This window comes from Grampus griseus (genome assembly GCF_964374135.1).
Source record: "Grampus griseus genome assembly, chromosome: 5".
Lineage (NCBI taxonomy): Eukaryota > Metazoa > Chordata > Mammalia > Artiodactyla > Delphinidae > Grampus > Grampus griseus.
Window position 1 is genome coordinate 62,189,686 of NC_138998.1, and position 72,089 is coordinate 62,261,774.

The 72,089-nt window shown below is 40.6% G+C and overlaps 2 protein-coding genes across 2 annotated transcripts in view; one reads left to right on the plus strand and one right to left on the minus strand.

The window, feature by feature from the left end:
• Positions 1–10,242: 10,242 nt before the first annotated feature.
• MAP3K13 (mitogen-activated protein kinase kinase kinase 13) lies at positions 10,243–56,821 on the plus strand. The gene is made up of 13 exons (XM_082654941.1): positions 10,243–10,726; positions 23,209–23,392; positions 27,632–27,823; positions 32,125–32,283; positions 34,140–34,298; positions 34,898–35,006; positions 43,453–43,562; positions 44,328–44,444; positions 45,131–45,268; positions 49,380–50,166; positions 52,605–52,675; positions 55,385–55,682; positions 56,530–56,821. The coding sequence occupies exons 1-13, from the start codon at positions 10,252–10,254 to the stop codon at positions 56,629–56,631; spliced, it is 2,901 nt and encodes a 966-aa protein (XP_082511067.1). The 5' UTR covers positions 10,243–10,251; the 3' UTR covers positions 56,632–56,821.
• Positions 56,822–63,290: 6,469 nt separating this feature from the next.
• The window catches only part of TMEM41A (transmembrane protein 41A), a 9,186-nt gene continuing 387 nt past the window's right edge, over positions 63,291–72,089 (minus strand). The window contains exons 2-5 of the mRNA XM_082654942.1: positions 70,336–70,489; positions 67,577–67,738; positions 67,025–67,163; positions 63,291–65,087 (exon numbers count right to left, since the gene is read on the minus strand). Of these exons, the coding sequence (XP_082511068.1) occupies positions 64,867–65,087; positions 67,025–67,163; positions 67,577–67,738; positions 70,336–70,489 (676 nt within the window). The 3' untranslated portion in view covers positions 63,291–64,866. The remainder of the gene's footprint in view (positions 65,088–67,024; positions 67,164–67,576; positions 67,739–70,335; positions 70,490–72,089) is intronic.

The window sequence follows — 72,089 nt, forward strand, 5'->3', positions numbered from 1 at the left end:
AAACTATGGGAATTACATACTTTTTTCTCCCAAATATTAGAACTACATAGTATTAATATTCTCCCAAATATTATAGTTACATAGAGCCTTCCTTTTTTCTTTCAATTTAATGGAAACCTGGAATGTAAAAATAACTGCTGTAATTAAATCAAAGACAAAGGAAATTAAATATGAAAAAGAAGTTGCATACGTTTGGGATTTTCCTCTCTTGTTTTCCATCTTCCGTTTGCCATTTTGACCCAGTATCTCTCTGTTTATTGATTCTTTGTGCTTTCATTTATAATTTCAAATGAACGTTACAAGCTAAATGTGCCTCAATTTCTATGTATATTGATCTATCTCTCTCTTATCCCACTTTTGTCATTTTTCCACTTTCTTTTTTTTTCCCCCACTTTCTTTAAGAAAGCTCACTTGTCTTCCTTTTGCCCTTCCTTTCATGCCCCTTGATCTCACATATATATTGAGCATATTGACATATATCTTTTCATTCTAGTTTTTCTAGTTAAAGCTTTGGATAGCTAACAAGTCTTGAGGATTTGCTGTGTGCTAGATAAGTGCATTATATATGCATTATCTCATATAATCATCTAATCTCTTCTATGAGTTGGATTCTGTTGTTATCACCACTTATAGATAACAAAATTGAGGCTTAGAGAGTAAGATCAAGTTAATGATTAGTATTTGAATCCAGGTCTATCTTCGTCCAGTGTCTCCCCTCTTAGCCCCTCACAGTGTTGCTCTCTATATGATGAAGTGCATAGAAGGTTCTGAATTGGTTGGGAAACAATATGAAAGTGTGCATTATAGCCCAAATTGTAAAACATAACTTAAGTTTTAAATAGTAATTTTAAAATAATTTCAATGGTCATTTCAACTGTTCTCCTGAACTATTTATCTTAAGGAGAGTCTTAGATTTCCCAACGAAAGAGGGGAAAGGCACAAAATAACAGGAAAGGAAAAAAAGAAAAGGGACTAGCTTTTATTGAATGCTTACTGTATACTTGGTGCTGTTATCAGGGACCAGCTCAAGTTCACAGTTCTATCTATGTATTCTATAATCCTCCTTTATTAAAAAAAATTAGGGTATTTCTCTATCTCCTACTTTTCCATGAATATCTTGCTCACAGTTCCTAAAGATAATTCTTTATGAAAGGTTGTTTTTGTGATCCTAAATGCAAGAGTTTCAGTGCATTAGTGTGTAATTCATCTGACCTTAGAACTTGGAAATAATCAAGATATAATTAGATATGCCTTTGTCTCTTCATCTGTCTTAAGTTTCAGTTCTCTTATCTAGATTATTCTGCCTTTTGAATATGATTCTTACTAGTAGAAAAGGTAAAAACAAAATAGGAGTCATCAGCTTTTGTTTCCTCATTTGTCATCTGTTTTTTATTCATTTTTCTTTTTGTTTTGAATTTATAAATGATTCTTATGCCTATTCGCAAGCCTCAGCACACACTGACGATTAGTTTTCCTGACCATGTCCTTAACATCACATATCATTTTTCAAATATGCAAATGTAGTAAAGATGGCTCGTTCATCTATGTGTTTAAAGCAACAAAGATTTGGATTGAAAACTTCTGATTAAACAAGTGATGGATGCTAAGACTAGAAATTTAGGAAAATATAGAAAATTTTAAAAAACAACAGTGATAACCACTGTTGACCTTTTAAACCTATTTTCCTGTTTTCTCGAAAGGCTTCTATAATTATTTTTATACTCATTCATATTAAATATTTAAGGGCATATATGTCTGTATCTCATTTTTTAAGACATTTTAAGTAGATTTATTTAGTTACTAATTTTCTTCCTCATATAGCAAGTCAGATTTAAGTCAGAAAATATTGATTCTATTCTGGAATATTAACACTTAGTATATATTATTTATCATAGATTTATGGAGGTTATAGAGAAACCATTCCTTTGGTCAAGAAATTTGTTTGGCCTTTGACTGAAGGTATATTTGAAGCCTCACAAGTTGCTATTTTTTGATAAGATTATAGTCTGTAACTCTGAAAATGAAACATCTTTATTCATTTTATTTTTTTTAATTTAATTTTTTAACATCTTTATTGGAGTATAATTGCTTTACAATGGTGTGTTAGTTTCTGCTTTATAACAAAGTGAATTAGTTATACACATACATATGTTCCTGTATCTCTTCCCTCTTGCATCTCCCTCCCTTCCACCCTCCCTATCCCACCCCTCTAGGTGGTCACAAACCACCTAGCTGATCTGCCTGTGCTATGTGGCTACTTCCCACTAGCTACCTATTTTGTGTTTGGTAGTGTATATATGTCCATGCCACTCTCTCACTTTGTCACAGCTTACCCTTCCCGCTCCCCATATCCTCAAGTCCATGCTCTAGTAGGTCTGTGTCTTTATTCCCGTCTTACCCCTAGGTTCTTCATGACCTTTTTTTTTTTTTCCTTAGATTCCATATATATGTGTTAGCATACAGTATTTGTTTTTCTCTTTCTGACTTCATTCTGTATGACAGACTCTAGGTCCATCCACCTCACTACAAATAACTCAATTTCGTTTCTTTTTATGGCTGAGTAATATTCCATTGTATATATGTGCCACATCTTCTTTATCCATTCATCTGTTGATGGACACTTAGGTTGCTTCCATGTCCTGGCTATTGTAAATAGAGCTGCAATGAACATTTTGGTACATGACTCTTTTTGAATTATGGTTTTCTCAGGGTATATGCCCAGTAGTGGGATTGCTGGGTCATACGGTAGTTCTATTTGTAGTTTTTTAAGGAAGCTCCATACTGTTCTCCATAGTGGCTGTATCAGTTTACATTCCCACCAACAGTGCAAGAGTGTTCCCTTTCCTCCACACCCTCTCCAGCATTTATTGTTTCTAGATTTTTTGATGATGGCCATTCTGACTGGTGTGAGGTGATACCTCGTTGTAGTTTTAATTTGCATTTCTCTAATGATTAGTGATGTTGAGCATTCTTTCATGTGTTTGTTGGCAATCTGTATATCTTCTTTGGAGGAATGTCTATTTAGGTCTTCTGCCCATTTTTGGATTGGGTTGTTTGTTCTTTTGTTATTGAGTTGCATGAGCTGCTTGTAAATTTTGGAGATTAATCCTTTGTCAGTTGCTTTAAAACCTACATTATAAAGTTATTTTAACTTTAGTCATAGTTGTATTTATAGGTAGTAATATTCATTAAGTAATCTGTCAACATGGAGGTTGCCTGTTCGTAATTTTTATTTTTTGCTGGCTCCAGCATACTTTAATATTATGAAACATTCATAATCTTAACCAAAAATATAGATATATGGTAGACACTGAATCAGTATTTCTGAATGCATGACTATTGGATGAAATGTTATAAAGAAGATGGGACAAGGTAGGTCGGTGGATTTGGTTGATGTGAGGTTATTATTGTCCTTTCAAATAGGGATTTCAGTAGAGGGTTCACAGTTAGGAGAGCAAGTTAGGGGTAAAGGCGCAATTGTAGGCCACTATTCTGATCTGATTAACTTTGCAATTCCATTAGAAAAAGCAATCTAATTTTTTTAAAGTTCAAATCAAGATCTCCGTGATAGACCTCTATCCTAGAAAGATCATTTTTTATGTGATTACTATGAACAAGTAACTTAATCCCAGTTTTAAAATGGGAATGATGCCCTAACAGCAGAAATCTCACTTGTGCTCTAAATACTGCTATGTGAATTTTAGAGAAATAACCAGAAAGTTAGGATAGCAGCATTGTGTTCATTTTAAGGCAAGAAAATGCCAAGTAATGATAAGACAGCTTGAGAGGAGGTGAGCATCAATCAAGAAATCTCAGCAATAAGGCTTACTTTCTAGTTTTATTCAATTTTAGTCCTACTGAAAACTTTGTGAGGCAAAATTTCCCAAAATCTTTGATTTATTCATATTTATGATGTAAAACTCAAAATCTGATCTATTATAAAATTATCCTCTATTAGCAACATGGGGAAATTGTATTATATAATAAAAACACAAGAACTCAAGGGCCATTTGGCCACATGACCGCTTCCACTCGTCTTTTTCTCTGTGCCGAACCCATCTTGGCATGAAGCCAAGGTAATTTCCAGAAATTGGCAGTGCGCTGCCAAATGCACATCTGCTGCTGTCTCCAACCCTTGCCTACTAATTTTGCACAAACCACTTCCTCCTTTTGAGGGCAAGGGAAGTGTGCCCAAAGGGCAGAGACGGAAGCACCACCTTGTGCTCCTGGCAGATTCAGGAGCCCTTGTAAGGGAAGCAGCAGCATCACCTCACCTGCAGCCTTGCCCATAGAGCTTCCTACTGATAAGGGTGACACGCCAACCTTGCCCCTTTGCCCCTCTGCTCTTCCTTCTCTTTTTCCATTTGACTCTCAGTGTTTAAAATTCTTGCCTCATTTCCTTTCTATCCCCTTCTAATGAATTCTAGCTTTGACTTCTCATGAATTAAAATATCCAAACAGTCAGTTCCCAAAAGGGTACCTGAGCCAAATCTGGACAGAGAGGGAGGAACTGAGAGGACAAAGACAGAGGCAGAGATGGTGGGGCTGCTTGTGTTCCCTTAGGTTCCACTTACCAGCTCCTTCACTGTGCAGTGTGGCAGTGTGTGGGTGTACGTACAAACACAGGTAAAATTTAGATATTTTTATCCTCCTACACTCTTACATGTAGAGTCAGCTCTGATCATATTTGAATATAGCCATGGTGATGATTTCTTTCCCTTTGTTCTTGTGCTTCTGTATTTCTCTGCATTTGTTGGTTGCAATTGGTCTTGATATTCTTGGTGAGCAGAGGGAAACCTCTCTGACTACATATCTTTATACACACCTTGAGGTTTCCATCACTTCTGCCCACTCTCAGAGCCACTGAATCACCAATAGCTGGGTGCCCTTCACTCCTCTGTTAACAGGTGCAGGGCCACCCCTCTAAATGGGTGCTTGTGCTTCTTTGGGTGTAGCTTTAGTGCACCTAGAATAACACAGTGAATTATTATCGTTTTTGTCATCAATGGCCATGCTATCATGGCTATTTGTTTCTGTTTGTTTGAATAAACAGCCAGACTAGGGGAAGATCATAGGTTGAAGATCATTCTATCTCTGACACTAATTAGTTGTATTGAGGGAGTCAGCAATCTCTCTGGGATTTGATTCTCATATGTAAAACAAGTGGGTTGGACTATATTCCTTGAAGGTCCTGTTATTCCTTGATGTCTTAAATATCAAACTGAATGTGATGACCATGCTGACGTTCTCTTCTTTAGACTCATTCCCAGTGCCTGTGTGAACAGGTCCACTTCATGTATACCATTAACCTCTTAGAAATGTGAAGAGATGGGAGTTCCCTGGTGGTCTAGTGGTTAGGATTCTGCGCGTTCACTTTCATGGCCCTGGTTCAACCCCTGGCTGGGGAAATGAGATTGGAGGCGTGGCCAAAAAAAAAAAAAAAAAAGAAATGGGAAGAGATTACAGAACAAACACATGTTTTTCTAACTTTTTGTATATGAGCTCATTTCAATATGAGGTCATCAGAGAGAAGAAACTCAGAATAAAAATGGACAAAATGCAAATTTACCAGGAATTAATATAAAATCCTGTAGTTGGGTTCAAAGAACAAATTGCACAAATAGGTGTTTGGCTGACATTCACATATACATTTGGGTATTTGCATTATCAAGTCTGATGTGAGCCAACAGCATAATATATGCCCTGTGCTGTAAAGGATCCCAACGGCAAAGACAGACTGGAAGCAACTTTACTAAGGCAGTGGCCAAGTCTGAAAATATGAAGTCAGCAGTCTTGAAAGAGATCAGGCAGAGCAAGGTCAGAGAGACCAAAGGCAAGAGACAGCTCAAGGTTGTGGCAGGAGGTCAGCAAGAAAGCAAAATGAGGGGATCAGTAATGTCAGAGCTTAGAGATGAGTAAAAAAGAAGGAAGTGGAGAGGATTGGGGTGGGGAATGGCAGTCAATTCAGCAAACAGCTGTTGCTGTAGCGAAGGGTTCCAGCTTTTCTTTTTCTTTCTTTCTTTCTTTTCCCCAACATTATAGTCCCAGGCAGCTTCCCAGCCCCTAAATTTCTCCATGCCCTAGAATTTGTCCCTCTTAACCTAACCTCAAACAGTTAAAGTTTTCTGATTTGTTTAAAGGGAAGAATTATCTGCATTATTTCATGAGCTTTCAGAGCCCGTATGTGAAGGAGCTACCTTTATTGCACACTACTCTCCAACCTTAGCTGGCTCTTTCCTTATTTCCGGGTGATCAGCCCTCCCACACATGCCCTGGTCGTTTTTTCCCTGCCTCTGCTAATGCTCTTGTTCTTTCCTGACTTCCTTTCCTCTGTCAGTTTCAAACACATCTTCCTTGCAAAGGTTCACCTCAAGTCCAGTCAGCCCAATCTACCTTCTCCTGCCCCATTCTTGTTCCCCTTCTCCCACAGCCTGTAGAACAGAATATGGCTAGTATGTCATGGGGGTGGGAGTGGGGAGGAGGTAATTCCCTCGGTGTAATTATTAACTCTTTAAGTAGTGTATAAGCTTTGAAAAGAAGAAACTATGTCTTACAGAGACCACATGGTATAGGAGAGAGTTTGGAATTAGGAAAAAAAAAAATGGTATTCAGTCCTGGCTCTGTGACCTTTGGCATATACCTCTCTCTAGGCCTCCGTGTCCTTCTGGGAAAAACAGGAATAACCATTCCATGCTCTGGCTTCCTTAAACAGGCAATCAGGTGTTTAGGTCAAGGTCACAGGAAAAGTACTCTAAGAAAGTGAAGGGTTATCATAAGAGGTGCCTTGTCGTAAAAAAAAGGCAAGGGAATTTGAGAATCTGAATTCTGAGTTAGATTTTAATTCCTGCTCTACCGCTTACTCAATATGTGGCCTTAGAAGTTTCTTGCTTCTCTCAAATGAAAATGACACTATCACAAAGATTATGGTGTTGATGCTGGTTTATATTGCCAATTTCTAAGAGCCAGCTGTCAAATATTTAGTAACTTTGCAAGCAGGTTGTTAAGCTGTTGTTATTAGCTTGAAATCTGCCTTGGTGGGAGTATTTACACCAGGGAAATGGACAAACACTACAAATCAGATTGTTGGGTTTTTTTATTCTGGAGAGTAAACACATCGGTGATTATGTAAACGGGGCTCTGTAAATTATAAAGCCCTTTGCCTTCCTTACCATTAAAAGTAGCAACGGTGGGCTTCCCTCGTGGCGCAGTGGTAGGGAGTCCGCCTGCCGATGCAGGGGACATGGGTTTGTGCCCCGGTCCCGGAAGATCCCACATGCTGCGGAGCGGCGGGGGCGGTGAGCCATGGCTGCTGAGCCTGCGCGTCCGGAGCCGGTGCCCTGCAACGGGAGAGGCCACGGCAGTGAGAGGCCCGCGTACCGTAAAAAAAAAAAAAAGAAAAAAAAAGTAGTAACGGTAATAGTAATGTCCTGTACCCATAGAACCTAGCCTAGTGCGTGGTTCTAGCATTTATTTAATAAAAACATTTTAATTTAACTTGGTACTGCTCCTAGCATGCATTTAATAAAAACGTTTTTAATTTAACTTGGGTTCACCTTTGTATTATTTTGATACTTCTGTCCCTGAGCTAAAGAAGCTCCCATGTTTACCTCTCTTTAAATTCCTCTCTATAAAGTGTCTTTTTATTTTTTTTGTTTTTCCTTTTTGGCCGCACCGCCCACGGCATATAGGATCTTAGTTCCCGGACTAGGGGTGGAACTCGTTCCCCCTGCAGTGGAAGTGCAGAGTCTTAACCACTGGACCGCCAGGGAAGTCCCTAAAGTGTCTTTTTAAAATCAGATAACATAAATAAAAATCTGGTTCAGTGCATGAAACACACAGTAGGCATTAAACCGTCTACATTTATGAGCTAATTATCTTCATTCTAAAACTTCATCTCTTCTGATATTTCATATCTCAGTTAATGACATTGTCCATCTATCCATTATCCCAAGTTAGTTATCTGAAAGTATTCCTCTCCTGTCCCTTTCCTCACCCACCCCCATGTTTTATCAATCACTAGATCTTACCAGTTTTACCTCTTAAAACCTGTCCCCTCCTCTTCATTCATTGCCATTGCTACTGCCTTGGTGTCCTCATCATTTCTTACTTGATCTCTTCCTCCTAACTGATATCTTGACCTTCAGTCATTCTCCTTCAATCCAACCTCTATTGCTATGGGTATGATTTTAAATTACAAATCTGACCAAATCACTCCATTGCTTAAAATTCCTTAATGACTCTCTGTTGTCTTGAGGATAAAATCTAAAAGCTTTAAGCTTACCATACAGGTCCACCATATTCTGACCTTGGCCCACCTTTTACAAGAGTTATCTCCTACTTCTCCCCATTACTACCTGGAACGCCTAGTCTCACTTCCCTAGCAATCCCTGGTCTCAGTAATGAAGATGAGAAATTAATAACATAAGAATTGTCTATTTTTATTTGTAACCCCCAATATAGGATACTGTGGCTCCCCATCACCTTCAGAATAAAATCCAAATCTCTTAGCCTAGCATACTTACAATCTAGCCCCTGACTCTCTCCAATTCATATCTTTCTCTGTATATATACATATAACCTACATTCCAGCCACTAAGATATCTCATCTGTTCCATATTTTCATCCCTCCATGCCCTCGTTCACACTTTCTCCAAACCTGTAGTATCCTCTTCCTCTTCTTTCACTCACTCCTTTCCTGCCTGCCCGATGAATTTCTACACTTCCTTCAAACAGATCAATAGTTACCACCTTTGGGCAGCTATCCCTGAAACTATCCCTCCCTCTTCTGTGCTCCCAGAGCACTTGGTTAAGCAGTGTACAGTCAATCTTTGTTGGTCTGTCTTTTGCCCCCTCTGCGAGATCATCTTTATCCCGTGGCCTCTAGCACATCCTTGATGCTTAATACAGAGTGAAAGAAGGAAGGGCTATTATATAGGGATTTGCAAAGAAAGTAAATTTCTGATAAGAGACATACATTGAATAAGTTTAAGATTGATTTTGCATGATCTGGTGAATCTAGAACAATTCTATGTCTTTATTTTCAGGGGGTAGGTGGCTCTGAGAAATTGGTGCTAATGGACAGATCAGAAGCAAAGAATAAGTTTAAAGAGCTGCGGCTTGGTCACATTGCTCCAGATTTGGTGCAGTACAGTAAAACAAAATTTACATCTTAGGAATTTATCTGTCACATACACAAGACATTTATCTACATGCCTTAATGAATGCCTTAGAAAGTAAAGCAAGGTGCCAGTGGACAAGACACTAAAGCAAACAGAAGATATCAGCAGTGACTTATAATAACTCAGAATGTAGTTTCTAACAAAAATATATTTATACCTTTGGGAAGGGAAACAATTTTTTTCTGATTATAAATATAATATATATTTCTTAGTCTGTTCAGGCTGCTATAACAAAAATACCACAGACTAGATGGCTCAGACAACAAACATTTTTACTTCTGACAGTTTTTTGGAGGCTGAGCTGAGATATCCAATATCAAAGCACTCACAGATTTGATAATCTGGTGAGGGCCTGCTTCCTGGTTCATAGACAGCCATCTTCTCACTGTGTCCTCACATGGAAGAAGAGGGAAGGGAGTAACCTGGGGTCTTTTTTATAAGGCACTAATCCCATTCATGAAGACTCCACCATCATGACCTAATCCCATCCCAAAGGCCCCCACCTCCAAACAGCATCACAAATGAGTTTCAACATGTAAATTTTGGGGGGACACAACCATTCAGTCTATAGAAACATATTAATGCAAAATACTTAGAATATCTCGAAAAACACAACATAAATCCCTCCCAAATCTAACCACCTAGAATTAACTGTTGTTAATTCTTTGGATGTATCCTTCCAGTCTTTTTTTCTTGTATATGTGTTTGTGTATCCTTTTAAATAATAAAAATTTTTAATGGCTTACATTGTATATATTTTTCTAACCTACTTTTTATATTAATATGTCATGAACATTTTCTCATGTTAGTAAATACTCTTCTACAACATGATTTTTAACTGCTGCACAGTATTCCTTCATATGGATGAACACCACTGTTTATAATCAATCCCCCTTGTTTCAATGTTTTTATTATTATAAACGGAAGTGTAGTGGTGTGGATGACTAAAGAAAGGGTGATCTCACGACCTCCTCCTGTTTTCCCCAGGTTCTGAAGCCCCCTCTTACATCAGAACTCTTTTCTAATGATCCTCTGAGTGTCATCTCAGGACCCTGGGCACACTCATGGCACGATGGCCAACCCTCAGGAGCACCTGAGCTGCTCCCCTTCCCCACACTTGCCTTTGAGTGAAAACAAAACCTTCAATGGACTACAAGATGACATCGCACCTATGCGAAGCCACCCTTCACCCAAGCTTCTTAAGGACCAGCAGGAAAAGGGGGTGGTGCAAACAGAGCTAAATGAGGGCATGAACAGCCCCATCACCACAACAGTGTTGACAAGCGTAAGCGAGGATTCCAGGGACCAGTTTGAGAACAGCGTTCTTCAGCTAAGGGAACAAGATGAATCAGAGATGGCCATGTCTCACGGGAACAGCAACACTGTGGATGGAGAGGGCACAAGTGGAACTGAAGACATCAAGATTCAGTTCAGCAGGTCGGGCAGCGGCAGTGGTGGGTTTCTTGAAGGACTATTTGGATGCTTAAGGCCTGTATGGAATATCATTGGGAAGGCATATTCCACTGATTACAAATTGCAGCAGCAAGGTAAGCTAGAGTATGGACCTGGAAGATATTTCCTGTGTAAACGCACTACCACCATTAACTGCATAACCTTTGATAAATTAAAGACCTAGTGCCAGAAGAATATCCCATATCAATTTCCTATAGACCTGAATGGAACAGATTGACATATGGTTGGTCTTTTTTGGTCGAAGCCCACCTTTTGTGGTTGTACAGTCCAGTGGTGTCCAGAGTAGAGTACATATAAGACAATCCATGACATTGTGAAGAAGAAGATGTTAGAGCTTCTGTTCCTTTTATCTCATCATTTTAAATTTCTATTTTCATGCATGTTTTCATATATATTTGGTACTTTAATAAAGTTTTACAGATATATAATTTATAAATAAATTACATAGTGAGTGCATATTCAAAAATTTGATTGACAGTTTTTACAGTCAAAAAGTCTGATGGTCACTGGACTAATTCAAAACCAGACGGAAGCCACATGGTACTGCCCCTGAAGATTGCAGGCCTGCCTTAGGTAGTAGTAAAAAGGAATTTTTTTATCTTACAGTCAGGCACAGAAAGCTCGCATTTTGAGGAAAGAACAAAATATCTAACCATTCTTGAGAAACATTATTATTTCGAGATCCCACAGCTTTTTAAAAAGTAAAAATTTAACTCCCATCATTGTGTAGTATGTATATTCATATACTCCAATTCAAGCCTTATGCTTTTGAAGTAAAGAGAACACATGGCACTAGTGTCCTTTATAACTTCATTTATATTGTTGAAACAATTTTTTCCTGAGAACAAAAGTAATATATATAGAAATTTTGAAACATACAAGTAAGTTCCCCCCCAAAAATTAAAATAATCTATGATTCTCCCATCTCCTGACAATAACCACCATTAGTGTTTTGGGTATATGTTAGTCTATACATGTGTGTATGTGTGCTTAAAAAAGTCACGCTGTTCTGTAACACTTTTTTACTTCATACTGTGAACATTTCCTGTATCGTGAAATATACTTTTTCAGCATCATTCTTAATCGCTGCATAATATTAAATTGTGTTAACATACACAGTTTAAGTAATTATAATTAAGTAATCCTGTTTTTTTCCTTGTAATGAGAACTCTTAGGGTTTACTGTCTTAACAACTTTCATGCATTAACATAAACAGTGTTCATTATATTTATCAAGTTGTACACCACATCCCTAGTACTTACTTATCTTATAACTGGAAGTTTGTACCTTCTGACTGCCTTCATCCAATTCCCCCTCCCCTACTCGCCACCTCTGGTAACCACAAATCTGATCTCTTTCTTTGTGAGTTTGTTTTTGAAGTATAATTGACCTACAACACTATATTAGTTCCTGGTACACAACATAGTGATTTGACATTTCTGTACATTTCAAAATCATCACCATGATTAGTTACTGTCTGTCACCATACAAAGATGTTACATAATTATTGACTATATTCCCCACACTGTACATTTCATACCCTTGACTCATTTATTTTGTACTAAAAGTTTGTACCTCTTAATCTCCCTCACCTACTTCTCCCCTCCCCCCTCCCTCCTTCCCTCTGACAACCACCTGTCTGTTCTCTGTATCTATGACTCTGTTTCTGTTTTATTGTGTTTGTTCATTTGTTTTGTTTTTTAGATTACACATTTAAGTGAAATCATATAGTATTTGTCTTTCTCCATCTGACTTATTTCACTTAGCTTAGTGTCCTCTAGGTCTGTCCATGCTGTCACAAATGGCAAGATTTCATTCTTTTTTATGGCTGAGTAATATTCCATTGTGTGTGTGTGTGTGTGTGTGTGTGTGTGTGTGTGTGTGTGTGTGTACACCACACCTTTTTTGTCCATTCATCTACCGATGGGTACTTAGATTGCTTCCATATCTTGGCTATTGTAAATAATGCTGCAGTTAATGTAAGTGTGCAGATACCTTTTCTAAAGAGTGGGGGTTTTTTTGGTTTTTTTAAATTTTTTATTTTTTATACAATTTTTAAAGATTGCTTTCCATTTACAGTTATTAGAGAATTTTGGTCATATTCCCCGTGTTGTACATTACATCCTTGAGCCTATCTTACACTGAGTAGTTTGTACCTCCCATTCTCCCACCCCTCCCTCCCTCCCCACTGGTAACCACTGGTTTGTTCTCTATATCTGTGAGTCTGCTTTTTTGTTATATTCACTAGTTTGTTATATTTTTTAGATTCCACATATACGTGATATTCTACAGTATTTGTCTTTCTCTAACTTATTTTACTAGCATAATGCCCTCCATATCCATCCATTTGCCGCAAATGGCAAAATTTCGTTCTTTTTTATGGCTGAGTAGTATTCCATTGTGTGTGTGTGTGTGTGTGTGTGTGTGTGTGTCTGTGTGTGTGTCTGTGTGTGTGTCTGTGTGTCTGTGTATCCAATCTTGTCCACTCATCTGTTGATGGACACTTAGGTTGTTTCCATATCTTGGCAATTGTAAATAATGCTGCTATGAACATTGGGGTGCATGTATCTTTTCAAATTAGTGTTTTTGGTTTTTTCTGATATATACACAGGAGTGGAATTGCTGAGTCATATGGTAGTTCTATTTTTAGTTTTTTGAGACACCTCCATACTGTTTTCCACAGTGGCTGCACCAGTTTACATTCCCACTAACAGTGAACAAGGGTTCCCTTTTTTCACATCCTCACCGACACTTGTTGTGTTCTTTTTGATGATAGCCATTCCTTCTGACAGGTGTGAGGTGATATCTCATTGTGGCTTTGATTTTCATTTCCCTGATGATTACTGATGTTGAGCATCTTTTCGTATGCCTGTTGGCCATTTTCTTTTCCTCTTTGGAAAAATGTCTGTTTAGTTCTTCTCCCCATTTTTTAATCTGGTTTGTTTTTTTGATGTTGTGTTGTATGAGCTCTTTATATATGTTGGATATTAATCCCTTATCAGCCATATCATTTGCAAATATTTTCTCCCATTCAGTGGGTTATCTTTTTGTCTTGTCAGTGATTTCCTTTGCTGTGTGAAATCTTTTAAGTTTAATTAGGTCCCACTTGTTTATTTTTGTTTTCATTTCCTTTCCTTTAGGAGACAGATCCAAAAAAAATATTGCTGCAGTTTATGTCAAAGAGTGTTCTGCATATTTTCCTCTAGGAGTTTCATAGTATCTGGTCTTACATTTAGGTCTCTAAAGAGTGTTTTTGTTTTCTTTAGATAAATACCCAGGAGTGGAGTTGCTGAGTCATGTGGTAGTCCTATATATAGGTCTATTTTTAGTTTTTTGTGGTATCTCCATACTGTTTTCCATAGCGGCTGCACCAATTTGGGTTCCCATCACCAGTACCCAAGGGTTCCCGTTTACCTACATCCTGGCCAACACTTGTTATTTGTTGTTTTTTTGATAATAGCCATTCTAGCAGGTGTGAAGTGATATCTCACTGTGGTTTTCATTTGCATTTTCCTAATAATTAGTGATATGGAACATCTTTTCATGTACCTGAGAGCCATTTGTATGTCTTCTTTAGATAAATGTCTGTTCAGATCCTCTACCCTTTTTTTTTTTTTTTTTTTTTTTTTTTGCTGTATGCAGGCCTCTCACTGTTGTGGCCTCTCCCATTGCAGAGCACAGGCTCCAGACATGCAGGCTCAGTGGCCATGGCTCATGGGTGCAGCCGCTCTGCGGCATGTGGGATCTTCCCGGACCGGGGCACGAACCCATGTCCCCTGCATCGGCAGGCGGACTGTCAACCACTGCGCCACCAGGGAAGCCCTACCCATTTTTTAATCAGGTTGTTTGTTTGATGTTGAGCTATATGAGTTATTTGTATATTTTGGATATTAACCCCTTATCAGATATAGCATTTATAAATATCATCTCCCATTCAGTAAGCTGCCTTTTCATTTCATTGATAGTTTCCTTCACTGTGCAAAAGCTTTTTAGTTTGATGTAGCCCCATTTGTTTATTTTTGCTTTAGTTGCCCTTGCCTGAGGAGACATATCCAAAAAATATTGCTAAGACTGATGTCAAAGACCATACTGCCTATTTTTTCTTCCAGAAGTTTTATGGTTTCAGGTCTTACATTTAAGACTTTAATCCATTTTGAATTTATTTTTGTATATGGTGTAGTCCAGTTTGATTCTTTTGCATGTAGCTGTCCAGTTTTCCCAACACCATTTATTGAAGAGGCTGTCTTTTCCCCATTGTATATTCTTGCCTCCTTTGTCATAGATTAATTGCCCATGTAATTATGGTTTCATTTCTGGGCTCTCTATTCTGTTCCATTGATCTATGTGCCAGAACCATACTGCTTTGATTACTGTAGCTTTGCAGTATAGTTTGAAATCAGGGCGCATGATACCTCCAGCTTTGTTCTTCTTTCTCAAGATAGTTTTGGCTATTTGGGGTATTTTGTGTTTCCATACAAATTTTAGAATTATTTGTTCTACTTTTATGAAGAATGCCATGGGTATTTTGACAGGATTGCATTGAATTCCTAGATTGCCTTGGGTAGTATGGTCATTTTAACAATATTAATTCTTCCAGTCCATGAACATGGTATATCTTTCCATCTGTTTGTGTTGTCCTCAATTTCTTTCATCAGTGTCTTATAGTTTTCAGAGTACAGGTCCTTTACCTCCTTAGATTTATTCCTACTATTTTATTCATTTTGACGCAATTGTAAGTGGGATTATTTTCTTAATTTCCTTTTCTGATTGTTAGTTGTTAGTGTATAGAAATTAACATATTTCTGTATATTAATTTTGTATCCTGCAACTTTACCAAATTCATTGATAACTTCTAGTGCAATCTTCTATTGCTTAACAATTTGTTTACTATTTTCAGTGATTATAAGCCACACTGCAGTGAACGTGTCCATTCCTTAATTTTCGCACATATCTTGATTACTTCTTAGGATAAATTATTAAAAGAGGAATGCTGGGTTCAAAGGATTTTTTGCTTTAAAACGTTTGATACATATCTTTGCAGGCTTATGTAAATGATCAGTTGTTATGAGTTCTTTCATCAAGAAATTTTATAAAGGAATAATATGGACCAGAAATGATATTCTGTTTTATTTATTTTATAACTGAATATTGGATTCTGTAGCCCTCCCTTAAAAATGTATTCATATATTTTAGTCAAGACTGTTGACAGCTTTTCCACAACTACCAGGTGACATTAGTTGCCATTAGCCACTTTTTCCATGCATTCAATTTTTTCTATTTCTGAAATACTTTTTCTTTTTTTGATATTTTATTTTAAGGTATTATTTTATTTTATTTTTTAACACAATTTTTACACTCCATTTACAGTTATTACAAAATGTTAGCTATCTTCCCCGTGTTGTACAATACATCCTTGTGGCCTGTCTTACAGCCAGTAGTTTCTACCTCCCACTCCCCCACCCCTATATTGCCCCTTCCCCCTCTCCCCACTAGTAACCACTAGTTTATTCTTATCTGTGAGTCTGCTTCTCTTTTTTTAATATTCACTAGTTTGTTGTATTTTTTAGATTCCACATATAAGTGACATCATACAGTATTTGTCTTTCTCTGTCTGACTTCTTTCACTTAGCATAATGCCCTCCAAGTCCATCCATGTTGCTGCAGATGGCAAAATTTCATTCTCTTTTATGGCTGAGTAGTATTCCAGTGTGTGTGTGTGTGTGTGTGTGTGTGTGTGTGTGTGTGTGTGTGTGTGTAGATATATATATACCACATTGTCTTTCTCCACTCATCTATTGATGTGAAATACTTTATTTTAGAAATGCAAATCAGAACTACAATGAGGTACCACCTCACACCTTTCAGAATGGCTATCATCAAAAAGTCTACCAATAACAAATGCTGGGGAGGGTGTGGAGAAAAGGGAACCCTCCTGCACTGTTGGTGGGAATGTAAGTTGGTGCAACCACTGTGGAAAACAGTATGGAGGTTCCTCAAAAAACTAAAAATAGAATTACCATATGACCCAGCAATCCTACTCCTGGGTATATATGCAGACAAAACTATAATTCAAAAAGATACATGCACCCCTATGTTCATAGCGGTACTATTCACAGTAGCCAAGACATGGAAACAACCTAAGTGTCCACTAACAGAAGAATGGATAAAGAAGATGTGGTACATATATAATGGAATACTACTCAGCCATAAAACAGAATGAAATAATGCCATTTGCAGCAACATGGATGCAACTAGAAATTATCATAGTAAGTGAAGTAAGTCAAAAAGAGAAAGACAGGGGCTTCCCTGGTGGTACAGTGGTTGAGAGTCCGCCTGCCAATGCAGAGGTTGCAGGTTCATGCCCCGGTCCGGGATGATCCCACATGCCGCTGAGCGGCTGGGCCTGTGAGCCATGGCCGCTGGGCCTGCGTGTCCGGAGCCTGTGCTCTGCAACGGAGGAGGCCGCAGCAGTGAGAGGCCCATGTGCCGCAAAAAAAAAAAAAAAAAAGGTAAAAAAGAGAAAGACAAATACCATATGATATCACCTTTATGTGGAACCTAAACTATGGCACAGATGAACCTATTTACGAGACAAAAACAGACTCACAGACATAGAGAACAGACTTGTGTTTGCCAAGGGGGAGGGGGTATGGGGGAGGGGTGGACTAGGAGTTAGGGGTTAGTAGATGCAAACTATGACATATAGAATGGATAAACAATACCGTCCTACTATATAGCACAGGGAATTATATTCAATATCCTGGGATAAACCATAATGGAAAAGAATATGAAAAAGATTGTATATATATATATATGTATAACTGAATCACTTTGCTGTACAGCAGAAATCAACAAAACATTGTAAATCAGCTATACTTCAATTTTTTTTAATTGACTCTGAAATACTTTCTCTTAAACCAATACCAGACTCCCCATCTATACCCCTTCTCCATAAGTATATTGGGATTTTCCTGTAAATCTGTCTATTCCAGGTATACTTTCCAGGATTTGTCAACCACAGCATTCTTTCTCAATCCCTAGGTTTTGTCTGTCTGTTTTCTCTCCGTACCCTGCACATTCTATCCTCTTTTTCTCTCTATGATCTTAAGGTTTCAGGGAAATTAAAGAGTTGTTCCTTGTCACACAGCGGTTGGGGACTCCTATGTTAAACAGTTTTATTATTTTAAAAATTGGGAATAAAGACAAATCCAAAGAGGAAAATAAAAATCACTTGTCATCCCATAACCACCCACCCTTAATTTATTATTTTTTAGAAGTTCCTTCTTCTCTGCTTAGACACAAAACTTACTAATATCTGCTTATGTGATAAACTCATTTGGTTTTGGGGGTCTTAACTTGTCCAGTCTAATAATTATTTTGGTGGCAATTTGGAGGTCTCAGGATCCAAACGCAGCATTGAGGTTCAGACTCATAAAGAAGACTAACAGACACATCCTATGTCTGTTAAAAGAAGCCTTTAAAATTCTTTATTGTTCTGTAACCTTGTATTTAATCTGTGTTCCGATTGATTATGTGACCTTCAGAAAGGCTTATTTCAGGAGCAAGTAAGACACATCCTTGGTCAGTTTAAGCTTACAAGGGTACGGCAGCTGCCCAGCTCTTCAGCAAATGACAGGATATCCTACCGTGAGCAGGTGTTGCTGTGGGCTGTAGAAGAGATTCACTAGCCTGAAACTAAGTGTAGTTTTTTTCTTGTCAGCTCTGGGATCATGGAGCTAATCTTTAATCCTGGATTACAGTCAACCAAAGGATAGTACATATAACAGATGTGTCCCTGCATTTGGTATTATGAGGAAATTTCACTTGATTAAATTTTTTTTAATGATATCTTCATCTCCCATTTAGTATGTTGGTAGTGAAGCGTAAGGTAATATGTGAAATCTTTTATTGCCAAATAGTTCCCAGTCTCAAAGCAAGTATTGTCATAGACTTGTCTGAATAAACAAAGGAGAACTTATGTGTTAAAGTGAGTGGGCATGTGGCTTTTTCTCAGTCCTAGGGATCATGGTGGATATTGGAATTAAGATAGTAGTCATAGTGATGAATCAGAGAGAAGATAAAAGCTGGGGAAGAGTACCAATGGGACAGCTGTAAAAGCAGCAGAAAGTCTGGGACTAACCCTGGAGGGAGCACAGCCAGTTTCCATCATTATAAGGTTTGTTATCTTGTTCCTCAGTGATCTAGGCCCCCAATTTGTATAGCCTTGTTGCTAACGTTCTTTTTGCTGCCATTTTCTTGTTCCTTGACTCCCTACTAGATATCGATCAGGATATTGGAACTGGACAGAGAGGACTAAATCACATGAATCAATTTTATTTCTGGTAGTCAGTTCTAGTAAAAAAAATTGATGGAAAGGTGGTTGAAGTATTACTTTACACTCTGTGTTCTTGAATTACCAATGCCGGCCCCTTTATTTTTCCATGGACAATTAAGATTTGGTTGAACATAGATGAATTAACAGAGGCGTGAGCTACTGTTGGTCAAGGAAATTTTTGTTATTTATTATAATATCAACCTTTGGTATTTGAGTGCCAAATATATTTATCATTTGTATTTTATTTTATTTATTTATATTTTTATTATTATTATTATTTTGAGGTACACGGGCCTCTCACTGTTGTGGCCTTTCCCATTGCAGAGCACAGGCTCCGGATGCACAGGCTCAGCGGCCATGGCTCACGGGCTTAGTTGCTCCGCGGCATGTGGGATCTTCCCGGACTGGGGCACGAACCCGCGTCCCCTGCATCGGCAGGCGGACTCTCAACCGCTGAGCCACCAGGGAAGCCCTATTTTATTTATTTTTTAATTGAAGTATAGTTGATTTACAATATTATATTAATTTCAGGTGTACAACATAGTGATTTAATATTTTTATAGATTATACTCCATTTAAAGTTATTATAGGGACTTCCCTGGCGGTCCAGTGGTTAAGACTTCGCCCTCCAATGCAGGGGGTGCGGGTTCAATCCCTGGTCGGAGAACTAAGATCCCACATGCCTTGTGGCCAAAAAAACAAAACATAAAACAGAAGCAATATTGTAACAAATTCCATAAAGACTTTAAAAATGGTCCACATCAAAAAAAAATCTTTAAAAAAAAGAAGAATAAAAAAATGTTATTATATAATATTGGCTACATTCCTTGTGCCGTACAATATATCCTGGTAGCTTATTTATTTTATACATAGTAGTTTGTGCCTCTTAATCCCCTACCCCTATCTTGTCCCTCCCTCCTATCATTTGTATTTTAATACTTCATTTATTTCTCATTTTATAAAAATACTAAATAATAGGAATTATTTATAAAATATATAGTAAATTACAATATAAACATTATAAAATTATGTAAAGGGATTCCCTGGTGGTGCAGTGGTTGAGAGTTTGCCTGCCGAAGCAGGGGACGCGGGTTTGTGCCCTGGTCGCGGAGGATCCCACATGCCTTGGAGTGACTGGGCCCGTGAGCCATGGCCACTGAGCCTGCGCGTCCGGAGCCTGTGCTCCGCAACGGGAGAGGCCACAACAGTGAGAGGCCCGCGTACCGAAAAAAAAAAAAAAAAAAAAAGTAAAAAGAAAGGATTATTTAACAAATTGTTTTTTGAATCACTAAATAACACTATGAAAAAAATTAATTTGCATCAGTTCTCATACCATACAACAAAATAAACTTCAGATGTAAAGGTTAAACTTTTTAAAAATCAACTATAGATCACTCTTAGAAGATAGATTAGGCAGTAGAAGAAACTGCAAAGCAAATGACAAGCAGCTATAAAAATATTTTGTTCAAAACATAATAAAATTAAAAGAAAAATGCTTTTGTAAAAAGCCTCTTCGTATGTATCAAAGAAATAGAAAGCTCCTTTGAGCTTATGAGAACTGCAAGACCCTAATAAATAAATGGACAAGGGATAAATTTGATAATTCATACAAAGAAGATGTATTAAACAAATGTTGAGAAAATATCCTATATCACTGGCAATTAAAATAGTGCGAACTTATAAAACACTATTTTATACCTAACTAAATTAGCACCAAAAAATAATCGGCAACATTCATTGCTGGCAAAGTTGTAGTAAAAGAGACTTGCTCATACTTTGCTACTGTCAGCAAAAACTAGAAAAATCCTTTTGGATAGCAACTTGGAATGTATACCAAGAACCAGGAAACTATACTCTTTAATCTCAGGATTGAACGTGAGGAAGTAATATAAAGAAAGAAAAAAGTATCAAATTTAACTTAGCAAACAAAAAAGTGGAAACAAGTACAAAAAAAGGTAAGAGGGTACAGTAAGTAACTATTACGCTTATAATAAAAACTGTAAGTACATGGGGAATACATAATATATGAAAAAAGTAGAAAAAATTATACATCACATACAACTCTGACATAGCTGTATACATATAAACAAAGACTAAAAGAAGATGAAAACAATATGTGCTGGGATTTCAGATAAAATATGTGCTTTTCTGCTTTTTCTAGTATTTTCTAATGTTTTCTAGTACTTAACAGTAAATAAAGATTGCATAAATAGGAAAACAAGACAGCGAAAGACTGTCTAATTTTAGTAATTATGTATTAAAAATTAGGGTAACTTGGGCTTTTATAGAGTTATTTGGAGAAATATTGCCCAGTTATGTTCTTGCTCAGAATCCAGTGTTAGTACTTTATTCAGCCCCCAGAATGGTCAAAATGACACTGTGTTTAGTTCTTCACTAGACCCCTAATGAATAAAACTAAGTGTGCCATCAATACCTGTGTCCTATGGGTGCCACATGAAAAGCCTATAGGGATGAAAGTCATTAGACGCTGTAAAGATACTAAAAGCAGTCGTCTGTAACTTATTGTTTCCACCCAAACTTGTTTCTTTGGTGATTTCATATTTGTGAGCTATTTGTATTGTAGAGAGATTGTTTTTGTATAGCATCTATTCAATTTCAGTAGAGCAGAAACCTTTAATACTGCTCATACCAGAAGAATGGGACAAGTGCCGATGCTTTTAATCACCCTCACTATAATTTTTTCTGCTCTATGTATTTATATTTTAAAGGTCATGTTTTAACCTTTGTAATGAGAAACCACATTTTATTAAGCATCTACAGAATTTCTTTTCTGTTAGAGAAAATTAGAAAAGAGGGAAATGTAGTTCCCTTCTACTCTTTCTGCGCTTGCTTCATTGATGTAGTAGTGAGTTGATTTGCTTTCAAGACCAGAATATCTTCAAAGCTGATTCAACACTACTTTGTTCAGTGTTCTGCAAACAGTGGCCTTTAAGCGATTGGTGATCTGACAAGAATCTCTCATAACCTTTAGCATTGTCATCATCTTCTCCTCACTCTGTGGGGCTCTTAGCTCTTTGATGTTCATTTCTGACCAGTGCAGTGATAATGCACTGGCAAAAAGGATAATCAATGGATTATAGTCGTCTTTTTAAGTTGCATGAGATTAAAGCACATATTGATTGAATTTTTGATCTATTTTAAATAGCATTTTATTCATTTTAAATGTAATATAGGCTGAAACTAACACAATATTGTAAATTAACTATACTTCAATTAAAAATAAAAGTAATATAGGCTTATGGTTTAAAATTTTTAATACAGAAAAGGATAAACAACATAACATGAATCATCAATAATGCCACCACTTAGAAATGACCCCTGTTACATTTTTGGTGCAGAAAGAAATTAAACTTTAAGAAAAACAGAAACTTGAAAATACTGCATCTATATGAGTAAATATATTATGACTAATGACCCTCTCTCTCAAATACTTCATGAGAGATAATGTGGTATAGTAGAGAAAACACTGTCCCTGAATTCAAGCCAGTTCTGGAGTCCTGGGCCCTGTTTTGCCACTTACCAATTATGTGACCTTGATTAAGTTACTTAAGGCATGGTTACCCTATGGCTTAGTTTTCTCATTTTTAAATAACCGTAATAAGGCCAGACTTATAGGATTGTTGTAAGAATTAAACACATGACAGATCTAAAGCATTATGCTAGTGTCTGGCGTATAGTAAGTGCTAAATAAAAGGTATATACTAATTTAATTATTATACATCATTAGATCTTTAGGAGAGTATCACTGAAAATTCATTCAGCAAGTATTAATTGAGAACCTGCACTAGAAATTCAAAGAGGAATAAAGCAACACATAATGGGTGATGGGGTAGGGATGGTGATGTAGAGACAGATAGGTGAATTGACTGAACATGCAAGCTTCAAGTGAGGAGGTGGGGCTGTGGGAGTGTCAGGATGTGTTTTGTTCAGAGGTGATTATATTGGAGATCTCTGATCTGCTGAATTTCACTGGTTAAAAATTGATACAAACTAATACATGTGAATATCTTATCTATGGTATCAAGACCCATAGAAAGGTTATATCTTTTGGAGAGTTACCGGGTGAGAGACAAAGGATAGAGGTCATTTTGGGTGATGGTGAAGTTGGTCCCTTCAGAGTGGCCTTGTAGAATGGCCCCTGAGCATTCTACAAGGGGCCATTGAGATCTCTTTAAGCTTGTTTCTCACTTGTGTGCCTAGATACTTGGGAAGTGCCATTTGAGGAGATCTCAGAGCTGCAGTGGCTGGGTAGTGGAGCCCAGGGAGCTGTCTTCTTGGGCAAGTTCCGAGCGGAGGAGGTGGCCATCAAGAAAGTGAGAGAGCAGAATGAGACGGATATCAAGCATTTGAGGAAGTTGAAGCATCCTAACATCATCGCTTTCAAGTAGGTCAAGGCTTTTTTTTTTTTTTAAAGAAATAGAGAGATTTTCTTTCCCCCAGTATATACATTTAAGTTCCTGCTTTGAAAGACATGTTAAGAACACTCTACAGACTTAGCACTGTGCTAGGTGCTTTGGGAGGGTACCAAAGAACTATTATATTAGAATCATGTCTTTAAGGATTTTATAGTCTAATAGTTCTTTTTGCCAGAGCACACACTTCTTGGAAGGGATGTATGTGGGACAGAGGGAGAAGGTAGATTCCTGCCAAGCAGTCAGATCTGCTGAATCAATGTCATTATCAGTAGGACAACAGAGGCTACTTCAAGATAACCTGAACATCCTAAAATTCAGTTAAGAAAACAAAGCTAACATGTGAAGTGATCAGAGAACAATTAGTTCCTTGTAAATAGAGATGTATTTTCTTACTAGTTTCTATTAGTGTCCGTTCTTAAATATTAACTTGTAATAACAGGTACCTTCAGAGTATTTCTCCCTGCCTCAAGTTTTGCCAGATCCATTTTCAAGGAATGCCAAACACTCAGCTTTCTAAATCTAATAATAGTAGAATTAGTGATGATAGTAAGTTAAATGCTATATTTATTTCACAAAGTGGTTGTTTTCAAGAGTATGTGAATATATCTTTCTAGTTTGGTCCCTTATTTTCATAATATTGACAGGGATCCCTAGCAAAATAGAAAGATTCAGAGGTAAATTTGTAGAAGGCACCAAACTTGGCAGTGCTGAGCTCTGAATATGTATAATCTCTTCTCCCTGTACTCTTCCCTTGAGTTCCTTCTCTTCCCAGCCTTGAAATTTTGCCCTAGGCTTGAACAAATGAATAATGAGTGGTTTAAGAGGAAGAAAGGTGAAGAACAGGAAAGAAAGCCTTTAGGAAGGAAGAGAGATTAGAAATTAGAGCTTCTTGGTATATTTTTATATTATATATATTTCAATTCTGGAAAATAGTATGACCAATAAGCCTATAGCTAAAAGTAGAATAACTTACAAATTCCCCTTTCCTAACCTAGGAGGGACTTCCTCCAGCCCCCAAGAGGAATCCTTTCCTCAATAAAACTCTCATTATAAAGCTAAACATGTCATGCAATAATTTCTAATTGGAAATATATCCCCAAAGTAAGGAATAGAAATCATGGGTACAAGTTTTGTAGAATGGGTTTAAATGTGTATTGAGGTTGAGTTTTGATTCCCAAACAAGACCCCTTACTTTGGAAAGGGAAAGAAGTGTGAAAAGAAGAGAAGCATTCAACTGGGATACTAAATGAAGTCCTTGGATTCATTTCCTTGTGGAAGGAACATCCCTGGAGAGGACATGGGAGAGAATTTCAGTTGCTGTAGTGATTCTATTATTGGTTGCCTTAGGAGGGCCAGGAGGATGTGAAACTAAAACAAAATGCTATCGAGACCAATTATAATCCTTCCCAAGATGATATGTTTCTCAAGACAATAGGAGGATTATTTTTAAGCAGACAAGTCTGTCAGAGGCTCACTTTCATTCATTTTACTTCACTGAGAGGATCATCATTGCAGTGCGGTTACCCTCATAAATGGAAGGAAGAGCCTTTTATTTAACTAAACTTTAAGCTTAAATCACTGGTATGCTAGGTTTGAGACACTGAATGTTCTATAGATGAGCATGGCTTTTTGGCCTCCCAAAGTGAACTAGGCTATGAGTCTCAGGTAAGAGGGCTTTCTAGCAAGAGGTCGTGGGTTACTGAAGGTAGAAATGTGTCCTCAGAGGATGAGTGCGAGAAGCTTGATTTTTCCTTCCTTTCTTTTGTTTCTTCCTTTTTCCTCTGAGTCTTTTCCCCGCTTTACCCTCTGACCCTCCTACCTGCATATAGAGTTTTCAGCATTATGGATAAGTATTGCACTGTTGGTGTCCAACTCTTTAGGCTGAAGATGCTTGAATTGTCTTTACCTCTACATGGAAAACAATAGTGAGACTGTGTCCCTGGCCCATTACACCATGCTCTTGAGGCATTGTGCAGTGTTATGTTTGCAGCCATCTGTGCCATGTGTTGCTTAGCCAATGAATCATTCAGAACCGTCTGGAAGATATGAAGGCATGATTAGATTTTAGTACATCTCTCTGGATACTGATTTCTGTGCTTTCAGCTTCTTTTGAAGTTAGTAAGAACCATGTACAGAAGGGAAGTGCAAGAAAGGAATACTATATTCTCTTTTTCTTTCAATTTTTAAGCAATCTTTTAAGAAAACCCAACCTGCCTGTTCCTAATGGAATTGAGTGCCAAAGGGAAGAAAAGGTAGCAATTAGAAATGATTATAGAGCTGTTATTTATAGCTACTAAGAAGTCTTGTCATAGTACAGGGCTGATGGAATGATTGCTTCTCATTTGTCAGTCAAGAAAGACGAAAAGTGTATAACATATCGCTGTTAGGCTCTTTATGTCAATATTTGTCTGACAAGTTAAAACATACTTGAGTAAGATGCTGAGTAGTTTCAAACCAATATTTGTTTTGATATTCTTAAGCACATTACACTATTTCTGCCCTTATTCATTATTTCTCTGTAGTAAAAATTAAATTGTCTGTTGCTGTATACTTGTGCTCCACTGAGGTTTCCTGAAAGTCAAGTAATAGAAACTTAAAAAATTTTTTCTTTAAAAATCAAGATGAGAATTCTGGGGAGCTTAGAAAATGATAGGAGAGTAATAGAAATAGCTTTGCGGCATTTGACAGGCACATCAAAGCAGGGAAAATAAAAACTAATTATACTTATTCATAATCTGCCGTTGTTATAAGACTTTCACATGATCACAAGTCACAACCTCTAAATTCTTTCAGCACTTATGGCAGCCTAAGAGATAGGACATGAATTGGTAGCTGGCTGAGGACTTTAGCTGGGAGTCTTGTAGGTAGAATAACGATATTCCTTTGGAGGAAGGCATACGTATCATTAAGAAATAAGACACAGAGAATTGCTCATGGTAATTTTTCTTCTCTTTTCTGATTCTCAGAACAAAACTGTGAAGTAGAGCTAATATGATTTTCCCACTTTTATAGGATAACAGTATTAATATAGGCATCCCCAATATGCTTGTCTATACAAACTTTTAAAAGCTGGAAGGGAGGCAGTGTAGCATAGTAAGTGGAAAAAGCATGGGCTTTGAAGTAGACAGACTGGATTCGAATCCCAGCTCTGTCATGTATTAGTTGTATGATCCTAGGACAAGTCAGTTTTCCTCGCTGAGCTTTACCTGTAGAAATGGAAAAGATAATATCTATCGTACAATGGTTTGAGGCAGATTAAATAAGACAACTAACTAACATGTAAACATGCCTGACAAATAGAGGATGTTCTTTCGTGTTAGTACCCTTCCTCCTACCCCTCGCCTCTGTACTTGTTTGCGCAAAGGCTTTATCAGCAAAGAACGTGCAGGTGAAGTTAAACAATATTTGTCAAGGACTTGCTGTGAACTTCTAAGCTATGTGGTAGAAAGAAAAGTACTTGAAGACCTTTTCCTTTAAGGAACCGATAATCTGTATAGGGAGAGAAAAATTGCATATAAAAAACAAATATGTAGCATAAGAAATTAGAGAAGAGAAAGATTTTTTTTTAGACTGGAATAATCAGGAAAGGCTTCATAGAAGATGTAGGAATTGATGAAAATAGAGGCTGCATAGGTGTATAATACATTGTGTAACATTATTTTTGTTCTAAACAGAAATGTTTTTCAGCTACTCTATAACATAGAAAATTGATTCTTTTGGTCCTCAGTCTAGTTATCTTAAATTTGAGTAATTTGAAATTCAACAAATAGTAAAAATAGCAATATTTTATTTGAATTCTCTCTGTACACTATATATAAAACTTTCCATTTAATTTTTAAAGGAAGATATTTAAATTATTCTTAACAATCTAAAATATCCAGGCTACACAAGTCTCAGAGAAAGGTGCTCTTTGTCCTAGAATGGAATGGTCCCCCGGAAAAAGCACCGATATAGCATAGCATATAGATATCTAAAGTGAACAAAACAAACTAAAATTGTCTATGCACATAACGAAGAAACATGTAGACTAGAGGGACTTAAATGGTAATTTAAGGGTCAGGAAAGATTATATGCATTTTTAAAATAATGTGGACAGAGAACTGGTCTTAATTATTAAATTTATTAAATATTCTTAAAATATAAATATGTATACATATATGTTTATATGGATGTGTGTACTCATGTACATGTCTGTGTTTTCTTGAAAGGGGTGTTTGTACTCAGGCCCCATGTTACTGTATCATCATGGAATACTGTGCCCATGGACAACTTTATGAGGTTTTGCGAGCTGGCAGGAAGATCACACCTCGATTGCTAGTAGATTGGTCCACAGGAATTGCAAGTGGAATGAATTATTTACACCTCCATAAAATTATTCATCGTGATCTCAAATCACCTAAGTGAGTTCTGGAACTAATTTTTCAGCCATTTTGTTTTATTGTTTTGAAATATGGAATTTTATCAACCATAGTTGAAGCTTTTGGACATCATATTTTCAGTTCAGTTTAAATTAGCACAGGGGATAACTCTATTTGCATGTTTGGGGGATTATTGTTAACCTACTTACCTATATGGCAGATATGTCCAGGCACCTGACAGTAGTTTTCCCTTTTTGTTGCCTTTTAATTGTACAACTATGAAACAAAATATATTAACTAAAGTATTCACTTTCCATCATCTCAGATAATTAATGCCAGACTTTCCCATTGGAAGGCTTGACTTGTTGTTTTCCCAGTGTGTTCCCCCCAGAAAACCAATTTTTTAAAAACTGAGTTTCAGAAATATATACAACAGGATAAAAATGGATAAGAAACAGAGGCAAAGAGAAAATAAAAACATTAACTAAAGCTTCTTCACAAAATGTATGCCATAAGATTCTGTACAGTTGTTAGAGGTGGCTTATGAATTTCGCTTTGAGCTTCCTAGAGTCTAAGCAAAGAAGGAAACAAGGTAACGAGGTTCACAGTGCCCATTAAATAATATAAATTGGTTATTTAAGAGAAGCAGATTGGCATATCCCAATGATCTGTATTGTTCTAGGGTGTGATGGCTTAGGAGTGAATATGATTTGAACCTAATACATTTTTAGAGGGTGTCAAATTCAGAACCAGGCAGATCCATCTCCTGACCCTAAACATGGTCCTAAAGTAAATCGCTTGAGGAAATTGGATCCCAAAGATTACAGGTGGGGAATTTTGAAGTGTGTCCATATTTCATTGGAGATCAAAGAAGCCTAACTAAAAGAATTGTGGGCTGACTCACATGATAACTTCTTTTTGAAAGGGCTATTTTATCTTGAAGATTATGAGTTTGGAGGAACTAAGGTGATTGGCAGTGGAAAGAATCAGAATGTGTGAAATTCCATAAAAATGTATTGACTTAAATAACTTTGTCTGTGTTACACATAATAAAAAAAAAAAACCTTTAAAAAAAAAAAGAAAGAAAAGAAAAGAAAAGCAGAGCTGTTTTTAGTAACCTGTTTTCAAAGTGATTCTTTGGCTACCAATAACCACTTCAAAAGGAATGTTTATTCAGTTCCCCAAAATGCATGAAGGAAGGAAAGGAATTGATTAAATGGTATATTTCAGTGTAGCTCCTATTTTTAAACATTATTTTCATTATTTCCCACCACATTTTTGTTTAGAGAAGCAGAGAAGAATTAATCTTTATCCAAAAACATATTTGCATAGTGCTTTCATGGTTTACAACATTTTAAAATATCCATGATCACATCTGCTTTGATCTTAGCAAAAATGTATGGAATAGATGTAACATATATCATTTTATCATTTTATATAAGAAAATCTAGAACTCAGAGCCCAAAGTCATGGAGCTAGGACTTGAACCCAGAACTTAGTCCACAGACCACTGCATTCTCCCTCATCATGTGAAGATGAGGGATTCACAATTAATCCTGCCTCTTCTCCATGGAAGATACAAATCTGTCCTTGATTATCAACTTCAAAGCAGCTCTTATTTATCACCATAGTTCTCAACAATGTTTATTATAGTCGTTAGCTCACTGAACAACCTTCTCCTTGCTTTACTTGCAAATAAACTTTATTACAGTGTTCATTCCTTCTGTTCACATTTTTCACACAATCTGTTGCTTTTGCCATCCACTGCATACACATGAAGTACACAAAATACTTGCCGAAGACCTCTTTTCGGTACGCGGGCCTCTCACTGTTGTGACCTCTCCCATTGCAGAGCACAGGCTCCGGACACGCAGGCTCAGCGGCCATGGCTTACAGGCCCAGCTGCTCCGCGGCATGTGGGATCTTCCCGGACCGGGGCACGAACCCGTGTACCCTGCATCTGCAGGCGGACTCTCAACCACTGCGCCACTAGGGAAGCCCCCAAAGACCTCTTTGAATGGCCTCCTTCTTAACCACTTTGTTCTCTTTAAGAATTAATTTTAGGAAATTCCCTGGCAGTCCAGTGACTGCCCCGGTTCAATCCCTGGTCAGGGAGCTAAGATCCTGCAAGCCAGGCAGAGCGGCCAAAAAAAAAAAAAGAAGAAGAAGAATTAATTTTAGAGGAAGAATTCAGGAAATTTTAGGATATGTAAATCACATGCTACTCTCTTTAACTCTTGTCATTTAAAAATTAGAGCAGGCACTTCCTTGGTGGTCCAGTGGTAAAGAATCCGCCTTACAATGCAAGGGACGCGGGTTCGATCCTTGGTCAGGGAACTAAGATCCCACACACCGCAGGGCAACTGAGCCCGCGCACCACAACTACTGAGCTCGTGCACCTCAACTAGAGAACCTGCGTGCCGCAAACTAGAGCCCACGTGCCCTGGAGCCTGCGTGCCACAGCTAGAGGGAGAAAACCCAGACTCCACAACTAGAGAGATACCCACGCACCGCAACGAAAGATCCCACGTGCCTCAATGAAGATCCAAGTGCTGCAACTAAGACCTGATGCAGCCTAAAATAAATAAATAAAATAAATCTTTTTAAAAAATAAAAATTAGAGCAATAAGTTTGTTATCTAGTAAGTCTTTCCCTCTGCTATCAGTACCATCCCGAACCTCCAGCAGCCTTGGCCTCTTTGGGTTCCAAGCTGACATTGAGAAGACAAAGGTCAATCTGCTGTAAAGAGAGATTTCATTACCTACATTAAATCCTTAGGCTGTATGACCCCAACTTTGTCTCAGAAGCCTTCACGAAAGTCCCAACGTTGTATCTTTTCTAGTCTCCTCCCATGGCTCTTCCCTCTTGTCATACTAACAGGTCCCATAATGAGCAGAACAAAAGAGGCAGAAGAGGAAGCTTCTGGTGTTTTTCTTACTAGGAGCTTATCACCTTTTTTTACTTTCAGCGTATATGATACCAGCAATTCTCCAGTTATCTCACATATCCCATGATATTTTAATCCTTATGCATTTTCACCAAGACTAACATGATTAAATCAAAATTCCTAAATTATGTAAATTTTATATGTCACGTACAAAACCAGGGTTAAGATATGGATGAAGGTATTCTAAAGCAATCATAAGCAATGAACTGTTTGGTAGAGAGCCATCTGACATTGGCGGGGAGGGGGGCAAATGTCAAGTTCCTGGTTCACATAGAGGAGGAAGGAGATAGATTGAGAAGTTTTCTGTTTTCTAGCCGCCTCGATTCTGATACTATTTGAGTATTAAGACTTCTTGTTAAAATTAAGTCTGTATATCATTAAGCCTCTGAAACCCTAACTCATTACATTTTAAAGTTCTAAACAGGTTATTTCAAGTGAATTCAGTCTAGTGTGTGTGGATGCTAATTCTCTGGATTTGACTGGTACTAGATTTTATTCACTTTAAGGCTAGCAAAAGAAGTTTGCCCCAAGTCACAACCCAGATCACTGTAACAAGTATAACATGACTTGTGTGGAATCTACCTAAGCTTAAATTTATTCCTGCTTTTCCTTATCAACATTAATGGAATCCCAGCATACTTATTAGCCTTTTATAATAATGAATCCCTTGTGTCATGGTGCCATGCATGATTTTAGTTGGTCATCATTTAATCAGTGTTTTAAAAGAAGTGTTTTTCCTGTTGAGTTGTCTGAGACCAGCAAGGATGAAGACCAATATTTATGGAGATGGGTGCTTTACATATATTACCCCATTTAGTTCAAATGAAAATCCTATGAGACCATTATTACAGACCCATAATCCCTCATCCAAAGCTCTTGGAGTCAGATGATTTCAGAAATGTAACATAGGGCATTACCTTACACCCCCAGCGAAGTCTGGGGCCACATCCTATGATCAGCCACATTCATAAATCTGCAGCAAAACCTTTGACAGTCACACAAAGTGGGATAAGTTGAGTTTGCTTTATATATATGAAAAAATATTTATAAAGAATTTTTGGAGATTTTTGAATTGTGGATAAGATACTGTGACTTGAATTGTCTCCATCTTACAGATGAGAAAACTGTCTTAGAAGAATTAAGTAATTGGCAAAGGTCACACAGTTAGCAGTGGTGGAGGCAGGATAAAACCAGATGTAGAAAGCCCACTATGCTATGCTACCTCACAAGTATGAATGATGCTGTTTGTGGTGTGTAGCTAATGCCCCAGTAGTACTGGAACTCGAGAGCTGAATTCTGCAAGGTAGGAGGCAGCAAACAAAATCTTCAGTTGCCAGTTAGTCGTGATTTTCATTAATACTAACAATCTGGATGTTTTCTTTATTTCTTTTTAAAGTGTTTTAGTGACTCACACAGATGCAGTAAAAATTTCAGATTTTGGTACATCTAAGGAACTTAGTGATAAAAGTACCAAGATGTCCTTCGCTGGCACAGTAGCATGGATGGCGCCAGAGGTGATACGGAATGAACCTGTCTCTGAAAAAGTCGATATATGGTGAGTGGTGCAATCTGTGCCAACCAGAAAGCCTGTTCCCACTTTCACCCTGTTAGCGCTTTCCTCTTTCAACACGTCTACTTTCCCAAAATATTCTTTAGTATTACTCACTTCTGGTTGGTTTCAGTCTCATATAATCTGAGGTACTACCCAGCATGATCATCACACCTGGTAAGAAGGACTGGGGGAGAAGGAATTAGGGTGAATATCCATTCAGTAAGTCATCAGTTTGGGGGACTCCCAGAGAATATGCTGAACTTTCTGGAAAACTAAAAGTTCACTTTATATAGCCATTTAGTATAAAAGTCTTTCTGAAATATACTACATAATTTTCACCTTCTTGAATAAAATATGTTGAACAAAGTTTACCTATTCTTGGTGACTGAGACCATCATTGGGTATATCAGTGATGTACTTTGTGATACAGTTATATGATTTAGACCTATTTGAGGTGTATGGGGCTGTTTGCCCTTTTATTAAACAGCCCTGATGGGCTTTATTTTTTTGGAGGGGGAGTTAATCTTTATTAACTTTTCCTCTGAGGTTACAAATCTCTGCTATTAACAGTATATTTCCCTTGGGACTTTCCTGGCGGTCCAGTGGTTAGGACTCCACGCTTCCACTATGGGGGTCACGGGTTCAATCCCTGGTCAGGGAACTAAGATCCTGCATGCTGCGTGGCCTGGCAGAAAAAAAAACAAAAAAAAAACAAAAACAAAAACCCCGGTATATTTCCCTATAGTTGTTTTTCTTCCATTCTTAATATTGGCTACTAGTAACTTTTAGACTTAAAACCAAAAAAATAGCATATGTTAAAATTGCATGTAATTTTAGAGTAAATAAGATAAAGTAGAAATGTGGGATCATTTGTAATTTGGGTAATTATTACCAAAGTGTCCTTATTAGGGATTATACCAATTTATGTTCCCAAAAGAAATGTGTAAGAGTGTTTTTACAGTCTCAGCAATAAAATTAAATTTTGGGATTTTTTTGCCAACCATATAGGTAAACAAAGTGTCATAGGTGCAGTTTTAATTTGCATTCCTCTTCTAATATTATAAATAAGGTTGTACATTTTTTCATATATTTATGAACCATTTGTAATTTCTTATTTGTGAACTACTCTAATCCTTTACTAAGCTTTCTGATCTTTTATTCTTATCAATTTACAGGAGTATTTTATATATTAAGGAGATTATCCTTTTGTGTATATAAATTATAGGTACTTTTCACTTTTGTTGTTTTTCTTATGGTGGAAGTTTTTTTCCACAGCAAGATTTTCTTTTAAGCAGTTTGATTTATCAGTCTCTCGTGTTATGGCTTCTGGATTTCTTAACTAGAAAAGACTTCAACATTCTAAGATTCTTTTTTTTTAATTTCCATGTGTTCTTTGACAATTTTTATGATTTCGTTTCTCACATTTAAATCTTTGATACATTTAGAATTTACCTTGATGTAAGATGAAGTGTAAATTTGTTTCCCCAATTCTCCCAACAGCATTTATTGAATAATCAGTTTTCCCCACTGGTGTGAGATGTCACTTCTCTCATATACTCAATTCCTATATGTTTTGGGTCTATTTCTGGATTTCTATTCCATTCCAATATTCTGGCTGACTATTGATCACCAGTGTTAATTATTGAAGCCTTATAGTATGTCTTAATATCTGATAGTGTTGGTTACCCCCTCACTAATTTTCTTTTTCAGAGTTTTCCTGGCTGTTTCTATTTTTCCTATAACAATATTAGAATTTTAAAACTGGGTATATATTCGATTGAATATTAATAAATGAATAACTAAAATACAAGTCAGTCTTTCTGAAATGTCTTTTATACTTGTTCCCGGTGCTACTGTAGGTCTTTTGGAGTGGTGCTTTGGGAGCTGCTGACAGGAGAGATCCCATACAAAGATGTAGACTCTTCAGCCATTATTTGGGGTGTTGGAAGCAATAGCCTACACCTTCCAGTTCCTTCCACTTGCCCTGATGGATTCAAAATCCTTATGAAGCAGACATGGTAAGAAATATGTTTTTCCCAATATTCTCTTTTACCTTCTTCCTCAAAACCATATTTAAAACTCTCTAAACTATATTTAAAACTGCAAGGAAGTCTCTAACGTGTATTTGGAGTGAATAACCTTACTTTGTGTAAAGTCTAGGAGACTTGGAATTTGAGAACTTTGGATTCAAATACTTGCTCTGCCCTTTTTTATCTGTGTAGTTTTGGGTATGTCATCCAAGTATCAGTTTTCTCATCTGTAAAATGGGGGTAACACCTACTCATAGAGTTGTTGTGTTATGATTAATTAAAAGTTATAAATAAAGAATTTGGTGTGATATCTTAAAATAGTAGGCCTTAGTAAATGATAGCTATCATTACTTTACCAGTCCTAAGGGATAATTATTATAAAACAGATCCTAGAGATTTCCAGTTCATCATTAGAGGTATCTCATAATTACATTTTCCTTTTGCTCTTCAGTACATCAAAACAGCCTGAGACATAGCCACACATGGAGTCAAAAATATTTTTTATAAAGTAGAGTAAAATCTTTATCCTCCTGGACACAACTTCTCAAATGCACAAGCTATTTTTTTTTTTTTTTTTTAACTTTTAGGCAGAGTAAACCTCGCAATCGACCTTCTTTTCGGCAGACACTCATGCATTTAGACATCGCATCTGCGGATGTACTTGCCACCCCACAAGAAACTTACTTCAAGTCTCAGGTAAGTCTGGAAACTGTTCCAGGTGCTGCTAAACAGACAGGAAACTCTCAGTGAGAAGGAGTAAGGGTATTCTGATTCTGATAGCAATTATATGACTCTATTCATTGTGAAACAATAATGATATCTCACATGTATGACATTTTTGGAGTTTTTTAAGCCCTTAACATATATTATTCTCTTATTTGAAGATAGCATGTATTAAAATATCATCTTCCTAGTGGGTTCTGGTGAAGTTGTTGGAGAGAAAAGAGGAAAAGAGGATATGAAAACTGTATGTATATACATTTGAATTAGAATTACTGCTGACCTTCATGAAAATATTGCTTTCCTTAAAGTTAGAAAAGCTAAAGTACAGAGGAGGAAAATTAAATCCCAGAGAGAGCCCGTTGATTAAATTAGGCTTTTCACTAACTTTAAGTGTGTCACCTAGTAGCACCAAATAAAATATAATTTAATGTATCTGTTAGCCTTTACTCCATTACTTATGGCTCCATTACTTTTGGCATAAGTCCCAAAACTTATGGCTTAAAACAATAAGCTGTTGTTTAGCTCATGATTCTGTGGGTTTGTAATCTATGCTGGGCGGTTCTTCATTTGGCTTTGACTTGGGATCACTCACGTGTCTGCAGTCAGTTGCCAGGTTGACTGGGAGGCTGGCTGATTCCAGATGGTCTCATTCACAAGTCCAGCGATTAGCTGGCTATTAGCTAGAACACCTCTGTTCTCCTCCACGTGGCTTCTTATCCTTCAGCAGGCTAACTTGGGCTGGTTCACATGGTCTGCTCAGGGTACCAAATGCAGCAAGAGAGCAAGCCCCAGCGCACACGTGACTTTCCAGCCTGTGTGCATTGTGGCTGCTAATGTCTCATTGGCCAATGCAAGTCACGGGCTAACCCAGATTGAGAAATAGATCTCACCTCTTGACAAGAGAATCTGCCGTCACATGTTGTAAGGCATGGGTGCATTACTAATAAATTTGTGACCATTAAATAAAAATGCTGTAAATGGCATAAGGATCAGTGGTCTAACCACTGTCAAGATGGGTAGAGAGTCGTGAGGGATCAGTTACATGAGGTCCTTACTTACCCCTACCAGACCCAGGCAATAGCAAAAGGAGTAAAATGGGATGAAACTATAGCTTTTGAAATAATTGTGATGATCTTAAATTATAGCTTTATGCTTATAGAATTTTAAATATAGTATTACCTAATTTCTTCTCATACAGAAGAAATTTCTTCTCACTTTCCAAAATGAATTTTTGCAAGATGAATTCCACCTCTGCATTGACTTCCAGTATGATTTCAAAGATTCATTTTCAGAGAATTTCTTCTCAGAGAAGAAATATTATTACCAATTAGTGTCTCAGTCTACTCCTAATAGCCCCCAACTCCAATGGGTGATGAGTTTACCTACCAGGAAAGTATGCATTGAAAGCAAACTGGACTGGGAGGGGCATCATCCCTGGGAGTTGAACAAGTCCTCCAATATGCTTTATTACCTGGCCCAACCAGAGGCTTGGAGTACTTGCTTCTCTGGTGTCTGATAAACAGAGAGATATTCCGCGCATCAGATATTGGGGAATATCTTAATTAAGGAACAAGGTCTTTGCAGTTTCTAAGGAATAATAAATCAGAGACCTTTCCTCTATTGCCTGAAGTTCTAACATGCTATGACCCACAAACTTAGCTCTCCCCACACTGTCTTTGAATAGTCTGGCTTGCCCCTATAGTTTTTTGGTGTTTCTGGGGGATTCTTATGTAAGTAAAGTGTTTGATTTTAGAGAAAATAAGAGGATAACTTCATGACATTTCCTATGTTCTTTGATATGCATTCAGGTAAATTCCCTTAGAACTATTAAAACTATTGCCTATCTATAAAAATACATGTAGGTATTGGTTACTGGATTAGAAATCTTTCATATATTTTCTTTTGTTAAGAAGAAGACTTAAGTCCTCTTGTGAAATGAAAGAGAATAATAGTGAGTACTCTCCAGGAAATTTTTCAGACTTTAAGATATGGTTACAATCACAGCGTTGCTTCCTTTACAAGAAAACTATACGTACCACAATTCTGAAAAGCAATTTTTGGTGAGAATACTAAGCCACAAGCCATTGAGAGTATAACTGTACATACTTGGAAGACATCAAATTCTAAACAGATGCTACTTGTGTGCTCCCAGAATATCACTTCTGAAGCCAGCGCCACACTTTCTGAATACCCACCATATATATAAAACACTGTGTAGTACAACTAAGTCCCCGCAGTTAGTATCCTTACTTGTGTAAATTCACTTTTATTAATCTATGCAGCATTAAGATTAAACTCAGAGAAGGTTCTCTGAGAGCAAGAGTATGAAAAGGAGAGGAAGGGGAGGAAAAGGAATAGAAAGGAAAAACAGTGCATTGGACATCTTTTAATATTCATACATTCTACCACATTTTTCTCCCAGCATAAAATTTTACCTCTCCTTAAATAGTTCAAAATACCCTTGCTAGTTCCTAAAATCTTTCGGGTATTTACAAGCTGATTTGTTTCTGGGTCTGAAATTCAGACTATCTCTGGCTAATGATAATAAAGTATTGGGTTGGCCAAAAAGTTCGTTTGGGTTTTTCCCGAATGAAAACCCATCTTACGGAAAAACCCAAACGAAATTTTTGGCCAACCCAATATTTATGGACTAACGAGGGAGGTACTGGGAAAAGTAACAGATTTTGAGCCTAAACCCCTGTCCTGTGACTTTGGATAAGTCACTAAATTTCCCTAAACCTCAGCTTACTCATCTAAACAATGAGGATAACCATATCTTCCCTTCCTTGTGGAGTTTTGGTGAGGATCAAATAAGATAATAAACATGCAAGTGCATTATAAACTGTAAAGAACTGTTTGATTGTTAAGATATTATTATTCACCTCCCACAAAGCTATAAAAATTAAGCCTCCTTGGAGGTGTTACATTCTGGATACTTTTTCTTTCTTTTTTTAAGACCCATTTATCCTTGTTTTTATTATTAGAAATGGGAAAATAGTTATTTACTGGTTGCTAATTATAAAGAAGATGGGTTGCTATTTGAGGAATGGGTATTTAATATATGTGAGAAGCACTGGTCTTTGAGTCTGGGGACCTGGATTCTGGTCACCATTACACCATTAATGTGGATGAGTAATTGGATGCCACTGGGCCTCTATTTTCCCACATATAAAATAGATGTAACAATGTCTGCCATATATCTCAGACATGTTTATAAAAATCTAATAACTAAAGTCCTTGGTATTTGCTGCTACTATAGAAAGGAAAAAGTTACATAGGAAGCTAGAAATAAAATTACCTAGGACATCTCAAACTCTAATTGGGAATTTAAGATTGAGTTTTTTTAAGTCACGTTATTCTGTATAATCTACAAACATAAAATACATCCTTTTTACTTGTACAATTTGATGTGTTTTGGCAAATATATACACCACAAACAAGATACAGAATATTTTCATCATTCCAATTTTCTCCACGTCCTTTTGTATCCAGTCCCTTCCTCCCAGCCCCAGTCCTTGCTAAAAAGATATCTGTCTTCTATTCCTATGGTTTTGTATTTTCCAGAACGTCATATAAATAGAATAATATGATATGTAGGCTTTTGTGCCTGTCTTCGTTCACTTAGCATAATGCATTTGAGATTTGTCCATGTTGTGGTACATATCAATAGTTCATTCCTTTTATTGCTGAGTATATGCCACGGTAGAGATTCTGGGTACTTTTTCTGATGAACTCCTGAGATGGATAAGATGGCAGCTAGGGAGCTCCATCCACAATTAAATTCCTATTTAAATTAAATTCCTATTTAATTCCACAATTAAATAGGAATTAATTGTCTTTTGACTTTATCCTCCCTCAATGGGCAAGAACTAGTTTTTTAGCACATAGTTTTGCTTTTCAATAGCACTTTTATACCTGCGGCCTTGCCTCCTGCCTGCTGACCAAACCCTTTCCTCATCAGTCATCCATCAATGGTTATTAGCTGCTGGTCGCCACCTTCCCCCAGAACTGTCAGTCAAGAGTGCTGACAAGAGCCCAGCTGACGCCTTCCTGAGAGAAAATGCTTCATCTGTTTCTCATCAACAGCACATGTATAAGGAAACAGCATATATAGAACAGATGAACAAAGCAACCAATTTCAGTACAATATTAGATTCTGCCAAAGCTATTGCTTCATTCCTAGACAATAACCCATTTCTCCAAGTAGGCAATTATTGCTCCTGGTATTCAATTACATTTGGTATGAGTTTTTAGAAAACATTTTAGCCTGGTCCCAGATCCCAGCTGCTAGGTATGTCACGTGCCCTGCTTCCGAGCTCTTTCACATCCCTCTGTCTTTGCACCATTCTAGTTTCCTTTTGAGTGCCACCATGACCACCCAGAAATTCAGGGGCTGGGAGTTGCAGACAGATAGCTCATTATAGGGACAGACTCTTCTACTTTAAGAGTAATTTCATTGGGGGCTTCCCTGGTGGCGCAGTGGTTGAGAATCTGCCTGCCAATGCAGGGAACACGGGTTCGAGCCCTGGTCTGGGAAGATTCCACATGCCGCGGAGCAACTAGGCTCGTGAGCCACAACTACTGAGCCTGCGTGTCTGGAGCCTGTGCTCCGCAACAAGAGAGGCCACGATAGTGAGAGGCCCGCGCACCGCGATGAAGAGTGGCCCCCACTCGCCGCAGCTAGAGAAAGCCCTCGCACAGAAACGAAGACCCAACACAGCAAAAAATAAAAATAAATAAAATAAATAAATTTTAAAGAAGAGTAATTTCATCATGAGCAAGTAGGCACTTAGGCACAAGCTGGGCACTTACGTGGGGAGACAGTAAAGAGGACTCATGCCAATCAAGATTTGGACTTGACAATCTCTAAGACCTTTCTGACTCAGAATCTATGTTTTCCCACTACTTAGCCCCTCAACATCCTGCTTCTCTATTCCTCAAGCTAGGCTGGAGCTGGCTCAACTTCTTTTTTTACTTTATAAAAATTGTGGTTAAATATATATATAATTTGCCATTTTAACCATTTTTAAATATACAGTTCAGTGGCATAAATTACATTCACAATGTTATAAAACTGTCACCATTATCTATTTTCAAAATTTCTCACTACCTCATTAAGCAATAACTTCCCATTCTGTCTTCCCCCACAGCCCCTGGTAATCTCTGTTCTACTTTCTATCTCTATGAATTTGCCTATTCTAGATATTTCATGGAAGTAGAATCATACAGTAGTTGTCTTTTTGTGTCAGGTTGGTTTCATTTAGCATGTTTTCAAGGTTTATCTATTTTGTAGCATATGTCACAACTTCATTCCTTTTTATGACTAAATAATATTCTACTGTATGGATATACCCTATTTTATTTATCCATTGATATATTAATTCAGCTTCATTTTGACACATATTGTGAGAGAGAAGAGGAGCAAGGTTTGGGTACAAGAGCTTCAGTCTACTGATTGAATAACTGAAAGACTGGAGAAGACAAAAACCTTCTAGATGTTACAGCCTTTCCCAGGCCGTATGTGGGTTATAAAGAGGATTCCATTCATGACAGTAACCCAACTGTCACTGTATTTTTCCCTTACCTGCTTACACAGGACTTAAGTACCTTGTGAAGCACTCCGTACTCCCTCCCTCCACCTTACATGCAGTTTGGGGGAATCCCCAGTAACGAGTCGGGGGGAATCTCAAACAGCCTCATATTAACGTCTGCCCTACTTTCCAGTGACTCTGGCTGGAACAGCACTCTTCCACCAAGCATCTGCTGGGTATTACTTTATTGGTTAGTACTGTTTTCTGCTGAAAGGCTGTAGTCCCCAGCTGGCATCCAGTGGATGCTGCCGTATCCTTAAGGCACTGCCATCACCCACCAGGAGCTGCTATTTTATGGAGAAGCTCTGGACTTCTCCATATTCCAAAGTTGCACATTGTTCTGTTTATGCAATGAATTGTTCCTTTCCCTGTTGAGTTACATTTTGTTAAAGGTCGCAGAATAGTGCTGATTATGGCCCAAAATTTTACAGATATTAGTGGAACAAATGGGAAATGCCTCTCCACTCCTATGTTGATGGCTTTGTTATAGGTCAAGATCACACAGGATTCCTTCTTCCCTCATATTTTCTTTCATAGACTCCTTAATCTCTGTGCAAACTGGCTTCAGCCTGCCCACCTCCATTTCTTAGTTATGCCCAGAAATGTCTAAATTGCAGATTAAGTGCAAATTGGAACTCCTATTACATAAAGATTCTAAGTATAGTGATGGAACTCCAAAATTAACATCTACCTGTAACACAGTACCTTTGGGGAAAACACATTATTAATCAGTACCTGGTGTTTTCCCACAGAGGGAACTTCTTTTGGGAAATCTACTTTCTTAATAAGTTTCAATCTTGAGAAGGTTTTCTTTAAGTTTCACATTCCCGTAAGCTAGATGTCAGGAGGTTTATTTCCTCTAGAATTTAAAAAATCCGATCTGTGATATCTGATTCCTCACTGCCAGAGGGAGGTATTCCTTTTCCTGGTCCCTTCTTTAAGTGCTGGAGTAGATCTACTGACATGTTTTTCACAAAAGAGGATGCTTTAAGGCCCACATTTGGCCCTCTCCCTTATCCTTCTTAGGTCCAACAACTCTTGATTTTCATCTTTGGCCTCTTAAAGCTCAAATGCTCTTCCTACTTCATGACTTTGATCTGATGGCTGAGAGAACAGCATTACCTGGGGCTCAGTCAAACCTGCATTTACTGCTTAGATACAGTCAAAGACTGTTACCAAACAATGGACAGTGCATTCTAGAGCTCCACTCTTTGATGACGTTGGCTGTCAGGTTTGATGCCCGAAAGTCAACTGACTAACAGAAATCTCTCCCCAATGGTCAGTCAACATATATATATGTGAAGATCTAACGTATTATAAACAGATAAGTAGGATGACCACTTTCTAAATAATTGCAATATTATTTCCTCTATAGAAACAAATGAAGGACTTCCCCGGCGGTCCAGTGGTTGAGACTTTGCCTTCCAGTGCAGGGGGTGTGGGTTCGATCCCTGGTTGGGGAGTAAGATCCCACATGCCTCGCAGCCAAAAAACCAAAGTAAAACAGAAGCAATATTGTAGCAAATTCAATCAAGACTTTTTTAACAAACGAGAAACAGCAAATTTGGGGAGAAACTTCTGTAACTTCACAACTACTTAAGCATAACTTCTTCCATGATCTAGAGATATCATTTTTAACATGAATCTGAAAGTAATAGAGTAGCTCTAGAAGAAGATGATACAATTAGAAACATTTGGTTACATATCTAGCCTTCACTAGAAATTATTTTAGATAATCTCATTAGCTTCTTGGGATAGTAGTGTGTACATAATTTGAGGAAGCGTATCCTTTAGCTGCTTTTCTAGAAATGGTCTGTAGACTATATTCCTGCAGAGATGCTCCTACCTCCTAAAATTTAGATAAATTGGTCTGAAATTCAATGCCCTATGGAAAGTCCAATGTCCTTTTTAATACTTCTGTGAATTCCTGGGAGATTTACAATTTCATGGAGACTTTGACTCTGTTTGCTTGGGCCCCCATTCCTGCCATCTTTTGGTTGTTCCTTTATCTTTTTCCTTTCTTTGACCTAAGCATGAAGTTCAGCACCTTTCCTTGATTTAAAAAAACAAAACAAAACAAATAAAAACACTCATCCAAAGTCAAGGTGAATGTCAGAGGCTTTACTAAAGGTTTAGGAAATTGGAAGAGGCTTACATTTTGAACAACTTAAATCACACATTAGATATCCATCCCTCTCCTAAAATTTTTGTCAAACTACTAAAATGTTTGGCCGTGCTCTTTCTCCTCCTTCCCCTTCTCTCTTTTCTTTTCTTTCCCCCACCTCCAAATTCCCGTATAATTCCCCATATTTTTATCCCCATCTCCTGCTGTTCTTGCCCCTTGGATCTTCTATTCCAAATATTTTCTCAAGATATTTTCATAAACAAAGCCTAGGAGGAATTCTGGTCCAAATGTAAAGACGATCATATTGTCACTGACACATGCTTGTACCATATGGTTATCAGAGCTGTTCTTTCTAGCCAGGCTCTCTCAGCCACCATCCTGACTTAAAATTGAGCTCTTTTGTTCCAGAGATGATGGCTAGCATGCCAGCTGTGATGTTTCTTTTGGTTAGTACTGAAAGAAAATTAGAAAAGACAGCACTGAGTACTGGACTAAATACAGAAAATGGGGTGAGGAGTGGGGTGGGGTGTGCAGATACACTAGCATGAGATATTTTGCTATCAAATAACATTTATTGAACATCTATTTTATAAGGCTCTTTAGTAGAAGCATACAGGGGGGAAAATCTTGTACATGATCCTATGGTTATATCAGGGATTAAAACTCCTGGACTATTAACAAAATATAATTTGTCCTTGCCTAGGCTGAATGGAGAGAAGAAGTAAAAAAACACTTTGAGAAGATCAAAAGTGAAGGAACTTGTATCCACCGATTAGATGAAGAACTGATTCGAAGGCGCAGAGAAGAGCTCAGGTCAGCTGATGTCTCCTACTTCACCTCTTCTCATTCCCAGGTCTTCAGATATTAGCAGGAACCCTTGCTGTGAATCATTTCATTTTCTACACACCTTGCACTTCTGCTGGTTATTGTTATTCTCTTTAAAAGTTGGTCCTCCCTTATATCACTTTTTTACCGTCTCCCCCCCCACCTCTGTTATCCTCCTTTATTATATCTCTGCAACAAGATTCCTGGAGCAATGCTATTTGTTTATTCAGCCGCTGTCCTAGGTAACATGAAAGGTCAGAAATTTATAAGATGTAGTCCCTGGCCTCAAGAGGCTCATAATCTGTCAAGGGATAGAACACATGTTCTCAGATAACCACTAGATTAGACAGGATCTGTAGTGTGGATAAGTATAAATGAGTGATGAGTGACCGTGCTTTAACTGCATATTTCCCTTAACATATATTATACTGTATTCTTATTAAGATATTGCCAATACTGCACAGACAAAGGCTGTACATTATACATAAATTGCATTCAGTTTTATCTGTAGCCCTCCTGGCTATCCTATATGGCTGGATATGACCCTTAACAATCAACTAAGTGGAAAACTTGGATTTCCCATCTCCCACTCACTCTTGTCTGAGTCTTTGCATCGGACAAGGGAGTCTTAAATTTAGAGGGCCCTTGGGCAAATGCTTTTGAGATAAACCACCCTGTTCTTGTTTCATTAGAGCTGACCTTAGTTCTCCCTCACATTCATCAGCTTCACTGCTTCCGTGTTTTCTTTGATAGGCATGCTTTGGATATCCGTGAGCACTATGAGAGGAAACTTGAGCGGGCTAATAATTTATACATGGAATTGAGTGCCATCATGCTGCAGCTAGAAATGCGGGAGAAGGAGCTAATCAAGTATGTATCCAGACCACTGTGTCCTGACTGATTTGGGTCTATCCATTGGCTGAAATGTACTACTCGTCCAGGTTGCTGCTACTCAGAACTGGCGGCTATTTTATTCGTCCACCCAGCATTCCTTAGGGCATGTGCCGGGCACAGGTCCCCGCCCCGGTGAGGCTTACAGCTGAGTGGAGCTGCCACAGAGCTGGTTCTAGGGGACTATGCGCTTGACAAGCCTTTGCCACTTCAACCTGCCAAGTGGCTCGGGAAAGGGGTCCTCATTTCCAGAAGAGCCTGGTGTGGATGCATGGGAGCTTACTGCCCCCTGGGGAAGTAAGGCAGCTGCTGCAAGTGGTTCAGGGTATTCCTGAGAATGGTGAGAAACCCTGGGGTCCTGACTAAAACAGCAGCTGCTGAAAATAAGTAGGACTTCAGCCACTGCTGTGTGTCTCATGAGGCATGTTGGGGACAGGAGGGTTGGCCTCCAAGTCCATCTGCGACCTGAAGAAAAAAATGAAGTCAGGTTAGTTTGAATTTTTTTTTTTTCCTTTTTAACCTGAAGAGCCGCCTTGCTATTCTTCAGATAGCCTGTATCTGTTAAGTATGGCCAGAATCTCTGGGTAGAGTTAACCTGTGAAAACATTCTGCCCAACTTTTCTGTCTGCGGTGAATGAGACATAGCTTTTTCTTTCATTCTTCAGGCGTGAGCAAGCAGTGGAGAAGAAGTATCCTGGGACCTACAAACGACATCCTGTCCGTCCAATAATCCACCCTAATGCCATGGAGAAACTCATGAAGAAGAAAGGTGTGCCTCACAGACCTGGGATGCAGGCCAAGCGGTGAGCACCTGTACTGACCTGATATTCAGATGAATGGGGAAACATGCCCCTAAAATACATGATCAGATGATGGTGGGTGTGGCCACACGGTACCACGTCGTCAGCGCACTTGCCTCTAGATATGGCCTAGGCAGGTGGGAGAGAGTGTGTCATGGACTCCAGGAATCTAGTTTTTACTGTCTGAGGCTTTGATGTTTATTACCTTAGCATGGAATAACGAAAAGAGAAATGAACTGGGGGCCAAACAGACCTGGATTCAAATCCTGGCTCTGCCTATTAGAAGCTGTGTGATTTGGATCATGTCACTTGACCACTCTCAACCCCATGGGTAAAACGGTGAAACTATAGCACGTGAGATTTCTTTTTCTTTTTTTGACCCCTAGTGCACAGAATTGAGTTCACCATAATTCTTGATCTATGCAACATTGGTCCACGCATGTCCCACTTTTATTTATTCATTTAGTTAGTTCTTTTTAATAATGTAATAAGTGCCTGTAAATCCACCACCAAAAACAAAAGCAGGCACTTTAATAAGTACCTGTGTCTAACCATATAGTTCCCCTCATCCCACTCCTGTGTGGAACTTTCATGAGGTTTAAATAAGACAACGTGTGAAATCACCTAGGAAATCATAGTTGCTCAAAAAAAAAAAAAAATGGGTTTTTTAATTGTTTTAAAAGATGCCCTTTCCCCTAATTATAACACATTTTCCTTATATTAGTTTAATTTTAGAATGCTCTTCCAGTCAGTTTTTATTACCAGACTCTGCTAGAGCCTCATTCCTCCCAAGGAATAGAGAGTTGACCCTATCCTAAATTAAAGCAAAAGAAGGAAATATCCCTTAACCTGGGTTGTAGACCCAGCAGTGAGACTTGAGCTAAATGCAGGAAGAATAAAGACAGTGAGAAAAGGCAAACCAAGCATGTATTTTCAGGCTTTCAGAACAGTGACCATTCCAGCACAGCATGACTAACATAAATCTAAACTACTGAGGGATAACTACATGGATTCATTCCAGTTTTGCTTTTACTGACCATCTTCTGGTCAAGCTCTGAGAAATTGTTTTCAGTTGGCACCCGGCAAAACCTTCCAGGAATCCCAGCACCTCTCTTCTTTTGGTGTACAAACGAGGCACAGACTTCACCTGCTGGCTCCTCCCTGCAGTCTGCCGACAGTTAAACCAAAGAGCACTTTGGGAGAAAATAGTACTGTTTAATTTTTCACAGTGTGAGCTTGTGTTTACTTTTATTTTGCCTGTGAGAAATGCATTTGCAAGAGTTTGACAGCACCAGTAGATGCTTAGTCAGTGAGCTGAACTTGTCTGGAAAGGTAACCCGGAGTAGGTATTAGAGCTGCAGAGAGTTATGCTTTCAGTTGATTGCCCCTTGAAAGATTTATGTTTCAGATTACTTGGACAGTCCAGTGATTATGGAGTCAGAAGGCCAATGCCCACTGAGGTGATCAGAGAGGAGAAACCATCCACTATCCTTTAGCCTTGGTTTCAGTTTGTGTTTAGTTAGGGACTGAAAAGAGAGTCGGAGTTCAGTGATGGATCCACCAAGCCCATCACAAGTGAGTATAGTCTAATAAGATAATCTAAATACTTCATAATATGGAGAAGCTTGGAATGGAGGAAGAACTATTTCTCGGTGTCCAAAAACTTGGCTTCAAGTTGTGAGTTTTGCCATTTACTAGCTTTGTGAGAGACACAAGCCAGCTAAGTTACCCTCTGATCCCTCAGTGCCCTCGTCTGTAACATGGATATTGTAATGGTAGGAAACTTGTGTTTTATATATTGTAAATTGCTTTGTCAACTGTGAAGCGCTGTCTCAGCGTTATTCTTTGAGTTTTGCACTGCCAGGTTCAATAAACACAGCCTTTACCTGACTTAATGGCACTCTCACCTTAGCTTTCTTTTAGATCCCGCCATAGCCAGTTACTGTGTAAGTATTGATAGATGCCCTAACTGGGCCTTGGAGGGCTCTCTTTCCCCAATAAAAAGCCCCAGGACCTCCTCGATCCAGATGCCTTCTGTGCCACAAGTTGGCCAGCTGACCACAAAGCTGTGAATCTGAGACAGGAAGATGCTGACAGCAGCACAGTACCCTACCCGCCTCATCATAAACCAGTTATACCTGGAACTTCTGTGCTAAGACAAGCCTTTAACTGAACTTCTCCTGAAAGAGAAGAAAAACCCATCTCCTATTGCCGGATGCCTACTGATTTCCTGTGAGCCTCTTCAAACTGTAGTCCTTAGTTCAGCATCATCTGAGAGCGTGGCTGCTAAACGCAGGCTCTTAGGCCCCATCCCAGACCCGTGCAGTCATTTCAACAAGCTCCCAAGTGATTTGTACGCACCTTCAAGCTGTATTCTGACGTCCAACAAGCCAGACTGTCAAGTAGGAGAGACTTCTTGTCTGGATTCTAATAGTAATGAGCTGTGAGACCAGGAGCCACTTTGGCTGGGGTTTGGGTTCTTCATCACATAGGATGAAGGCAGGACTGCATCTGTGGTTTCCTTACAAGGTCTGGGACCCCCTAGGGCCTGAATAGAGGTGTCTCTGAGGCCACTGCAGGGGTAGAGAGGACAAGGAGGGGGAGCCCCATGGGAGGGGCTTCTGCTCTCCCTCCTCTCTTCAGCTGTTCTACTATATCTGGGTTTGGGTTTTTTAAGATATAATTGACATATAACATTATATTAATTTCAGGTGTACAACATAATGATTCAACATATGTGTATATTACAAAATGATCACCAAAATAAGTTTGGTTAACATCTATCACCACACACAGCTACAAATTTTTTTTCCTTGTGACGAGAACTTTTAAGATGTACTCTCTTAGCAAATTTCAAATATCCAATACAGTGTTATTAACTATAGTTACCATGCTGTACATTACATCCCATGACTTATTTATATCATAATTGGAAATTTGTACCTTTGACCCCCTTCACCCATATCGCCCACCCCCTATTCCCACCCCCACCTCTGGCAGCCACCAATCTGTTCTCTTACTGTATCTCTTTTATATATTGGGTTTCTCATAATTCATTTGAGTAAAGGATTCTGTTGGTTTTTTTAAAAAAAAAAAAAAAGAAAAAAGAGTTTGGGCCCTCCAGCTCTGAAATCTCCAGCTGATTTGTGTCTGTCTGGTCCAAAAGAAGGGTGGGGCTGCTCTCTGGGGGGAAGGAGGTAGCGATACTACCTGGCATCCTAGAGTCTCTGCCCTGAATCAGTTCTTCAGTTTAGAAATCATTTATTGGTTGCCTGTGTGCCTTGGTGTTGGTGTGTGTAAGGTTTACCTGCAGGCTCTGGGTTCCTCCTGCACATGAGCCACGTGACTAGCTCAGTGGGCTGAGAGAGGCCCTCCTCCCTTTAGGAACACGGTAGAATACCAGGTCGTTCCACATGAGCCCTTCTCTTACTGGCTCTACGCAACCTCCTGGGCTGTCTATTCCCCCTCCTCTACTGCCACCCCCTTCGGCCCCTTCCTGAAACATTTATTGAGTACCTACTGTGAGCAAGACTCCTTGCTAGTGTCCTCCACATGCAAAGGTGGCTATGACTTAGTAGCAGCCCTCAAGGGGACCATGTCTAGACGAAACTCCCTGCATTTAGCCTCTTGTCTAATTAACTGAGGTTTCCTTCTCTGGTCCCAGACCTCTGTCCTTTGTGATCCCTCATGGGATCCATCACCAGACAGATTTCTGATCGTGAGCAAACACCCATGCCTGTGCCTTGGCATATTGGCACCAAGCTGAGAGCTGATACTATGAGGAAGAGGTCAAGAAGCCTGTAGGGTAAAATTAGAATTTAAAGGGGTTTGAGTACTCAGCTAGTGAAGCACAGAATAAAATCCAGAAGGAATAAAGGGAATCCTCTGTAAGTGGACATTAGGTTGTTTCTAGCTTTCTGCTATTTTAAACAATGCTTTAACATAACATCTTCCAACATACATCTTTGGGCACATCCGTTATCTCCACTGGATAAATCCCTGTGTATGTAACTGCTGATTCAAAGATTATGTGTACTTTAAGGCCTGGGATACATTTCCCCAAACTTGAATGTGTCTTCATGTGTTTAAAACCAAACCTGTTCTTTTCTCCCAGGCCAGATCTGTTGAGATCTGAAGGTATCCCCAGTGTGGAAGTGGCTCCCACTGCATCCCCTTTGTCCGGAAGTCCCAAAATGTCCACCTCCAGCAGCAAGAGCCGATATCGGAGCAAACCACGCCACCGCCGCGGGAGTAGCCGAGGCAGCCATAGTGACTTTGCGGCGATCTTAAAAACCCAGCCAGCCCGGGAAAATTCACCCCATCCCACTTACCTGCACCAGGCTCAGTCCGAATACCCTTCTCCCCATCACCGTAGTCCTCTGCAGCAGCAACACCAGCATCCCCCTCCTGCCACGTCTCAGAGTCACCGTCCCAGACTTGATATGCACGGACAGGACGTTGCAACCTGCGCCAACAACCTGAGGTATTTTGGCCCCGCGGCGGCCCTACGGAGCCCACTCAGCAGCCATGCTCAAAGACAGATGCCTGGCTCCAGCCCTGACCTCATCTCCACGGCCGTGGCAGCAGATTGCTGGAAAAGTTCTGAGCCCGACAAGGGCCAGGCTGGCCCCTGGGGCTGTTGTCAGGCTGACCCCTATGACCCCTGCCTCCAGCGCAGGCCAGAACAGCATGGGTCCATAGACGTCCCCTCTGCCAAGCCCGTGGGGAGGAACCCCAACCTTTTCAAGCCACCAGCACACAATCCCCTCTCGGAAAATGCCCAAGGTTCTGAGAAAATGGAAGAAAAGGAATTCAGCGGCTGTGGGTCTGCATCATCCCTCAACACCTCTCATCACATCACCCCCCCAGCGCTACCTCGAAAAACAAGGCCCCTTCAGAAGGTAAGGTGTGATGATAGCCGCGGTGTGTGTCACTGCCTTCAAGGAATGTCAGAGCCTGTCATATTCTATGCAGTATAAAACGTACATAAAAAATATGCATTTTGTAAAAGGATGAGATAACAAAAGCATAAATAGCAGTTTATTTACTTTTAATACTTTCCACACTGCTTAAGTGATGGACTAAGGAGTACACTTTGGAAACTCCTGAATCAGGGGACTGATTCAAATGTAGATAATTTATCAATGAAAAATAGCCATGTGTTAGCAACATGTCATCAAAATAGTTTGGAATCCGCTACTCTAGCCTAGTCCTAAGGGATGTAGCAAGAAGGAAGTCTCCTGTTATAAAACATGTTTGGGAAACAGTATTCTCTGTCCCCTCTTGGACTTCCTAAGCTCACATTAACAAATCCTAGGCTTTGAGAAATCATGCAATAACCTTGTTTAATCCAGCACTTCCCTCACCTATGTGACCGTATTGCCTTTTTAAAATAACATCTATTAATCCCCCATGGAACTAGCTTTCTTCACAGTATCGCCTTAATTAATAACCGTCATGATCCAGCTGGTTCTCAGTCACTGAAACCTGTTCCTCGCCCACTGGCTGCCTGTGGTTTATTAGCTGGGAGGCGGGCTACCTCTCCTCCCTTGTGGGTAAGAGCCCTAACTTGGGAGTCAGACCTGAGTTCAAAGCCAGCCTCTTCCACTTATTACCTTTATGAACATCGGTTTCTAATCTATGAAATGGAGCTAATAGTGGACCCTGTCTCATTGGTCGATGTGAAGATTAAATGAGTTAATACATATAAAACATTTAGAACAGGACCTGGCACATAGCAACCTTCCAAAAATGTGAGCTCATCTTGCTAATGTGTTAAAAATAACACTATGTATGAAAAGTATTTAGCACAGAAAAAACACCCACTCAATTCTAACTACTGTTTCATATCATCATCGTTCATCAGAAGTTCAGTTGAAGGAATGAAAATGTCTAAAATGTAAATGAGGATGTTTTGGTCAACTAGACATTTACTAGAAAAGCAGTTGAAGCTGAAGGCCACTGTCTCAGAACTGTATTTCTTCCTCCGCATACAGTGCTGCTATTGACTGAGCTTTCCCAGAAATAAATTGTGTTTCAGGTAGTGCAGTGGATTTGGGCTAAGTCAGTCTCTGCTCCTCTGACCCCTAAAGCCAATAACATAATTTTTTCGTAACAACTTTATTGAGATACAATTCACATACCACACAGTTCTCCCATTTAAAGTGTATAAGTCAGTTCTTTCTCTCGAGTTGTGCAGCCATCACCACAACTAATTTTAGAATATTTCCATCACCCCAAAAAGAAACCCTGCACCCTTTAGCAATCACCCCATTCCCCCGTCCCCTCCCAAGTAACATGTATCTTTGAACCATCCTGATGCCATTTTGAGGCATCCGTGGGTCTGCAGGCCACGGAACACACCCCTTCTACTTTTGGCCTCACTAAAACCACACTCCCACAGAGCAGCTTAACTTCTCTCTGCTGAGATACACTCCCACGGGTCTTCTAGGGGGAAGTGCTCATCTCCACAGTCAGGATAATCCTACGCAAAAAAGCACATCAGAATACAAATGGGTAAAAGTGATGGATTGTCAGAAATGACTTTAAAGGTAAATTATCCTCAATTTTTGGTACAGTTATTTGGACCTACTTACCCACCTCACAAGGGATTGTAGTAATCCTATGCATTAATGACAGTTGATCTGAAGTGGGGCTGTTCCTATGCCCTGGAAGGGAAATGGAATCTTCCCTCACAGGGAAGATCATGTTCTCAGATGGGACGCTTACCCACCCTTCCAGATCAACCACAGAGCCCCAGCAATGATGAGGCCTCAGATGTCCCAACCAGAGTTCTCTTATCTGTGCCCACATGCTGACTCAGTCATGTGCTAAGCACCTGCCTTGTATGCAGTGTTGTATTAATGGTGGAGGAGGAATACAGTACAACAAGATGGGGTCTGACCCTAAATAATGTATGTCTTAGTTGTAGAGATGATGTAAGCATAATAACTATAATATTAGTGAAAAGGTGATTGGTACATAAAAGGGGAAAAAGTAGTTGTTGGGCTTTGAAGAACTAAAAGATCACCTCTTATTGGAGTCTCTATATCAGAGCCTAGAACCACAAGTGACAATGGTTACAAGACACCACCCCAAAATCCAAGACCTCTTCTCCAGTTTCCCCTCTTCAAGTTCAGGGCCTTTCATCATGGACACCCAGGGAAAGTTGCTAAATGAATGAAGAGATATATGTTTAAAAATGACAGCAAGCTACCACTCAATGTCTTTGATGAAAATTAAATCTTTTACAGGGACTGTGTGCGTGTGTGTGTGTGTGTGTGTGTGTAAGAGAGAGAGAGAAAGAGAAATAAGACTCTTCCCTCCTTGTTCTCCTCAGAGTGGAGATGACTCCTCTGAAGAGGAAGAAGGGGAAGTAGATAGTGAAGTTGAATTTCCACGAAGACAGAGGTAAAACCAATAAACACATGTGATTGCCTTCAGTGTAATCAGGGAAAATCCTGAGTTTGCCCTCCGGTTCGATCATAGGCTGCTTTCTAGCCAGCTTGTAGGGAAGTTGGAACCTACCATTGCCCATTTTGGCAGCTGGCTATGCACAGCAGATTCTAGTTTATCCAAATTCACTAGATAGGAACTGCAAGATGGGGAAAATAAATATGGATTCAAGGTTATAATTGACAACATAGTGGGCAGTTTATGAGAGATGGCTGTGCTGTTTTATGGGTAATTTTACTGATTTCTAGTGTACCTCCCTATATTAGTCTGCTCAGGCTGCCATAACAACATACCACAGACTGGGTGACTTAAACAATGGAAATTTATTTCTCCCACTTCTGGAGGCTGGGAAGTCCAAGTTCAAGGTTCCTGGTGAGAACTCTCTTCCTGGCTTGCAGACAGCAGCCTTCTTGCTGTGTCCTCATATGGTGGGGGAGAGAGAGAGAGATCTTCATCTTATAAGGCCACAGACCTGTCAGATTAGGGCCCCACCCATATGACCTCATTTAACCTTAATTACCTCTTAAAGACCCTCTCTCCAGATTCAGTCACATTGTAGGTAAGGCTTCAACATATGAATTTTGGGAGGATGCAATTAAATCCATAGCACTCTCCATGCCTTGGGTTTTATACCTCAAATTAAGTATAATTAAATGAGTCGAGTCCTCCTTCCACCCATCCTTAGAAATAGCTTCCTGCCTAGCCAGTAATAATAACTTTGCTTATAGGACTAAAGAAGGACCACACCCCTCATTTCTAGAATTAAGAGCTGCCCTTTTGTAGAAGTATGGAAGGTAGTTTTCCTCCCAGGAGGCCTTTTCTGCTACTAGGCATCTGTTTTTGAAGAGGAAGCCTTTAAGAATCCCCCAGGAAGGTTTGTGTACCTACCCAGAACCAGGAATTTCCTAAAACCAAGGGACTTCTAGTACTTTGGTAAATTGTACTCCGGGTCCCTATGCTGTACACAAAATTGAAATCTGTCCTCATCCCCTGAGCTATTCCTACCACATTGCCATTGCTGTCTTGTTGTTTCCTTGGACGCTGTGTTTTCTCCTATGCAGGGACATTGAGCCCGAATAAAATGTCTTTTCACCCTCTGACCTCATTCTACAGGCATCACAATTATGTTACTTCCAGCTTTTGTTCTTATGACCACCATTAACTCAGCCCATCTGATGGCTTCCCACCTTTCTTTCTTGCTATGATGCAAAATTTTGGTTTTACCTCACGGTTTTGCTTTTAATATTATAACATTCTTCTCTCTGTCTCCCTTCTGCATTACCAGACTTTCTTTCTCTCTTTCTTTGTTGGATCTTCATTGCTGCACGTGGGCTTTCTCTAGTTGCGGTGCGCAGGCTTCTCATTGCAGTGGCTTGTCGTGGAACACAGGCTCTAGGCGCGCAGGCTCAGTAGTTGTGGTGCAGGGGCTTAGTTGTTCCGCGACATGTGGGATCTTCCCGGACCAAGGCTCGAACCCGTGTTCCCTGCATTTGCAGGAGGATTCTTAACCACTGCGCCACCAGGGAAGCCCCTGGATTACCAGCCTTGAGAAGGTGTGAGTCCTACTTTAACTTCCGTTTCCCACATGGGCTTCCTCCATCTGGCCTCTTTTCATGTGTCCTTGATGCCACCCCCGCCCCCAGCCCATCACCTGGCCTGCCCATCACCCAAACTCAGATCATATGCCATCAAAATCGCTTTGTACTAAGAAATACAGAAAGATCAGACAATGACAGAGGGAAAGGGCAGTCTTCTTTTTTCTTATTTGTTTTGTTTGTTAAGTCAGCGTAAGCTAACAGTATTCTTATTTACTAGGCTTCTTGCAAACAATGGAAAAGAAATGAGGAACTTTCGTAAATCCCCTACCCCTACCCCAGGAGCTTTGCCTCATCAGAGCTAAACCCAGATGTTACCTGGAATGAGCCAGCAACTGGCTGGGCAGCGCCCACAGCTGCAGAGTGAATGTTCCTTCCAAGCACATTTCTGTTGGGGGTCGGCCTTCTGGGCCGCTCTGCCCCATGAGAAACGCCCCACCATGCCCAGGCAGGTAGGGAAGGACATGGTGGTACGTGAGTAGACCTGGCCCGAGCCCAGCTCTGCTGTGTGGCCTTGAACACGTCACTTCCCTTCTCTGCCTCCAGTTTTCTGCTGTGGGAGAGGAGTCAGACCAGAGACTCTCCAAAGTCTCTTTCACCCTTGAGAACCTAGGTGGTTGATTCTCTGTGTATAAGAAGCATACTCTCAATGTGAACGTTTCCATACCACACCGGTGTACACAGTGTCATTAGACCAGCGGATTTTCTCAGAGACCAGCGGTAGCCATCAGTTTTGGAGCATTGTGTGGAGCCACATAAACATATAAAACAAACAGAGCTCAGATTTCTCTCTGTTGCTTTAAACAGTTTCTACCTTTTGGGATTTGACTCTCCCTCAGGGGCAGGAAAAAAGAACTAGATCACCTCCCACCAAGGCTGCGACTGACTGACAAGGAAAGGAAAGTAAGGACTTCCCTGGCGATCCAGTGGTTAAGATTCCACGCTTCCACTGCAGGGGGCGTGGGTTCGATCCCTGGTCAGGGAACTAAGATCCCGGGGCATGCCAAAAAAAAAAAAAGGAAAGTAGCCGTTCCTGGGACTAAGTTCCTCTGGTTCTTTGTGGTTCTAGGCCCCATCGCTGTATCAGCAGCTGCCAGTCATATTCAACCTTTAGCTCTGAGAATTTCTCTGTGTCTGACGGAGAGGAAGGAAATACCAGTGACCACTCAAACAGCCCTGAGGAGTTAGTGGATAAACTCGAAGACCGCCTGGCAGAGAAGCTAGATGACCTGCTGTCCCAGACGCCGGAGATCCCCATTGAGATATCCTCGCATTCAGACGGGCTGTCTGACAAGGAGTGTGCTGTGCGCCGTGTGAAGACGCAGATGTCTCTGGGCAAGCTGTGTGCGGAGGACCGTGGCTATGAGGTGGGGGGTTCTCCTCCCTTCTCCTCTCATCACTCTTCCCTTCCTGGAGCTCTTTGGGTTAGAACATGCTCAAGTCCTTAGGGCCTTTACAATCATCGTCTAGTATATAAGATAAAACAACTGCCTCCATGAAGTCAGTAGAAGTACAGAGATAACAGAGCCCGCCCAGAATGGGGGCAGTTCTCCCAAAGGAAGCACAGACACGGAACTGCTCAGGAACCCTTCATTCCAAGATTTCACTCAAGCATCACTTCCGACCCCATCTCCCAACCTGGTTAAGGGTGTGAGCTTCCCTCCTCTGTGTCCCCACCAGCCCCTACATGCTATCAGAGCACATGTAACACTTTAGTTCACAGACGGTACTGCCTTCTGAGAGGCACGATAGCATAGTGGTTGGAAGTGTAGACCCTGAAATCTGACTGCCTAGATGCAAATCTCAGCCTTTCCACTAACTCACTGGGTGACATTGGGTAAGCCACTTAACCTCGCTGTAGGTCAGTTCCCTTATCTGTAAAATGGGCATGATAACAGCCTCTATTTCATAGGGTTGTTGTGAGGATTGAGTGGATTAATAGATGTTAAAGCACTTACAGCAGTGCCTGGGACATAGTAAACAATATATGTAGGGCTTTGGGGGCACTGTTATCACTGTCATCACCTTCGTCATAATTGCCATCATCATCTTTATATGTCTTCTTTCTCCGTAAACCCCACAAGGACAGGACCTGATCTCCTTTATCTTAGCGAGCAACCCAGCACAGCGCCTGTCACATGAGAGGTGCTCAAAATATGTTTACTGAGTGATTGCAGAAAGGAATTAAGGTCTTATGTTGTCTTGACTTTGCAGAATCCTATGCAGTTTGAAGAATCGGACTGTGACTCTTCAGATGGGGAGCGTTCTGATGCCACAGTTAGGACCAATAAACACTACAGCTCTGCTACTTGGTAATGAAAGAATACCTACCCTGAAGATCTCATGACTATACTGGCATTTCACATCCATCCCACACCCAGACTCTTCCCACTCTCTCCCTGCTTTTTTGTCTGGGAAGAGAGCTGCCCCATCTTTCTTACCCCTAGACGTGAGCTGCAATAACAGGAACATGAGACTTCACAAATCTCTGGAAAAAAATATCCAAATGAAATTAAGTCTCACTGAACATTTCAATCAAGAATGGCAGGGATCTATTTTATTGAATATTCTAGCTACTGTAACACTGATATTTATTTTTGTTTGACATTTTAACACTTTGTACTGTAAAGAGTGAACTATATATGATAGAGAGAAAGACAATAATTTCTTGCAAAAAAAAGAGAGAGAGAGAGAGAGAGAAAGGAGGAAACAACAGAAGTGGAATTCAGGAGCAACATCCTTGGGAATCTGTGGAGCCAGGAGGTATTAACTGCTGCTTGAACAGGGGACCAGTTCCTCTGGCCATAAGTGACTGAAGAAGAGCCAGAGCAAGACATACTGAACATTTTAGAAAACAAAAACAGCAAAAGAAAAGCAATTCCAGGTAATCTGTGAACAGACCACATTAAATTCACCCAGCTTGTCCAGATGGGTGATGGAAAGACCTAGACAATTTTGGAGACCAGAGACTTGCACCCAAGGCCTTTGAGGGCATGTGCTTCCTCTAGGAGGAAAAAGAAAACTGCGTGTGTCAGAGCTGATCTCATTTTTAAAACGCTGAGCAGCGTTGGTAGTGAGACTTACAGACAGTGTCCAACCTTGTCCTTGACAAATTTTCTGCTTTTTATGCTGTCAATGTCACTACCTTGGCAAATGCATTACCTTGACCGATGTGTTGATTTTTCAGACTCAAGTGCCAGTTTCCTGTAGCCTATTTCCTTTCCACCTGTTGGCCGCTTCTTTTAGGGAAAAAGGGGGCAGGGGAGGGAGAGCCTGAGGAGGAGAGAAGGAGAAGACAAAAAGAGAATGTCCAACAGTGTTGGAAGAGCAAATGTGGAATTTGTAAAAGGACATTCTCAGAATGTCTCAGTTCAACTACGTGCAGAAGATGGGATCACCCCACCCTGGAACCAGGTTGCTTGTCTACTAGAGTTTTATTGATTTAAACAGAACAGTCCTTGAAGACAGCTAGGAGGTGTGTCAGTCTGCCCGATGTCCAATCCCAAACCATCCCCCATGTTTTTATTTGTTAACTCATTCTATCCCAGAAGCTGTAGTGACTGGCTACCACTATCAGAATAAAGGCAAAATAAGCAACTTGCAAAGGGCAACCCCTCCCCTATCACGATAGCATTTTTGTTAAATGCTACTTGTAACATGTTATTTGGATCAATGTAGTTTTGAATAATTGGATTTGGAAATTCATAGAAAGAACAACTGATGCTAAGCAGAGATTGGAAAAATATTGTCCAAGGCATGAGGTCCTTCCTGTCTCTAGGGTCATGGGCTCTGAGAAACATCCCAAGGTACCTCATGGTGCCTTGGCGTTAAGGAAATTTTTATCTAGAATTTTATATAAAAACAGATGTTGGCCTAGTTCCTGTCTCTGTCTCCAAAATCAGTTAAAGCCAAACAACCTCGAAGCTCAAGACCTGGAGAGGGTGGCTAGACGCTCTGATATTGCATCGGACTAGACTTCAGGAAAGACTTACATACACAGGTATTAAACCATTTCCAGTACAGATGAAAACATCACCCTCCTCTGGGTGTCACTGATTGCATTGGCCAAAAAGGAAAAGCAGGAGGGAATATAGAGCAGTTCCTTTTGCTTGTTTTGATCCCTCCATTTGTTTACACTTTATGTTGAGACATTGATTTAAAATTTAGTGTCTGTAATTTATAGCTCTTAGGTAGGCTGAAGGAAAATATTTAACTTATACAGAGAGCAGTATTGTTTCATTAAATTATTCCATTTTGTATAAATTCTGTAGCTGGACTACATGAAAGATCTTAAGTTATGGTATTATTATCATTGTTATTTTATTTTATAATTATCTTTCTCATTTTCTGTCGATCAGAAAGTGTGGTTTATGGTGTAGCACAATGATTGTTTTTATTGCTAACCATGAATTATTATGGATTTTTATGAAGGAATGAAAATGGAACTGCCATTTGGGAGCTCCCTGGTATTTGTCTTAGCGGTATTCCCTCATTTTCTGTGTACAACAACAATCATCTGAGGATGCGTGTACCGCCCTGAGGTCCAGTGGATACGTTGTGATTTTGACTTGATCGCAAAAGCTCCTAGGTGGGCATCAGATGACTGAGTGGTGGACAAAGAGTTCAAAAGCTGTACATTTTCTCGAGTTTCTTAAGAAATAAAATCATGGGACTACATTAGAAGCACAAACAGAATTATTTAATGCCCTGAGAGGAACAGGCCTACAGGGAATCTGCATGGGGCCTGTGGGGTAGATAGTTTCAAGAACTGGCAGCATAGTTTGTAATCTCCTTCCTACTAAATCCCATAAAACCAACATTTTTCTCCTAGTTGGGAGACTATAAAAAGGAAATAAAGAGATGGCATGACCAAAAAAATGCCTAACTGTGATGTCACCCCATAGCAAGACAAGAGAAATTCTAGAATGAGGCTTAGTCTCTTAGTCACAGAGCTGGAAAAGTACCTTGAAAGCCCATATTTTTCATCCTCTGACTTCAGACCACACCATACTGTGAATCTCTCTGGTTCATTACTTCTGAGAACAGAGAGGCTACAACTCTGTGTCCTCTTTATTTATTTATTTTTTTTTGATGTGGACCATTTATAAAGTCTTTATTGAATTTGTTACAATATTGCTTCTGTTCTATGTCTTGTTTTTTTGGCCGCAAAGCATGTGAGATCTTAGGTCCCCAACCAGGGATCAAACCTGCATCCCCTGCATTGGAAGGTGAAGTCTTAACCACTGGACTGCCAGGGAAGTCCCTCTGTGTCCTCTTTCTGTCCAACATACAACACTGACCCTTCAGCGTGTCCAGGTCTTGCCCACCTGTCGTGGCCAAAGAGGAACATGAAGGTTAACGTGTCTTACCCCTTTCAGTGATGGTCTTCCTGGAAAACCCACCCCAATACCTCATAATTTTGATAACTTTTTTGAATTCCCATCTTGACTGTCTGTCATGGTAATGCCATATACCTGTCTGGATTGACTGTTATGAGCAAGTTAGCATAGCAAACAGTATTGAATATTCAAGTCATTCACTCTATTGTCAAGAGTTGAATAGGGCTTCCCTGGTGGAGCAGTGGTTGAGAGTCCGCCTGCCAATGCAGGGGACACAGGTTCGAGCCCTGGTCCGGGAAGATCCTACATGTCGTGGAGCAGCTAAGCCCATGTTCCACAACTACTGAGCCTGTGCTCTAGAGCCCGCGAGCCACAACTACTGAGCCCATGAGCCGCAACTACTGAAAACCGCATGCCTAGAGCCTGAGCTCCACAACAAGAGAAGCCACCGCAATGAGAAGCCCGCACACCACAACGAAGAGTAGCCCCCGCTCGCCGCAACTCGAGAAAGCCCGCACACAGCAACAAAGACCCAACGCAGCCAAAAATAAATAAATAAATTTATTTAAAAAAAAAAAGTTGAATAAAGTTCCACGTTGAACATTTTACTTATTTTTTAGTAGAAGTGACTAGAGGCTTCAGAGAACAGTGTCTTTAGTCTAGGTTAAAAGAGAAATGCCTTCTCTATCCCAGGCTACCCTTCACTGCCTGCCTTGAAATAACCAGCACAATTTTGAATTAGTGTGTGTTTCTTTGAGAACAACTCCACAGTCATCTGAAGAGTGGAACGAAGAGCTCAGGGAATTTAAGAGCTAATTCTTCAGTCTGACGACTGGGTGGCAGTGCTTTAAGGAATCACAGGACTATGATTTCAAGCTTCATTGTTGATCAAAAGTTTAACCCCCTTGAAGTGAATTCCACATTCATTTAGCATCTGGTTTTGACTGACTGCAAGATAATGAGTTTTTATTTGTTTTGCAGATGGGCATTTGGTTCTGATTCCTATCTATTTCTAGATCATGTCCTCTGAATAACAATTCCTCTTAAAATTGCTTGGCAGAGGGACTGAGAAGCCTGCATCCTCCTTTGCAGTTATAATAGACCTTACCACCACTAAAGTTTGGACCTGTTGGTGAGATTGTGGGGAGCACCTACCCAGGGAGGTGAAGGTGTTAACTGTGTTGTATGATGGTTCGGTATGACCAGCTTGAAGTTCACATATTTTAAAACTTTAGTATCAACAAATCCATCCTTCTAGAATTAAGGATATTTTAGTAGGGTTTAATAAGTACACTGGACTTCCACTTAAAGGCCTCATTGTACTAAATTTTCCTCTTACCCTAAGTAATAATAGATTTGATGATTTGGGGTTTTCCTGGTACCAACCCAATTTTCAATGCCCTCTCCCACTGTGGAGCATTGACGTTTTTCCAGTGTGAATGCATTCTTATCGATCAAAAGATTTACCCTTTTTTTCCATGCCCTTTTGTCTCAATCCGCCCCCCTTCCTTAAAATGTTTCTACTTGAACTTCCTGTGACTGAATTCTACAAATTCCAAGGAATTCCTGCCCTGCTCTGCAGTATAGTGCCCTATGTTGTATTTTGTTTTTCTACCAAGCCAGAAACCAAAATACCACCTCATACCACCATCTGCCATCTCCACCCTCAATACCCAAGACCGTGGTATTTATTGATCACCATATTCTTTCCTACTGAGCCTGGACATGGCCTCAGAACCTCTCACAACACAGCATTTGGAGCCATAATTGGCACTTGATTGGAATTGGTGTGCAAGGAGAGATCTGTTTGCTGTCCCAGCTCTAACCTCATAATTAATTTCCTAAGGTGGTTTGAGATCTCGAGTTAGCCCTGATGGGAGAATGACAGGATATACCAGTGTACTCCTTATAGATCCCACCCTACAGCTATCAGGGGGCAGCACCAATGACAGCAAAAAGGCCATGTGCCTCCACCCACTGCCCTTTTGGAGTACGATTCCAATTGTATATTGAATTCCAAAATGTCTCTTCATTTACATCATTTCATTGTTAAATGAGCATGTTCCTCCACCACCTTCTATAAACAGAAAGTTAATACAAGTCCCAGTTACTTGCTTCTTCCTTAGACTCTATGAGACTGATGTACCAAAACGTGACATTCTTTTCAAGACTCTGACTTGTACTGTCAGTATGAATTTAGTGCCTTTCTAGGCAGCAAGATTTTTCTTCATTGCTGATTTCATAGAATAAATGTCCTAATATACTCACATCGCCAATGTTAGCAGCCTCACAGACTAGCACATAAGAATCACATTAGTCTGCCTGTTTGCATGTTACAGCCAATACTGCAAGCACCTATTCAAACTGGAAGGAACTAGACTGCCAAATGGAGGACCCCTGTGGAAACTGGAACACTTCTCAGGGACAGGTGGCAGAAGAGGGGAGCTCTGAAATCACTGTTCTGAGAAATAGGGTAACCCCAAAAGGGTTAGGTTAAGGCTTTTGTTAACTGTCACGTAACCGGAGCATACTGGCAGGATTTCACACAGGGCCAAGCCCCCAAGCAGACGGTAAGGCCACTGTAAGAAAACGTCCAGCCAAATCCCAGGCCTACTCGCTAGAGCCACTTCACAGCACTCAGGGGCACGCTGGCTCCTGGCCCCAGGCTGCTGCCCAGTGACCAGACACACAGGGTCCTCCCGTGGTTGCAGACCAGAGGGAACCCCACCAGAAGGCGCAGGCTAATAGGAAGATGTCCCTTATTGACCGCATCGCCCGGGTAGCTCACTACCTCGAGCGACCACTTCTCAGAGTCTGGAAGTGGGACGACCCACTTTGATTCTTGATTGCAATAATTTGAGTTCCTTTCAATTTGGAGCAAATTAACTTCTTTTGTAGTCAAGTCTCAGAATGATCTCCCTCATCTGTGTCCTCTGAGGTCTCCGGTACTATTAGTTCCCCTGCTCCCTGTGTGGGTTCTGATGCCGGCTCCCTCTTTGTATTGAACAATTGTACAGCGATGGGAACAAGAGCGACTATCAAAGCAAACAAATGCATGGAATTAAACAAAAAGTGTACTTCACTGTTTTCTGTCCTGTCTTTTCCTTATAGGTACTGTTTGTGTCCTGAGAGCTGCCTTCACAAGTCTCAGTATTTGTCAGAACTTACGGGAAAGGAAGACTTTACATGACTGGGTCTCCCGCAGCCAGGAAAAATAGGTCATGGGAAAAGCTGGTTTCTGGGGCTCTTTCGTCAGACACATCCACAGAAGGAAGAGATGACCATGATTTTCTTTGGTTATCGTCTCTTGGTGATTATTCTGTCGTATCCTAGACAGGCACTCTTCTTCTTCCCTACGACTTTCCTGCTGCCCATCTTACAGCTACTTCTGTGGTATTAGTACCCTACTATAAAGTATGCATACGAGGGAAAAGGCAAAAGTGAAAATCTGGCTTCCAGTGTGTACAACTGGTAAGAAGCTTGAGAGTAGAAAGCTAAGACACCACTTTGGATTGTCTGATTTTCAGCCAATCCTGATTCCCACTGGCAATGGGAATTGAAAGTTAGCAACATGTATAAACACACACCACACAGAATATTTATATCCATTTATTTGGGAAATTGCTTTGCCTGTAAACTCACAACTGATAAGGCACATTGTTGCAAAATCACGGGGGAGATGGGAGAGAGACCAATCCAAGGATCTGGATAAAGGGCAAAGGGCCATACTTTCAATAGTGTAGAGAGCTTCCTTGTGTCTCCCCTTCCCTCCTCCTACTTCACAACACAAAGAGCCACGGATCTCCAAGTCCAGTTGGCATCCTCCTCACTCCCACTCTTGTTATCAAGCTTCTTTTAAAGCAACACATCCTTAAAAATGAAGTCCTTGTTGTGTTTTTTGGATTATACCATGTCCAAAAAACACTGCTTGGAAATTCATTCTCTGTCATGAATTCCCAAGAATTCATGTAGAACAACTGGTCTACATTAAAGCCTTGGCAAGATTCTTGGCCAAGCCAAATCAAAAACCCAGCAGATGGTGCCCAGGGACAACAGTTCTGCTAAGAAATGATGAGTTACTCCTGTAGGGTACAGGATCCCAGAGCTGGTCATTTTAGGTGCCAAGGCCCTTCTGTCCTTGGAAGCATGAACAGGTCTGTGCCAATTCAATCCTGCAGCCATAGGAAGCCATGACAGCTACAGATCATTAAAATACAACAAAACAAATTAATCCAAAACCAAATTCTCCCCTTAATTCACCTGAATTAAAAGATAAAATAGAATTATTCCCTCCGTTATTCTCAGGAAATGACAAAATGAAAAAAAGCATTCAGAGGGTATACTGGGTGATATTGGAGTGTACTGAATCCATTGTCCCAGCAAGACAGAGGAGGGATTTCCACACAGAAAGGACAGACTAGAAAATGTACTCACAGTCATTTGGTTCAAGTGAGTCAAGGGTTCTGCCCATCCAGATGGGTAAGAACTTCTCCAGAGTATTCATAACATACAGAGTTTGCTCCACTGATATTCAATAGTCTGTTTGCAATCAGCTGAATTGTCAGGACATGCAAACAAGAGGAGATGTGACATATGTGGTAACATCAGTGCGTCTGAACACAAAAAGCATTACAGCAATCACTGTGGTTTTGAGCTGTACATGGAAATCCCATGCAGTTTGTCAGCTTGTTTCCTCTGATTTATGGAAGAGGTAGGTCATCAGCAAAACAGTGCAGAAGGATCACTCTTCAGGAGACTAACAAGATGAAGAGTGGTGTCAGTGATGTGGGTTCACATGTCATTATCTACACTAATCATGTCCACGAGGGACGTAAAAGGATAACACCTGTCACAACAGCTGATCACTGTGCAGACGAGGCGCCCTGGACAAGGGCAATCGGCAGCCTCTCCCGAAGCAGCTCAGGGCTTGGCCTGAGTTCCTTGTTATTCAGTAAAATACAAACAGGATTTGCTAGGAGGCCATCCATTTTGCAGAGTGTCCTGCTAAATCAGGGCTGCCTTGAGAACCTGATATAATTCACCTTCTAGAGCACAGAGTGTCCTTCATGACAAGACAGTGCACACAGAAGAATAGTGTCTAAATCAACTGTTGAGAATAATTTAAAAACAATGAGGGGCTTCAGAGGACCACGCCCATTACACAAATAAATAAACAGTAGAGTCCAGGGACGAGGCAACCAAAGGATCCAGATCAGGTGTACTTTCTACTATTTAGATGATGAGCGTTGCTCGTTTCATTCAAATGTAGGTCCTTCTGACTAAATTTTTTAATGAGGGTTCCAGGAACTAAGGCCACCAGGGCAATGGCCAACAGCTTAAAGGCAGTTTCCCAGGAGAAAAGAGCATCCAGAGAAGTCAGGGTTGACAGGATGGAGCCCGTCTGCACACAGATGAAATTATATGGAATCAAACCTTGAAGAAGAAAAGGGAAAGAGCCTGTTACTGGGGAGCAGGAAAATGAAGAACAATAGTCCTTCAGAAATGTCACCAGGAATTCACAACAGTGACTCCAGTTTTGTACTGTTTTTGCCCAATTCCTGACCTCTAAACATATTACGTCTTTCCCTTCTTTTCCACTCTTGCCCCTCCTTTCCTCACTTCCCACATACATTTGTCTCATTCAGCAAAAGGACTTGAGATGGTTCACAAAATATATATACTACAGTAAGATTAGACATTTTTTTAAATAGGAAAAAACAAAATGAATGGAGAATAAAACAAAATGAGAGAAGAATAAACAAAGTACAGTTAGTACTTAAGCAAAAATGCATAAAGTTCACTCATTTGCTAGAGGTGACCCCAAATTTGGTTCTGAGCGCCCAACAGCCAAAGTAAAGAGAAGCACCAGCATTATGAGGTTTACAGTACGCCTGTGATAAAAACAGGTTTCTTAGAAGCAGTAGTACTACTCATGTTCTGTACTGTCTGTAAGAGGTCATCAAATCCACTGGATCCCACAAGTCTGACTGGTGGCTAGAGAGGCTGGTTGTATAACAAACCCCTGGTGAAGTTGTTAAAAACACATCTTCAGGGCTTCCCTGGTGGCGCAGTGGTTGAGAGTCCGCCTGCCGATGCAGGAGACGCGGGTTCGTGCCCCGGTCCGGGAGGATCCCACGTGCCACGGAGCGGCTGGGCCCGTGAGCCATTCCCTCTGAGCCTGCGTGTCTGGGGCCTGTGCTCCGCGATGGGAGAGGCCACAGCAGTGAGAGGCCCGTGTACCGCAAAAAAAAAAAAAAAAACCACATCCTCGGGTAACACCCCAGGGATTCTGGTTACCTGGGTCTGGGGTAGAACCCAGGAACCTGCATTCTAACAGCCTCTCCTGACCCCCACTCCCAAGATTCTGATTGGTTTGGGACTCCCTGATGATCTGATCCACTCCTCTAGTAGATGATGCCTCAAGATCATAGACTCATGAAGGTCACACAGCTTGTCAGAAGGGTAACTAGAATCTCAGTCTCTGGAGTCCTTCCAAGTCTCGTGCCACCTGGGTGATTACAGGCTGCTAACAGAGGTGCTGAGGCATGCTGTCTAAAAGGCTGTCTGACAGAATTAGCCGTGGTAGATTCTGCTTCAATTTAAGATCTCAACTTCTCTCAGGAATTCCCTATTAATAGCAGCTGCTCAACCACAGATTTGTCATGTCTGACCCAGAGCCCTGAGTAGCCTTCCCTTCCATGTTCTAAAGAAGGGTTAAGAGAGGAGACCCTTGCCTTAGGTTTAGAGAGGGTGGTTTGCTTCCAGTGTGGAGAAAGTAAGTCAGTGATTTTACAGGCTGTTAACAATTTTACCATTCAGATGGTTCAAAGCTCATACTTAGAGAAACACTGCTCTAGTCCTAGCCCCTCATTTGGCCAAGTGGCCCATGAGGGTAAGGAGCTTGTTGAAGGTCATACAATTGTCAAAAGGCAAGAAGGAACCGCACTAGTACCAGCTCTTCCTAAGGCAGATCTTAATCAAAACGGGCCAAAGCCAAACAGGAAGCCCCTTGCTCTGACCCTTCCCCTGCCTCCACTTGCCTTCTGCCCACGTCCCCTCACTCCAACTCTGCTTTTACTGAGCCCTTACTATGGGCCAAGATGTGTGTGTTACACAGATTACTCTTCTAATCCCAGGGCCTGGCACAGTGCTTGGCACACAATAGGCATTAAATACAGTTACAGAATGAACAATCCCTATTTTTTCCAGAAGTATTTTTATGGGTTTTCATGTTCAAGCCCGAGTAGGTCTGCAGTCAGGAACAATTACTTTAGATAAGGCCTTTCGATGCTCTTCATGAGCCTGTGCTCGCAGAGGCAGGCACATGCCCAGGACAACTGTGAGACTCAAATTTACACACCACGTCTTACCGATAAGAACAGAGAAGAAAAACTGCACGATGGGGATGTTCAGAATTGGGGCCGAGAGGTTCAAGAACCAGTTTGGCGTCATGGGGAAAAGTCTCAAAAACAGTAAGAAAAAAAACAAGCTGTTTCTGTTCTCCTCCACCTGTAGCCAAAGAAGACAAGGCCATTAAGAAGCAGAAAGAGTCTCCAGGTATTGAAAATCTGTTAATGCCAGGCACTGTTCTACATACTCTATTTTACATATTCTATAAATTCCAGAGCAGAGATTCTTTTCCTCATTTTTAAAGTGGAGGTACCTGAGGCTCAGAAAAGTCAGGAACCTGCCCAAAGACACAGGCTCAGAAAAGTCAGGAACCTGCCCAAAGACACAGAGTTGGTAGTGATGGAGCTGGGATTTGAGCTCAGATCTGCGTCTCCTGGAGACATCAACAGGACCCCTGGGACATCCTGAGGCAGGATAGAGGAACACTGTGGGAGATCTCTGCCCCTACTCCCCTCAGGGCCACGTGGTAACTTTCTGGGGGCCCGGCACTTAGATGTACCCCCTCGCCTTACCTTCCTCTGCAGCAGGGCCACTCTGTCAGGAAAATAGGAGACCACCAGCTGTTTGCCAAAAACACTGGAGAGCAGGTAGCAGCATGTGGCACCCACCGAGGTCAGCACACAGCACAGCAGAAGCCCCAGCCATGGCCCAAACAAAGCACCGGCTAAAACATTCTGCAAAGAAAACAAATCCTCTGCCATGAGAACATCTGGCAGCTACCAGCCATCTTGTCCTAGAGCCCAGGAGTCCTAGGTTCCCTCCTCCTTCAGTGATTTTCCTGGAGAAAACCTAACTCCCACTCTAAAGAGATGAATGAAAAGTGATGAAGGGGCTTCCCTGGTGGCACAGTGGTTAAGAATCCGCCTGCCAATGCAGGGGACACGGGTTCAAGCCCTGGTCCAGAAGATCCCACATGGGCGCTCTAGAGCCCATGAGCCACGACTACTGAAGCCCGCGTGCCACAACTACCGAAGCCTGCGCGCCTAGAGCCTGTGCTCTGCAACAAGAGAAGCCACCACAATGAGAAGCCCGCGCACCGCAATAAAGAGTAGCCCCCGCTCGCCGCAACTAGAGAAAGCCCAGGTGCAGCAATGAAGACCCAACACAACCAAAAATAAATAAATTTTTTAAAGAAAAGAAAAAAAGTGATGAAGGAGCTGGGAACTACAGCCCCCGGCCTCGGTCTCCTCACCTTTGAAACTGGGAAGAAGATTAAAACCTCAGCGGGCGAGACAATTAAATGGGGAAATCTGTGTATACAGCCCCCAGCCTGCCACTTGGGCTGTGCAAGGCCCCGCCAGCCCTGGTGCCCTAGGAAGAGGCAGCAATGAAGCTCACAAGTTATTTCTGCTACTTTAAATAAACACAAACCATGAATTTTCCCTCAGGAAGACCTCCTAAGCTTTAGAAAATGTCTCATGTCTTTCCTTCCTGTAGGAATTACTTCTCTATAATGCTAACACTGGGGGTTCCATGTTGACCAGAGTTCTAGCTGACACTCAAAAAAGCCTTAGATTGACAAAAATGGAAAAGTGAACTAATACTTCCTAAGTGCAGTTTGGCTGGTAGACATCATCCTGCCAAACATGGGATCCAAGAGAGAAAGTAAAAGGGGAACCTGGAAGTGAGAAGGTGGGGATCTCCTCAGCACCTACTATGTGCTTGACTACAGGTCTGATTTAATCCCCACTATGACCCTGTTTAGTATACCATCCTCACCCCTTCTATAGGTGCAAGATTAAGTATCGTGCCCAGAGTCACACGAGGCAGAGACAGGATTCACCTCCAGGTAGCAGCTGGCTCTTCGCCCTGAAGAGGGATCAGCTCAAGAGAGAAAGAGGTACAGGGGAAGCCCCAGGAGTCAGTCCCTGGCCTCAAGCACCATACACACCCCCATCTCTCTTGGCAGAATGTGTTTGCTTTTCTTCCAGTTTCTAACAAACTGCTTAGGTGGATCCAGCCTGAGCTGAATGTTGGGGCCGGAGGGAGAAGCAGGGCAGAAGGAAGCTTTCAAGTCTTCCTGCTCAGTCACCCAATCATTCAACAAGTGCAACAAGTGCCAGGCAGCACACCATCACCGTGCCAGCCCCTCTGCACCCACTGTGTCATTTAATCCTCCCATGTAACAATCCTAGGGGGTTACATAGGAGAATGCCGGTTCTACAGATGAGGAAACAGCATTAGAGAAGTTAAATGACTTGCTCAGGGTTACACAGCTGGGATTCAAACCCAAAGCCATAACAGACATATACATTTATACCAACCAGCTTAAAATGCTGCTGGGAGGACAGCACAGATTCTTCTGTATCATCTGAGATGGCAACTGATGAGAAGCACCCAAGAGCCCCAGCACAAGCCCAGGTCTAACACTGTGGCTCCCGAGAGCCAGGGGGCCGCCCGGACAACCAGAATGACTCGTCTTCTCCACACAGGGAGACTTCCCAATCCTCTACAGCCTAACATCACCATGAACAACCTGCATCTGTTCGTCAAACATTTATAAAGGCACTTCCCTGGGCCAGGCAAAGAAGCACATAGGCTGAGAATAAGGAACAGGTCCTGACCTCAAGGAACTCACAGACTAGTGGAGAAAAAAGATTTTAAAAGAATCATCAGGGGCTTCCCTGATGGCGCGGTGGTTCAGAGTCCGCCTGCCGATGCAGGGGACACGGGTTCGTGCCCCAGTCCGGGAAGATCCCACATGCCGCGGAGCGGCTGGGCCCATGAGCCATGGCCGCTGAGCCTGCGCGTCCGGAGCCTGTGCTCCGCAATGGGAGAGGCCGCAACAGTGAGAGGCCCGCGTACCACAAAAAATTTTAAAAAATTTAAAAAATTAAAAAAAAAAAGAAACACCAACATGCGGAGGGGGAGAGGTCTCAAGGACAGTGCTCCACACCTATCCAATCCTTAGAAACAAAAGCAGCATACCTGAGAGGAAAGGCAGGCTCTGGAGCTGGGCGGATGTGGGTTCAAACCTCAGCCCAACCCCCTCCTCGCCTTGTCACCTGGGACGGTTACTTAACTTCTCACCATTCATTTCCTTATCTGTAAAATGTGGATAAAATTGTCCATTGTTGGCTCTTAGGAGAATTAAATAAGGTCGTGCAGGTAAAGCAACTAGGACAGTGCCTGACACAGGGAAAGCCATCAACAAATGGTAGCCACAGTAGTCTGTCCTCTGGACCGTAGGATCTGCAGCCTAAGGGCCCCTCTACAAAGACAGAAGGTGGCTTCCCGGGAGGCAGGCACAGGAGGAGGACAGGATACTGACCAGGAAGCTGGAGCCAGGGATGGCAAAGCCCTGTTTGTAGAGGTAGGCACTGCAGAAAAGCAGGAACACGTAGGCCTGATGCTCCTTCCGGTACTCTTGAAGGACCTCAGAGAGTTCCCGCAGCTCGGCCAGGTCCGAGGGGAACCACAGTGACCTGAGATTTGGAAAAGCAGATGGAAACAAGAGTCCAGATCAGCCTAATACCTAATAAAGTCACTTGTTGTGTCTTCTTTCCAAAGTAGGTTTATAAATGTGACCATCATCTGGTCTGCTGGGAACACACACTTAATGGGAGGCCAGAATAATGGATGACCTGATATAACACAGCAGAGGCAAGGAGAAGAGCCTTGGTTTGGAAGCAAGGGACCTGGCATAGCATCTCAACTCTGCTACTGTCCAGTTGTGTGATCTCAGGCTAGTCCCTGAGCCTCAGTTTCCTTATCGGAAAAATGAGGGGTTGAAGGTGGATAATCACTAAGTTCCCTCTTAGCTCTCAGGTTTTATGAACTATTCTTAAGAGGCAAATGGATTAATTTCTAGGCAAGTACTAAACGTCCTAAACTGCTTTTCTTTCTAGGAGTACCCCCTCCCCCTAAGCTTTAGGCCAAGGACAATTCAAACTTCACAGTGCTCCAAAGTTACTAGGTAAAACGACTGCTTTATCAGTCACAAAAGAGCCAATTAAAGGTTCCCTGGGAAAGAATATTTGTCCATACCATAAACATAATCTTCTTGATAATATGTCAGGCTTGGAACCAACCCTTTCAAAGAGCCTGCTTTTCACCCTGCCTCTCTATATGATCCTCAGTGCACTCTGAACCCTGTACAAGGGTTACAGTGTAAAGGCTACCTTGCCTCTGCCAGCTGAACAACTCTTGAATCCATCAATGATCAATTATAAGCAAACCCTCCTGTTTCTCATCAGAATATTTCTCTTAGTATGTCTGACACCCACAGCAGAGTCTTCCCAGCTAGAGTAAAAGAATACAGTCACTGAAAACAGCTGTCCTAATATTCAAACATCAGTAACATCCTTGACACACTTCCATTAACTTTATAAACAGTATGCTGGTTTATCACGACAAATCAGCCCGGTAGGTATTTGTACTGCCTCCTGCCTCAACCTGTCAGGGAGTAAAAGGAAAAGAGCAGAGACAGCCAAGAAAAGACAGCAGATAATTAATTAGTGAACAATTTAAAGTTGTCTATCAACGTTTCTCCTGAAGACCGGATGCCTTAAAGCCCCAAGGGCAGACCTGACAGAAGTGTAGTGAAGTGAAGTGGGGAGGACGATGGAGTGAGGCTGAGAGCAGTCGTTAAGAAGGGGCTGCGGGCCGCATAGCACAGGGAGATCAGTTCGGTGCTTTGTGACCACCTGGAGGGGTAGGGAGGGTGGGAGGGAGGGAGACGCATGAGGGAAGAGATATGGGAACATATGTATATGTATAACTGATTCATTTTGTTATAAAGCAGAAACTAACACACCATTGTAAAGCAATTATACCCCAATAAAGATGTTAAAAAAAAGAAGAGGCTGCGGGTCCACATAGAGGCGAAGGTCGGATGCAAACGGGGATCAGGGCTGGGCCTGGGAAGGCGACGGGAACACCGCTGAAGAGGCGATCCAATGGCGGGAACAGAGGTGCTCCAGCAGGATCCACCCAAGGTAGGGCGCCGCGTTTCCCTCCGCAAATCACCACCCCAAAGGCACCAGAGAGCACTCCCGCGCAGCCGGCAGCACGCAGGTCCCAGAC

Bases quoted from the DNA above. Each gene is read 5' to 3' on its own strand.
- MAP3K13 (XM_082654941.1), top strand. From the start codon at position 10,252: ATGGCCAACCCTCAGGAGCACCTGAGCTGCTCCCCTTCCCCACACTTG. The intron at 34,299-34,897 runs GTAAGAAATATG...TTTAACTTTTAG, and splicing joins ATCCTTATGAAGCAGACATG to GCAGAGTAAACCTCGCAATC. The intron at 52,676-55,384 runs GTAAAACCAATA...TTGTGGTTCTAG, and splicing joins GAATTTCCACGAAGACAGAG to GCCCCATCGCTGTATCAGCA.